At 35.9% G+C, this 72,089-nt stretch overlaps 2 protein-coding genes across 2 annotated transcripts; both read left to right on the top strand.

Moving 5' to 3' along the window:
• Window positions 1-17,594: 17,594 nt before the first annotated feature.
• Window positions 17,595-39,619, top strand: LOC131856522 (uncharacterized). Its single transcript, XM_059208344.1, has 4 exons — window positions 17,595-17,744; window positions 23,788-24,021; window positions 27,721-27,954; window positions 39,242-39,619. Exons 1-4 carry the CDS (start codon window positions 17,595-17,597, stop codon window positions 39,617-39,619), a joined length of 996 nt encoding a protein of 331 aa, XP_059064327.1.
• A 23,268-nt stretch (window positions 39,620-62,887) lies between these two features.
• Window positions 62,888-65,229, top strand: LOC131060347 (uncharacterized mitochondrial protein AtMg00860-like). Its single transcript, XM_057993526.1, has 2 exons — window positions 62,888-63,019; window positions 64,885-65,229. The coding sequence occupies exons 1-2, from the start codon at window positions 62,888-62,890 to the stop codon at window positions 65,227-65,229; spliced, it is 477 nt and encodes a 158-aa protein (XP_057849509.1).
• Window positions 65,230-72,089: the final 6,860 nt, after the last annotated feature.

The raw sequence follows: 72,089 nt of genomic DNA on the forward strand, positions 1-72,089 counted from the left end.
CTTCGACGATTCCCTGTGTTTTGAACTTCAATTTGAAAGAACTAATTTGCTGCAAGGTGAGTCTAGAATGATCCCTTTTCAAGACTTTTTCTTCATTTTCATAGTCTTCCCATAGATCTTCTAGCTGCGGAGCAACTGATGAGTTGATTTCAAGGCCGAGGGTCAGAGCTGCATATCCTTTACTATCGAAGTTTCTCCTGCTGCGGTAGAAACCAAGATTGAATCCCAGCAAATTGCTCCCGATGATGGAAGCGTCATTCATGTCATTACAGACCAAAGAGTGCAGCTTGATAGGGAAAGTCGTCTCCCATTTCTCCTGAGGGAGGTTATCCTTAATAACAGCAGAAAGTTGCCTGCACAATTCGGCTAAAATGAAACAATCAAGGGCATATCGAGGCAACCTCACAGGTTCTTCCTCAAATCCTCCGACTCTCAAATATGTGAACCTAGGAAACTGAATAAAAGAACTCCCATAATGTTGAACCAGCCTCAGTGATTCGGAAGAGAGTCATGGCATCTGAACACCTTCTAGAGCCAAATAAATGTTTTCAAACAATATATCATGCACTTTACGGAAATCCTCCAGAACTCTGTCTTTTTGCAACAACAGACAATATTGGAAGATGGTCATTTCCTCATTCCATACCTCATGCGGAAGAGCGGCTAGATCACATGTGCAGGCAATACAATAAGTCAAATACGAGGCCATACGAAAATCTTCTCTAGACTCTTTGGCGCGTTTGAGCTGGCTTCTCAGGGAACTGGCAATAATCTCCACCCAATCTATCCATTGTTCACCTTTTAAGATAATTTCAATGTACCTATACATCCATTCTTTGAACAAACATACATCAGCTGAACCTTTCACCCTGTGTAATAATACCACCAGGTCGTGTATGTGGGATTTCATGTGGCTTCTAGTAATGACCTTCGGGAGTCTAGACCCACCTCCATAGTTAACCTTGGTCCATTTCCTGGCAAGGGTGTTTCGGTACACACTAGGGTTTTTCCGATACTCAGCTTCAGCTTGAATGGGTGAGAAAGCGGCGAAGGTACTTGTTGTTAATTTCAAAATAGAGGAAATCGTTTCCATGGAGATCAGAAGTATGACATTACCACTTTTTCTTACTATGCTCTTGCTTCTTACATCATAATGGTCAATGCAAAGTTGTAGGAGTTCAGGGTTTATGAAGGCGGGGGGAAACACAGCAGCTTCAATTAACCCGCTCGTTAATATTTCCATACATCCCTTAACCTCTTCCGTATTCGCAAGAAAATTTGCTTGAAGACTTTCCACATTTACCCCTTCTAAATTGATATCACAAATCACTGGTCTTTTACATTGAAGGCTAGAAACATTACCGAGAAAATGCATAACCGACTTCATTCTCAACTTAAACAAGCAAGACCTCTTTCAGACAAACCTTTGAAAATAACAGTTTTGCAGAACAGAACAAAGGTTACTAAACGCTCACCTATTTTCCATTGAAAAGCAAATAATCTCCTCTAGCTTCCCTAACTGCTCCTTTTCTCCGAAATCAGACCTCCTCTCCTTTATCCTTTTTCTTTGTTTTTGGATAACTTACCAGGCAACTGAATGAAAATTTATCACAGGGGAACTTTATACATGGGAAGATCGGATAATGATAGTTCATCACCTCACATCAGGATTGACATGCTCGAGGCGTCGATGCATAAATGCCTCGATTAATGATTTACCCTTTCGCATGAGTTAATAATAATTGATTTCATGCGATATCCAGTCATTCATAAGATGAAGGTCTACTCACACTCATAACAATGATGCCCTTTTCCTTGAAAAATAAATAAAATCTTTTGATTTGACATGCTGATGGGACCATTGATTGCTTTGAGAGAAAAGCGGTGCATCGTACTCCAAAAATAAACTCCCGCCGTCAGTACTTGCCAAAAACCACTTTGAATAGGCTTGAACCGAGCTTCAAAATGGTTCAAAGTATTTCAAAGAAGACCGCCGTGATAAAAGATACTTCCTGCCAAAGAAAGAGTATTAGTATGAAAAATTTGGTCGAACCACTTTGAACTACTTCGAACCGAGGTTCGAAATGATTCGAAGCGATTCAAAAGGGAGGGGAGGAATGACCGTGGAAGCTTGCGACTTTGACCAACTTCTTCAAAGGACGATAGACACTTAGATGATGCAGGGGAGACCTCGAATAAGATAGGTGTGGTTTTTAAGGGGGAACCCTTGAATTAATATGGCGACTCTAAACGCAACTAACACATATAATGAATTTCAGAGTCACCAGGCATACTTTGGGAACCTCCTTCATTAACTTCTAAGATTGTTTTTCCTGTACTGATCATTTGAGAAAAATGAACCATCTCTAGACATGAAGAACCATCATGTTCATCAGTTAAATTAAACACACATATGTTTGTCTTAGGAGGTGGCACTTCAATAGCAAGTCTTTGTTGCACAGGAGCTAATTATAATTCTCTTCCTCCATTTCCTCCTTGTTGATTAGGATATTTTCTAGGAATGTCCTGATATGGTTGAGAATATGAAGTACTTTCTTTAGGAGTCTGTTGTTTTAGAACAATCACATCATTCATTAACTGTTGAATCATAGGGTCAGATGAAGTAGAGGCACTTGTAACTTGAGAAGTAGAAGTTTGCACTTCCCTTTTCCACTTGCCTACCATGATTAAATAATCTTCTAGACTCAAAGCTGAAGCTTTCATAGCATCAAGGGTTTGTAACTACTCGTGCCTCATCAAAAAACTTATTTCTGCAGGCACAAAGTTCATGAAGAAACATTTCATGTTTTCATCAGAGGGTTTTTATGTTGTTGGAATCTTATGACAAATTTTATCAAAATAGGCAACAAAATCCCTCATAGGCTCTATTATTTCTTTCTTTAATTGAGCCAACTGAGCAATGAGAGAATTATCATCCTTGACCAATTTGAATCTTGCCTCAAAACTATTTGTTAAAACCTACCAATTTGTAATACCTCCATCAGGCAGATCGTAGAACCAATCAACAGTAATGTCAGTAAAAATTTGAACAAATAACCTCATTGCCACATCTTCATGTTGTACTGATAACACTCCACATGAAACTTTGAAATCATTTAAGTGTTCAGTGGTGGTTACTTTGCCATCACCACTGAACTTAGGAAGATGATCTTTTTCTCCATTAGGAAGGTTATGAATTTCCCCCAAAGCTAAAGGTCCGATAGCAGCACCCCAAGGATTGTTTTCCATTGCTCTAGTATTATTCAAAGGGGTAAGGTTTATAACAATTGGAGGTACAACACCGTGTAAAGTTAAGGCTTGACAAATAGGTGAAGTAGTTGCTCTTGGTGGAGATACAGGTCTACTTCTAGCCCTTCTAGGTGTAGCCTGAGAGACAAAACTGAAGTCTAAGAGTTCCCCGAAGGTGTGATCAGCAATTCCCTCCCTCCGTTGTGACTGGGTATAAGGCTTAGACTCTAGTGTGAAAAAAAATTACGTTAACAAGCATCTGGGATTCTGTGGTTGATTATCAGGGATTCTAATAAAGAAGACTCTAGGAACAATCACCCTCTCAAAAACTAACATAGAATGATTTGCTTGCCTTCCTACTTTGTTGAGGAATGCACTTATTCTATCGTATTAAACTTGACTTATTCTATGTCTCCAAGCTAGAGTATCCAACTCAGAGATAATGTTACTTTGTTCTTCTTGCATCCAATTTAGATTTGGTTGTAAAATAAGTAAGAACCCTTCGTGAGGCAGAACCATTTACAAAGAACAAAGCATCATAATAAAGATGACTATTTTTAAAACCAAGTATCTCGTTCATTCCCCAGCAGAGTCACCAAGTATCTCATTCATTCTTTGTGTAAATCCGACATACTTCATATGTATGCTAAAACAAAATGAAAACCTTAAAAGATAAATCTCACTGATATCTTCCGCACATATAGAAAGCTATAACAGATTCTTTCTTGAAATAGATTATCGCAGAAATCAAATTTCAAACACCAAACATACAAATTTGAAGCCAAAGATAAACTGTCATCTAATTTTTCATTCATAAATGATCATCAACTTCCAACACATACATAAAGTATTCAACCAAAATTTAAAAAGATAGTTTTTCCAAAAACTTAGAGGACCTCCATAAAGTCATTACAAAGCTTATAAATAGGCCCCAAAGCCAATAGTTCAATCAAAGGTAAAACTAACTCAAAATGAGTTAATCCAAAACTGTCCTAACTACATAATTGAAAATAAAAGAAAGCTAGACACATTGGCATACAACTCCCAGGAGTTCTAGTCATGCGGTCAATTCTGTTTCAGTCTGATTTCCCAGATTGCTATTTTAGGCAGACACCATAACCACTATTGCTATGCTCCACTTCCGATGAACCCTTGAGACTTCCTGGATTGCCGCTACATATGGCAGGCTGATATGAATTACCCTTTTCTTCCAGAGTTCCTTCTTTCTTTTCACCAACTGCACTTTATCTCTATGAGAGTCCAAGTGATCTTGACATACTGTAAGAATTGAATCCACTTTAGCAATCTTTGTAAAATATTCCACGGCTAAGGACTTTTCCACCTTAATCTATTTAATGTGACTACTGAATAGATTGACCATTTCTATTGTATCTTCTAGAGTTTGGCCATCTTCTTTAAGCAACTAAACATCTACACAACAGAAATCCTTTTGCATGGTTGTTCTTAGGGTTGTCAGTTCACCTCACAGACTGATAGACTCACTATGACCTTGCTCAATGATTTGGTTACACCACTCTATACTTTCTTTGCATATGAACATAATATCTTCATCTAATCCTGGCACTTGTCTTTCGGCATGAAAATTCATCAAGCCATAGCACTGAATATTATGCATTTGCCTTGATATCACCACCCATTTAGTCCTTTTGTTTTGCCATGCGATTAAGTCTGTGTCCAATTCCTTGGTAACATCATTGGCATCTTTTAAAATTTGAACTGAATCCGATATATAATTAGTTCCTTGATGCACAATCGATGTAATCCACTCAGAGAAAATCTTTGTGATCATCTTGTTCCTTTGAACTTCAACCAAGAACTTCTAATTATCAAGGGATTTCAGATTAAAGGGAGAAAATCTTTGGGACAATGGCAACGGACTACTCTATAGAGCATGGATGTATTGAGCCATTTGCATTAAACATTGTTTCAACTTTGCTTTATCCTTTTCATCCTTCCAATTGTGGGAGATAATCCTTTTGGTTGAAGTTTCTAAATGTTTCACATCAACCGCTCTAGTTCCTACCCCCAGATCAACTTGCTCAATAGTATAATCAGCCTCTAAGGAAGTGGTAGCATCCTTATCAGATGTAGGCCTAGCAATATTCATGGTCCAATGTTTTGTGCCTTCATCAAAACAGATCATGGTTTCCACTTTTAGCCTCTTAGGCTTCATTGCTCTTCCTAGACATCTACTCATGATATCTTCCATTGACATAGAAATAGGCACAACATTCCTCTTCTTGGTAATTGAATCACTCAACCATTTAGGAGACATAGTTAGATCCTTGGATTGCATGCACGGAGGCCTTCCTGAAGTCAGCAACATAGCATTATCTATATTAGAGAGAACATCAAGCACCTGTGAATACTAGACATTAGCATCAACATTTGTTACAACCTTGTTAGCATCAGAAATAGGGGTTGTCATATTGCCTTGTACTTCCTCGGCATCCAAATCAAGAATGAGATGAGCAGCAGGTGGCTGAAAATTCTTCTTATATCTTGATCTAGTAGCTCAACCACCGATGGAATGTGCAGCTTCTAAGTCAAGTTTTTCCTCTTTAATCTTAGCTTGCTTCTTTCCTTCCTCTGTCATATGCAAAACCCCTATCACAATCTATTTTTCTTTCACTCCAAAAACTTTCCTTAAAACTTATATTACACAAATGACAATCTCGATAAGACAACTTACTCAATTTAAAATAGCCGAGAAAATCTTACTCATGATTTCCATAAGTTATCATCACTACTCTTCACTCATGCGATGTTACTCTGAAATGATTGCAAATGATCATGCATTTAATAACCAGTCACTTCATATCTGAAAACACAGATTCCCATGCCATACTCGCTATAAATGACAATTTTCAAATCATTAAGAAAAGATATTCCCTTTTCCTGCCGTTGTTAGCCATTCCTTAAAATCCATGCCGCCACCTTATGAAAAGTCATATGATTTCCAAGAAATCAAACATAGAACTTCAAACCTTGAAGAACAATAGCAATGAAAAAACATATACATGACAAATATTGAACTTTGAATCTTGAACCCAAAAGGTTCAAGTTCAAGGTTCAACCAATGCTAAACACCGACAAACATTGAAAAAGACTTATAAAGCTACGGGAGGAAATAAAATTTAACATGACACCCGTTGAACTTTGAACCTTGAACCTAAAAGGTTCAAATTCAAGGTTCAAGTTCAGCACAATGAAACTTTAAAGAATACTGCGAAGACTGAATTGCACAGAAAATTTGAGAAACACAACCCGACCAAACGACCACTTGGGGACATGATTCAATAGAGCAATATAAAAATGGAAATTTATATGTACTACCAACATGCCTTAAACCTTCAACATAATAAACATTATCAGTATTGTTCTTACCATCTAATTATATGCTTACTCTTCCTTTTATCATGCATTCTTTGTCATCTCCAAATCTAACCATGCCGCCATCAAATTCTTGCAAAGATAGAAACTTCCTTTTATCTCCAGTCATAACACAGATTTTTCCACGTGGAAAAACCATGATGGGGATGAATACCCACAAGCTTGTTTTGAACTCTTTTGAAGTCCGCTTTGTTAGGAGCCTAGTCCAGTTGAAGACTTTACAATAAGGTTTTGTTAGGAACCGATCTTGTTAGGGATCACCCAGTTAAGGGATGGCTATAAACCCTGTTAAAGGTTACTTCACTAGAGGATTTAAGGAACTCAATGAACTTGAGTCTCCTGGTTAGAGGATTTGCAACAAGCCTATTAAAGCTACCCGGTCAAGGGATTTTCCTTCTGTTGAAATGGTTAGAAGTCAACAGGTAAAGCTTTGATCTGATAACAACACTACTTGCTAAGGAAGATCCTTTTTAGCTCCTTTTTTCTACAATCACACTCTATAGATTCCACACTCTCATTTGGCAAGTATATCAACACACAAACACATCATTTGCCAACACAAACAATAACAAACATCATCAACCTTATAGACAACAATTAGGTCGGTAGCATAAACCCTAAACCCTAAACATTTTAGGTTTACAATTACAAGCGGTCCAATCCTAACCATTAGATCCATTACATAGAATGAAGCAATCTGAAACAGATCTCAAGTCATTCTGCATTGTCCAATCTTCACCGCATCTGGAAATTAGTAACCCATCATGCGCACTTCTTACACCGCTCGGGTCATCATGTATTCCCGAGGTAGACTTCTAATGCATTCGATCTTCACACGCAAGATCCTCAAGGAAATCCTTCACAAGCACATAACTAACATGGTACCATGATCTCATCCTTATCTCTTAACTAACTCATCACAAAATGTCATCAATTGCACTACATAAGCCAAACCGAAAGCCCTAGAGCTGAACAGAGACTACCAACTGGTAATCACACTTAGTGAACCCCAACACCGGTCCACTCCATCTCGGTTGAGCATGACCACTTCCAATCTTCATACCAGTTCACCTATTGACATTAATGATAACATACATTGTCCTCGCTTCATCATATGCCAACAATCTCCCCCTTTGGCATTTATGGCAATACTCAATAACATATATTGGTTCAATATCAAATGATCATTTCCACCACCACCTAGGCTGGTCAGTGTGTACATGCTCAATATCTTCTCCTCAAACAATATATCTTCTTCATTAGATATCTTCTCCCCCTTTGACAGCAATGCCAAAGTGGAGGCACAAGCTTCCAAGCTCCACTATGTTGCTCCCCCTATGGAGTAGCATCCTTCAACACATCAACCTTGTAAGATCTGACAAGGTAGTACTTGACTAATGTGGAGCACACAACTTTATTTTATTTCATGAAGGGGAAAAACCCCTAATTCACCTCTCAAATAGGTAAATGTAGTCTTCGGTAAGGGCTTAGTGAATATGTCTTCTAGTTGCTCCTTACTGGAAACATCTTCTAATACAACCTCTTTATTCTGAACCTTTTCTCTCAAAAAATGATACTTGAGTTCAATGTGCTTTGTCCTAGCATGCAATACCAGTTTTTTTGAAATATTGATTGCACTGGTATTATCATAGAAAATACTCACCAGTTCAGATATAGGCACTTTGAAGCCATTCAATACATGCTTCATCTAGATTGCCTTAGTGCAATTCATAAAGGCTGCCACATACTCTACTTCAACTGTAGACTAGGAAATACAGCTTTGCTTCTTTTTCATCCATGAGACTAGTCTTCCTCCAAGGAAGAACGCTCCACCGATTAAGCTCTTCCAATCATCTACATTACCTACCCAATATGCATCGTTAAACACTTTGAGACCAAATTTGCCATTGTATGGATACCACAATCCATAATCAATAGTCCCTTTCAGGTATCTAAGAATCCTCTTTACCGCTACCAAGTGGGATTCTCTTGGACTCTTCTGGAAACAAGCTACTATGCCCACTGCATGAGCAATATCCGATCATCGATCAGTACTCCTTCTCATCCACCAACACTCTATCATCCTCCTTTGTTGGTTTGCAGGCAGTCACCATCGATGTTCCAATCAGTTTTCTCTCCTCCATGCCAAAGGTCTTCAAAACCTCTTTGATATACTTGGATTGGGTAATGAAGATAGCCTCCTTCATCTGCTGAATCTATAGACCAATAAAGAATTTTATCTCAATCAGAGACATCTCAAACTCTTTCTTCATTTCATCTGCGAATGCATGGCTCATTTCATCATCTCCTCCGAAGATTATGTCATCTACAAATACTTCATAGATCAGATTTTGATCACCTTCAGATTTCAGGTAGATGTTGTTGTCCTCACTTGTTCTCTTAAATCCTATCTTCACAAGATGAGAGTGTAACCATTCATACCATGCCCCTAGTGCTTGTTTCAATCCATATAGGGCCTTGTGTAATCTACACACCATGTTACTATCTTCTAACAAAGAAAACCCATCAGGTTGCTCAATATACACTTCTTCTTCTAAGATTCCATTCAAGAATGCAGACTTCACATCCATCTAGTATACCTTAAATCCTTTGAATGCTACAAATACAAGTAGCATTCGGACACCTTCCAGTCTAGCCACTGGGGCAAAGGTTTCTCCATAATCTTCTCCCTCTTCCTGAGAATATACCTTGCATACTAGTCTTTCCTTATTCTTTATCACTATGCCTTCTTCATTTAGCTTATTCTTGAAGACCCATTTAGTGCCTATTACATTCTTGTGTTCCGGTTTGGGTATCAAGGACTATGTTGCATTCTTTTCTATCTGGTACAACTCTTCTTCCATTGCCTTTATCCGGTCTTCATCGGTAAGTGCCTCTCTAGTGGTCTTAGGCTCACATTTTGAAATCATGCAAGAGTTTCCTTTCACCTTTCTCCTTGTGAGTATCCCTGCATCTTTGTCTCCTATGATCTACTTCAGATCATGATATTGTTTCACATACCTAGGAATGATCCTAGCTGGTTCTGCTTGCTTTTCCTCTTCTTCTTCCACTTCATCTTCTTCTTCACCTATTGCAGCTTCTACCGGTATAGGAACACTGAGGTCTTTCTAGTGTTTGCAACTTGTTTCCTTCTTAACCGGTTCCCAAAGAGCTACACCTAGTTCATCTTTCACTTGCTTGCTGCAGGTTTCCTTAGGCTCCTTAGGGGATTCATCAACCTTGACATTAATACTCTCATCAATTTTCTAACTCCTCTTGTTGTAGCATTTGAGAGCCTTGCTTTTAGTGGAATATCCTAGAAATATTCCTTCATCACATTTAGCATCAAACTTACTCAGATGCTCACCTCTCCTAATTTAACACTTACTGCCAAACACTTTGAAAAAACTCACATTAGGAGTTCTCCCATTCTAGTACTCATAGGGGGTTTTGTCTTTACCTTTATTGATGAGTACCTGGTTCATGGTATAGACTGCAGTGCTCACCACTTCTCTCCAAAAAGTGTGAGCAACCTTTCCTTGGATCAACATAGTTTTGGACGCTTCAATTACAGTCCTGTTATTCCTTTTTACTATGTCATTCTATTGTGGTGTCCTTGGGTAGACAACTGCCTCTTGATATCATTCTCTTCACTGTACTTTTTGAATTCAATAGAAGTGAATTCACCTCCCTAATTAGTTCTTAGACATTTTATTCTTTTGCCGCTCTCCTTTTCCAGCAATGCTCTGAAGGCTTTGAACTTTCCAAACGCCTCAGACTTGTCTTTCAAGAATGTGACCCACATCATTCTTGAGTAGTCATCAGTAAGAATCATGAAATACCGATCTCCCTAAATGCTTCTAGTTTTAATTAGACCACACAAATCGGTGTGCACTAGATCAAGTAGGTTCTCTGCTGAAAAAGATACCTTTGAATGTTGAGGAAGATATCTTCCCAGGTTGACATTCTCTACATAAATCATTCTCCTATTTGTTCAGCAAAGGCAATCCTCTCACTGCCTTGATCTTACTCACCTTTACAATATTATCAAAATTCATATGAGAAAGTCTCTTATGCCATAGCCAACTGTCATCAAACTTTTCCATCAGGCACTAACTAATCTTGGCATTCACCTTTGAACTCCACCTTTGAACTCTAGAATGAGTCCTTTGTCATTTAGCTGAGCATTACTCAAAAGGTTGTGCTTAAGGCCTTCCACCCAGTAGACATCATCCGCATTGCTTTTTCCATTCAGTGAGATGGATCCTTTTCCTTTCACCATGCAAGGTGCATCATTGCCAGACTTGACAACACCTCCATCATATTCTTCCAGAGAAAAAAAATTCTTTGGTCACCAGTCATGTGGTGAGAACACCCACTATCATTGATCTACTCATTAGATTTGTCAATGCGAGAGACAAGATCTTTCTGATCAGACACCTCTTCCTTTACAGCTACAAACACTATGTCCTCATTCTCTTCATCCTCAGATTCTTCATCGGTAACACCTTCATCTACTGCAAGAAGATAATTTCTCCTACTTCCTCCTTTATATTTTCTAAACCTTTCCGGTATATCCTTATTGTCATTGTTAGGACAGTTAATAGCTATATGTCCTATCTTAGTGCAGGAAAATCATTTTATAAGAAGTAAACCTTTGTATTTTTTGGTGCCTTTTGGAAATCTCTTAGCAAGAAGAGCTTCAAACTCCATCAGAATCTCCTCATCATACTTGTCTCTATTTGGCCTAGATTCATAATTGGTGTTGACTTCTTTTCCTTTTCTGGTTAATGCAGAGGAAACAAACATTGTAAAGGTTGACTCTGTCTTTTGAACACTACCATCATAGCTATTCAATTCATATGCAGTCAACTTTGCAATGATAGAGTCTAGAGATACCTTTGTCTTGTCAATAGACCTCAACTCCTGAATAGTAGCAATCCTAATTGCATAGACCGGTAACAATGATCTCATAACTTTACTGACAATGGTGGCATCATCAATTGTTCCACCAGTGCTCTTGATATCTCCAACCACAGTCTTCATCCATATGCCATATTGGTGAATGGTCTCACCTTCAACCATCCTCATGTCTTCAAATTTTCCTCTAAGGCTTTCTTCCTTAGCCTGCTTGACATGCTCATCACTACCATAAATGGTTTCCTGTGTGTCCCATACATCGTTAAGATTGTCCTTATCTTGTACATCAATGACCTCAATATCAGACAGACTGCTAATAAGGGCTTCCATGACTTGCCCATTTTATTGAATCTCTCTTTTTTGATCATCGATTAGAGTGCTAGTGGGGATTACATAGGCATTCTCAACATAGCTCTAGTTTTGAGCAGCCAAATTCTTGATATAAATCTTCATTCTATCCTTCACTATTTTGAAGTTATCCCTATTGAACTTAGGACCTTCCCTCTTTATCATTAATGCAGGATATTTTGCCTCAAGTGGTTAAGCTTATATCACCAAGGACCTAGAGTTGCTCTGATACCAATTGATGAACAAATAATACCCTAACTAGTACTGAGAGGGGGGGGAGTGAATCAGTTCAAACAAAAACTTTCTCAGCACTTTATCATATTAAAACAATGCTGATCGATTGTCTTCACCACTGAACTTAACCATGGGTATACCAGTTAAGCACAGATACTTCAGACAACATTTGACAGATCTTAAATCTTGATGAATACTTCCTGATATAATCAAGCATGAGTTGTATCAACAATACCACAACCATTTAGCGTTGCATGCATAACTAACTTAATCAACAACTACTCAATCATCACATGAAAACTCACAACCCATAACAAATAGATTTTTTCACATGGAAACCCAAATGGGAAAAACCATGGTGGCGATGAATACCTACAAGCTTGTTTTGAACTCTTTTGAAGTCCACTCTATTAGGAGCCTAGTTCGGTTAAAGACTTTACAATAAGGTTTTGTTAGGAACCGATCTTGTTAGGGATCACCTAGTTAAGCGATGGCTATAAACCCTGTTAAAGGTTGAAACCATGTTAAAGGTTACCTCATTAGAGAATTTAAGGAACTAAATGAACTTGAGTCACCTAGTTAGAGGATTTGCAACAAGCCTATTAAACCTACCCAGTCAAAGGATTTTCCTTCTATTGAAATGGTTAGAAGTCAACAGGTAAAGCTTTGATATGATAACAACACTACTTACTAAGGCAGATCCTTTTTGGCTCCTTTCCTCTGCAATCACACTCTATAGATTCCACACTCTAGTTTGGCAAGTATCTCAACACACAAACACATCATTTTCCAACACAAACAATAACAAACATCCTTGACCTTATAGAAAATAATTAGGTTGGTAGCATAAACCCTAAACTCTTAGGTTTATAATTACAAGCGGTCTAATCCTGACCATTAGATCCATTGCATAGAATGAAGTGATCTAAAACAGATCTCAAGTCATTCTGCATCGTCCAATCTTCACCGCATCTGGAAATCAGTAACCCATCACGCGCACTTCATACATCACTCAGAACATCGTGCATTCCCGAGGTAGAAATTTAATGCATTCGATCTTCATGCCCAAGATCCTCAAGGAAATCCTTCACAAGAACATAACTGACATGGCACCATGATCTCATCCTTATCTCTTAACTAACTCATCACAGAATGTCATCGGTTGCACTGCATAAGCCAAACTGGAAGCCCTAGGGCTGAATAGAGACTACCAACCAACAATCACACTTAGTGAACCCTGACACCAATCCACTCCATCCTGGTTGACCATAACCACTTCCAATCTTCATACCGGTTCACCTATTGACATCAATGACAACATACATTTTCCCCAGTTCATCATATGCCAACATCAAGAAGGTCCAAATTCTTCAAGCTCAAAAGAAGATAATTTTCCAACCAAGGTATCCCTATTGACAGAAGTATTTTCCATTGTTCTCAATTATTTAATTGTAGTAACCTTAATTTTATAAGCCGGTGGTAAAGCTCTTAGAAATTTAGAAACTATTTCATCTTCACTCAAAGATCCACCACAACATTGAATTTCCATGACAATTTCATTTACCCTTTCCATAAATATAGTAATCCTTTCATCTTCTTCCATCTTCAAATTTAGCAATCTTAATAGTAGGGTCACCTTCATTTAGAGTCTCCAACTTGTCCTATTTAGCCTTTTCTATTGATTCGTTGGTCAATCCCATTATTTATTAATCAAAAAGTGCACACAAGAGGGCTTCTCTAGCTCTACAATCATTCTCAAGCTCCTTATCCAAGTTTGTCAGAGGAGGATTTCTAGATGCAGGATTGAAAGGGGTTACACCATTCTCAGCGATCTCCTAGATTTCCTTACCAAGACATCTCAGATGAGTCTCTATCTGAATCTTCCATACTTTGTAATTTGTTCCATGAAGCCTAGGAATTTCTCTCCAAAAGGCACCTGAACTATTAGATGCCATAGGATCTTCCTCAAGAGGTTATGTTTTTGTAGAGAGGACTAGTGCTCTAATACCAATTGTTAGATAGTTCAAATAACCAAAGGACAACTGAGAGGGGGAGGGATGAATCAGTTGTCACCAAATTACTGAAACTTAAAGTATTTAAAACTTTATTACTGGAACACATAAGATCAATATCGAAATGCATAAAGCAATTACCAGGATAACATATATACCAATTAAGAATAAGCAACAATTAGAGAATAGTTACCATCCACATGACACCAAGATTTGTACGTGGAAAACCTAGTAAAGGGAAAAACCACAGTGGGAAGCCTACCCATAGTCAGATAATAGTTTTGCAGTAAGTATGTGATTAAAAATTGAGGAGCCTACACCTGCAGGAAGGCCAACAACCTAGAGCACACTGCTCATTACAAAAGGAGTCTCACTGACTACATAAGAAATCTAGACTACAATCGGAAGGAAGAATGAACTGCAATAATAGCATCTCCTTTGCCTGAGTACAGTTGCGGTTAAGCTCAATAAAAGAGGTACTAAACCTCTTTCATAAACCCAACTTGATCACCTATGATCGACTAAATCATCTACATGAATGATTATTACATTACTCGCTTGCATACCATGATCTAAAATGAGATCATACATATATATATACAAACCCTAGACAATAAACCTATTACATAATTATAAAACATGTTGGCCTAAGGCCAAATAAATATCATCCAACCCATAAATCATCCCGAAAAACACATCGAGGAGTTCCAACAACACATTACATTAAGTCGGTCCATAACCTAGATAGCACCAAACCCAATTTAGGTCCACACATGCTAGAGCAATGATTATAATCAATCAAGGCTCGAACACGATCACCATAAACATCTTGAATCCCTACTAGAATCTACACCAACACCACTTATGCTTAATATCAAAAGATCTTCAACAAAGCTCTACTGGTGAAACTCTTACTAGATCAATAAACCAGGCTTACCAACACATAAGATAGCATTCGATCACCAAATCAATACCAACTAACTGAAAATATATCAGAATAGCATGAATATAAGATCTAAGCCAATTGCATAAGCTAAAGCATACTGGAGTATACTAAATCAATATGATCTTACCAACCAGAAACCAATCATCCTACCAGGACCAACTGGATATCGATAAACAACCAAAGCAGCTAGTGTTGACATCAATGACAAAACATCATAATAAATTCCATCAAATTGCCAACACATTCTCAGTCGAGTTCATGATGAGTTTATATGGCTTGACAAGCCCCAGAAGATAACTAAACAAGCGATTCAATCTGTGACATGCCTCAATGAAATCGGTGAAGTACCTGGTCTGAGGAAGGTGTTGAATAACATGGTGATAGCTACTACTGGCTCCAAGTTTGACAGGAGGGAAATGACCATAAACAACATTCTGGAGCATGATGTGAAGTTTGCATCTATGATGGTCAGATACAAAGTTTACCAGTCTAGTACATATAACTCCGTATTCAGAACTGTCATATACTCCACATATCAGATGTTGAAGAATGACATGAGGTATGACCTATGCATAGTACTCGTAAATGAATTGATAAGTAATTTGAAGAAAATTAAGCAAGATAAGAAGGACACTTTCAAATATGGAACTCTTCTTATTTCCTTGGGCTTATATTTCTTGAATGAGATACCTAGTGTGAAAGGAAAGGTCCAATGGGCCTATGATAGATCTATATCTATGCAAATTAAATAGGTATTATGGGGAATAGGAGATGCTACAAAGAGAATATCTTCTCTCTGGGGTCTTCAAAACCTTCCAAGATACAATGGAAAGCAAAGAGAGGATCACTAAGGAGATTGTTGAGAAGTATGAGAAAACCATATGCTTCATGGTAGACAAAGATCAATGTCAAATGGAAGCAATGGAGCACAGGAAAGTATGCATCATGCCCATGGGGTATGAAGTTGACTCTATCATGCTCAAGGAATATGCTCAACACTTATTTAGTCAATTGGTAGATCCTAAAGAAGGGAGCTTTGGAACATTTAAGGAGAAATACTTGAAATTACACAATCAATTCACTACACCTGCTAGGAAAAGGAATTTTACAAAGATGACTCAGGAAGTAGGGTAAAAGTACAAACTTGTGTCTCACTTTTATAAAGGAAAAGGCTAACAACAACAAAACAATTCAACTTCAATGACACAAAAGTGATATTTCTATTTGGTATTTGAAGATGATGTAAACTAATGAAATGTGTAAAGCTAGATGAATTTTATGCCTATTATTTTAAAGAAAAAAATGGAACAAGAATTGATATGTCTTTTTAATTATTAAAGTCAATTCAATTATTAAAAAATACTACAAATCAGGGGTTTCACCTCCCACCACAAAACTATATGTAAATAATCTTGTTTTCCTCTGATTTTGAAATATGTTTTAGATGACATCCATCGCCAGCACAGAAAAAAAAAAAACTGATTTCGATGTATATTTTTACCATTATAACAATTCAAAGTCGAAGTTTCCTAAAATCGACAGTTTTCGTCTCCCACCAAATTTCCCCTACCAAAACTATAGCGATCCCCATAAAAATTATATATTCTTGAAGAGGACTCTCTCCTCTAGTGTTATATATAATTTTAAAATTTTTCTAATATGATTTATTATTATTTTATTTTTTTGAATCAGTCTTCTCGAATGTTAATATAACTACCTGTAGTATTTTGTAATTTTAATATATGAATTATAGTTGAAATTTTATAAAAAAATTATATGTCAATGTTCCTCACTTCGAGCTCTCAAAAAGGGTATTTTAAGTTTTTAAAATAAAAATAAAAATTGATGGTCTAATTCTTAGCAGAATTTGAAAGTTCTGCAAATTGAGGAGATTTTGCTAAGTAGGCTGTCATGTGGGATGCCACATAGGCAGCCTCGGCTGAGTAGGACTTAGTCAAGTCCCCCAAGCTGCGGTAGCCTCTGCAAGCACCCTTTCCCTCATACTTTAATGTCACACAACACTATGGGGGGCTAATTGTAGTCGATAGGTATATGTAGGACTCGACTGAGTAGAATCGACTGAGTCCTACTCACCAGAGTGTACCGCACCACCTGTCCTCCACGTAGGTGCCATGTGGCACCATGCAGCATTGGTCGAGTAGAATTTTTTTTCCCTCACACTTAGCCTAAAGTGCGATAGGACACTATAATTTCACCCAGTAGCAGTGCAGATGGGGTTTACCGATGAGGAGGTGAAGCAGGCAAGACAAAAAAATTCTTAGAAGTAGGCCAAAGAGGAAACCAAGAAGCCCAAGATTGATCTAGCTCCCTCCAAGGTCAAACCAAAAGAGACCAAGTCTGTCCCTATTCTAGTGGTATCATCTTTAGGACCTAGCCCATCTGAGAAAGGTGTATTGAAATAAAAGGAGAAGCCCAAGAGGACTTATACTATTGTGTCTTCAGTGGCCTCTATGATAGAATCTGAGGAGGAATCAAGCAAGACAAAGAAGAAAGGTGAATTTACAAGAGTGGTGAGGAAGCTGCAGCTCGGTGGAGCCCAACAAAGAAAGAAGGAGAAATCTGATCCTGCCCCTGCCAGAAGACCTCAGAAGGAAAGAAAGGTTAAAACTTAGCCTGAGTCTAGTCTCAAGAAAGTTAAATCTACATTTATTCCGTCATTGTCAATAGATCAATTAATTGATGAGAAAATTTTAGATGGTAATCTGAAGAATCTTAGAGTGTGTTATGCAAATTTGAATGAGGTTGATGAAGGGAAAGTGGAAGAAATAGTTGTATTATATTTGCACAATTTTAACAAGACATTGATTGAGTTGGAGAAGAGCATTCCTACATACCTATACAATGTTATTGATGCAAGGAGAATAACTTCTAGCAGAACTGATAAGGAAATGAAAGAAAGAGAACTAATAAATGTTTGCACCTATACCACTCATGATGAAGTAAAAAGAATTCATGAAGAGGCTAACAAGAAAGAATTTAGAAGCAAGAATAGGGTAAATAGGTCAATGATTGGGAAGGTGGAAGAGGTGAGGAAGGAGACAAAGGACATCTGGAAAAAGATAATTGTAAAAGATCCTATGTATCAAGATGCATTCAAGTCTTCTTAGTAAAAAAAGAGTGAGGTGTTTCTGGTGGTCAAAAGGATGAAACTCATACTGAGGGACATCTGGAAGATCAAGATAACACAACAATTGACATTAAGTCCAATGATAATCTTGTTGTGGTACAACTTAGCATCCCCTGAGATCCAAAAGGATGATACTACACCAAGTGGCAACATGGGTACAAAAGATAAAGAGGATGAGACAGAGAAAAAGGATGTTGGGAGTGTAGAGGCAAAGGAGTAGTTGATCCGACAATTGTCACTCTCTCAGTTACTACCACCCCACCATAAATCCCTATCAATATTGATAGTCCATTGAACCTTGGACAAATCTCTCCTACAAAAAAGCTCATGCTCGTAGCTGCTATTCAAGCTCAAGCTAGCCAGGATTTGGTGAAGTCTGAGTCTTAAGTTAAGAAGCTCATTTTGATGTCGGTAGATGTTTTGCAGAAGGTGGATCCAAATGTATAGTTATATTCCAATGCTAGTCCCTCCTATAAATTATTGCAATTGATTAATAGTGTAAATACTAGTTTTGATTCTTCAGAGAAGCCTACTACTAGGAGAGTTTTGGATAGATTTAAGGATGTTACAATGTCGATATTCTAGAAGATGATTGAGGATGATAGGGTGAAATTAAATAAAGGTGGAAAGTTGTACAAGTCTTGTCTAATTTCGCCTAAATTCATTGTAGACATAGATAAGAAAATAAGTGTTTTCTAGGGAAAACTTGCTAGTATTTCTCAGTCCTTTGATCCCAATGTTGCTCAAACTAGTAGTGTTGAAAGAGAAAATTTGGGTCTAAATGATTAGATATCAATCCTTAATGCGAAGAAGGACATGATTTTGAGTAGAGTAGGTGAAATCTGAAACTTAATTGCCCCCCGGTTGGACACCATGCTAAGCAATAAGGTAGATTGCATGAAGGCTATGGCACAACTTGTTTCATCCAATCAAAGGGAAGCAAAGATTCATGCTAGTGTATATAGTGTATTTATTACTATTTTGGATAACTTGAAAAATGGGTGGGACACTCACCTAGGATTATTAAAGACCATTTTTGCTGACATCTTCAAGTATTTGTAGAATATATCCAGAAAGCATCTCTGTATATAAGTTTTTGAATGCACCCATCTTTGGCATTGTTGTCAAAGGGGGAGAGAGAAACGGTGAAAAATGTATAGTATAGAAGAGTGGAATTATTTTTCTAAGGGGGACCCTTAGAAATTCTTTTGATCCGATGTATATGTTCAACACAACCATTTTTCATGAGTGTTTCCATCAATGCCAAAGGGGGAGATTATTGGCAATTGGCACTCATCCAGTGGCTTCTGATAGTCTATTATTGTTTCAGGGTTGTCATTGATGGCAACTCTTCATGGAGATTTGATCCAGTAACCACAATTATTCTTAACTAGAAGTAGATGTTAACCAATAGCCAATCAATTGGTGTTTTAGGAAGAACAGAGCAGCTTTGGGTCCAAAAGATTTTCATTGATTTCGATGCATTGTATCAGATTTTGATTGATTGGGCCGACATTGAAACATCACTTTATTATTGTTTTGGTGATCCACATTTATTTTTTGTGATCTGGTCAGGTCGACATGTTATTACACATTACACTAGCAGGTCAAAATGATAAATGATCTATTTTGTAATTATCAGTATATAATTTTGGTGCAAGTGATCCTTTTGGTGAGTGGTATGATTGTATGTGAGCAAGTGGTGATCAAGAATTAGTTTTGGCATAGTTTCATCTGTGCATTATTGATCTGGTAGCTGAGTGAGACACTGAACAGGATAGAACAAAGCAAATTAGTAGAGGTGACCTAGTTAGTATATTTAGCACTCAATCGAAACTCAACCAAGTATTTTAGATGTTATTTCAGAGATTATTTAGCTATAATTCATCATTGTAGCTAATTAGTAAGGCAATGAGCCTTTCGAGGTTGTAGCCCTTATTGTATTTGAGCAGTGAGCTCTAGACAATGTGTCTGAATTCTTGTGCATTCCCCATATTGTAATATTGTTTTGCTACTGACGATAGTAGAATAATATTGCACAAGTTCAAATCCCATCATGGTTTTTCCTATTTGGGTTTCCACGTAAAAATCTGGTGTTATGCTTTTGTGGTTGTTTTTTCTATGCTTCTGTATTTCAGTTTCATGTGTATGCCTCTGGTGGTTTATAGTTGTTTGAAAATCTTCTAACCAATAGATCACTGATTCACCCCCCCTGCTCAGTGATCCCTGAATCCAATAGGTGATGCTCAGGTCTGTAAAATTGAGCAATGCCTTGGTTTTTTATTTGTGCATTCAACCAATGGTAGGTTTTTGGGTTTGTAAACCCAAACCACACCAACTTTCGATTACCTATTCAGCTTTACAAACCTAAACCCCACCCTTTCCCTAGCTCTTTCATTGTTTGGTGCATGGCGAGCCTATGGGCGATGAATCCATCCTTTGGTGTATGGAAGGCCTATAGGTCCACCCTACACTATATTCTGGCCATTCACTTTTTGTTGTAGATTGGACCCGTAGGTCTGACCTACACTAGTTTTACCCTATGCACATTTTGGTGTAGATCAAACCTGTAAGTTCAATCTTCATCAATCACATGTTTTTCCCCAATGTGTAGTTTGACTGAATAGGTCCTAACTACACCTATCCTTTTTCCAGATTATATTTCAGGTCTACAAACTTGAACTGCACCTTTGAGCCACACTTAACCTTAGGTGTAAATTGGGCCTATGAATCTAAATTACACCAAGGGCCTATGAATCTGAATTACACCAATTGCACACACATGTAAATAGGGTTCATATGCCCAATTTACACTTGTTGTACCATGATGCAATGGGGGTTTTGTTAGGATAATCGGTGAACAAATGAGAGTGGGGGGAGTGAATGAGTTGTTAACAGATTATAACTTTTAATTCACAATACAAACTTAAACAAATCAAGTACCGGTAAAGCACATACAAATGTCGGTGGGAACGGATACCGGTAAACTACACAACTTAACAATTAACCAGATAATCAATGCAAAGAAACCATACAACATAACACCATGATTTGTACATGGAAAATCGGAAAAGGGAAAAACAATGGTGGGAAACCTGCCCAAAGTCAAATGATACTTCTGCAGAAAGTATGTGAAATAATGAGGGCCTTGCACATGCAGGAAGGCACACTGCCTAGAGCATACTACTCATTACAAAAGAGTCTCACTAACTACAGAGAGGCTACAACCATCTCAAGATAAATGGACAACAATCCAATAGAGTGAACTACCAGAAATAGCATCTACCATGCATGATTACACTCCCTATTAAGCTCAGCATCGGAGGACTAAATCCTCTTTTGAATCCAATTCAATCACCAATTATCAACCAACTCCTCTGCTTGAATGATATTACAATATTATCACATTGCATTCCTTGACCATGACTTTTTCATAACCATGATACATTACAAAGAGTTTCTACCTCTTATTTATACAAACCCTAAGGCCTAAACCAATTAGGTCACCCACCTAAAAGATATTACAACAAGATCATTACATAATTCCTTATTACAATGATATGCCATGTCATCTTTGTTAGAGTAAAGGTTTTAATTTAATCATGTTGATTAAATTACCTTTATTCCTCTCTTAAGATTTCACTTTAGTTTGCATTTGTGACATTTAATAATTATATTAATTATTAAATGTCTACCTATTAGGGTTTCTTTTAGGGTTGCACAATATCCTTTTATAAGGATTCATCATTGTAATTTATCTCTCTCTTGGATGAATACATTTTTCAGCTTTCAGAGCACCCTTGCTTGTTTGTCTCCATCTCTTCTTTCTGTGACAGGTTATTTGCATGCAGGTGATCTTCGGGGTTTGTGAAGTTGGCTTTCTCAACTTCTACATGGTATCAGAGCTCCAGACCTGCTGCTTCCTGTTCGTCTTCTGAAGAATTTGGAGCTACGAGGATTAGATCTGACTTTCAGGTTTTGGTTGCATTAGATCTGTGTTTGTCTTCTATTTTTTATTTTGGAATAGGGGGTATTTTTTTTCGGTGCACTTTGAGCCCAAACGGACCTCACCGTTGAGCTTGTAGCGCCCAAAAACCCCTATTTCCATTTAAAATTCGTCCGATTTGGACACAGTTGCTCCAGAAGGCAAAATTTTTTATGCCCCAGGGCCGTACGGCCCCAGGGCATGCAGACCGAGAGCAAAAAAAAAAAAAAATTGTAGAAGTTGAGAAAGCCAACTTCACAAACCCCGAAGATCACCTGCATGCAAATAACCTGTCACAGAAAGAAGAGATGGAGACAAACAAGCAAGGGTGCTCTGAAAGCTGAAAAATGTATTCATCCAAGAGAGAGATAAATTACAATGATGAATCCTTATAAAAGGATATTGTGCAACCCTAAAAGAAACCCTAATAGGTAGACATTTAATAATTAATATAATTATTAAATGTCACAAATGCAAACTAAAGTGAAATCTTAAGAGAGGAATAAAGGTAATTTAATCAACATGATTAAATTAAAACCTTTACTCTAACACCCCCCCTTAAGATGAGCAAAAGTGCAGTTACAAACATGTGCAAGAAAGCAAAGGTAACTACAATGCAAGAAAGTAAACTTGGGTCCCGGCAACAAGGCCTGATCAGGTACCCAATTACAACCAAATCTCTGTAAAGTGGAGAAATAGAGAAAACCTCATGGGAAAAACTCTACTCCAAAAAGAGATGAAAGAAATAAATGCACTAATAACATAAGGATAGGAGGTGGATAACCCAGGACCTGAAACAACCACGATATCCACCAGAGTGCTGAAAAGCAAAAAACTGAATAAAATATGCATCGAGCAGAATCTAGAAAAAAAACCATATTTCTGGAAAGTACACAGAACACGCTTTCTGAAAATATAAAGTTTTCGAAAAACGGAGGTCGGATGCTCATTCTACGTCTCCCAGAGTGCAAAAAAGAGACCTCACTTTGACTGTAAAAAAACATAGTCAAACAGAAAAATTGGAATAAATTACCAACACCATGAGGTCAGCCTCAGAACCAGCTTTCCGACGCCTATTCGTTCTCAAAAAAATGACTCCGTTTGCCCATTTTAGGGCCCTGGAAGTGCAAAAAAGAAGTCCGACTTTGACTGGTAAAAAACACAGTCAAACCACAGATCTAGGAAAAAAATATACCACCACAATGTCCGGCTCGGAATCACCTTTCCAACGCCTATTCGTTTGCGAAAAACGGAGTCCATATGCAAAAGATATGGCTCCTGGAGTGCAAAAAACTTGTTCTGACTTTGACTGGCAAAAAACACTATAAAACGGCAAAATCAGAAAAAAAGATCTACATCTTTTAGATCGGGCTCGGAACCAGCTTTCCAACGCCTATTTTCATTCGAAAATCCGAGCTAAAATGCCCGATTTATACCCGATTTAGTAAAACTGCTCCAAAAGAGCCCAAATAGGCCCTTTAAGCCCTCAAGGGCTTAAAAAAAATAAGCCCCTGGTCCTCTGGGCGACCAGGGGCGGGCGCAGGGGGCGGCGGTGCGGGGGCGGCACAGTGGCGGCGGCGGTGGCACATGGGCAAGGCGCGGGCGGCGGAGTGCGGGTGGCGCGGCGGCTGCGGGCGTCACCTGCGGCGTGGCGGGAGCTGCCTGGCCGCGACCGGTGGTGACCGCCGGCGGCGGCGGCCGGGCAGTGGCCGCTGGGCGGCGCTGCGTTTTAAACTGGCTGCGCCCGCTGTTAAACACAAACAGCGTTTTTTGTTTTTTTGGATTTGCCTCGGTCTGCGTGCCCTAGGGTCGTACGGCCTTAGGGCAAAAAAAATTTGCCTTCTGGAGCAACTGTGTCCAAATTGGACAAATTTTATATGGAAATAGGGGTTTTTGGGTGCTACGAGCTCAACGGTGAGGTCCGTTTGGGCTCAAAGTGCACCGAAAAAAAATACCCCCTATTCCAAAATAAAAAACAAAAGACGAACACAGATCTGATGCAACCAAAACCTGGATCTCAAAATCTTTCAAAAGTCTGAACAAGCTGCAGCAGATCCAGCTCTGATACCATGTAGGAGTTGAGAAAATACAACACCACAGGAGCCTGAAGATCTTCTGCAAGCCGAATAACCTGTTACAAGGAGAAGCAATGAAGCAAAATCTGAAGAACATACAAAACACAGAGAATATGCTCAAAAAGAGAGAGCTCAATATTCACAAAAATATGTAATGTGATTCTACTCACCGTTCAGTTGTATTTCTAGAACGGGGGTAATTATGAGTCATGGGCAAAGGGCATACTTACACACTGTAGGTGGCTTAATATTTTGCCTTATTTGTATGATCTCATACCTGAACCAGCAACTTTAGAGGGAAAACTAGCTTGGGATATCATTAGAAATCACATAGTAGGAGTTATTTTGTCTAGTGTTGATTCTGACACTGTGTGGGCTATATCGGGCATTGATTGTCCTCACTCACTTTGGACACGTCTTTGGGAGATCTATGGAGACCCCAGTCTTTCTCCATTCCCAAAGGATCCTGCTTCAGATTGTCTTGTACCCATTGGTTGGAGAGATAACACACCTTTTGATCATGCTACTTTGAAGGAACTTCAATATTTAGACACCCTTACATATTTCGATGAATCAGAGGATTGTCTCACAGTTCCTACTCTTCAGACTGAGATTATATATGCATCAACATCATCTCCTTTTGTTCCTGATCAGTTTGATATTGCCTCTTCTTTGGCTCCTATTGATTCAGCTAAGCAGGACATCATACATCTTTCAGACATGGCTACTTGGGATTCTTATCTTGCAGGCATTTCGTCTTTGTTTGTAGAGTCCTATATTGCAGACTTGGAGGATTACTTTGAGGATTTTCAGCTCCTCTTTGTTGACAGCCATATTCCAGCTGTTAGCCCACCATCATCTGTGCATTCAGAGGTTGCAGTTTTTGAGTCTTCAGTTCAGTTTGGATTTGACATCTTTTGTTTCAGTTCAGACAGAGGGATTCTTCAGCATCCTATTATGGCACACATCTTGAGACAGATTGATTCTTCTCTCTTCACAGCGTTTCTTCATCTTCCTCCTTTGGATCCATTTCTTCCCAAGGGGAGGAATATTATATGCCGCTTCAGGATCTCTTTTTGGATTCTACCTCAGGCATCCATATGTGCGACAGGAGTTTCTTCATTGTGGGGGGGGCTTCTAGTCTCTTTCTTTTTCTCCTATGGAGACCATTGTATATGTACTTATATGATAGAAGTTGTCTATGGGGGGTATCATGTTATCCACCTCCTATCCTTATGTTATTAGTGCATTTATTTCTTTCATCTCTTTTTGGAGTAGAGTTTTTCCCATGAGGTTTTCTCTATTTCTCCACTTTACAGAGATTTGGTTGTAATTGGGTACCTGATCAGGCCTTGTTGCCGGGACCCAAGTTTACTTTCTTGCATTGTAGTTACCTTTGCTTTCTTGCACATGTTTGTAACTGCACTTTTGCTCATCTTAAGGGGGGGTGTTAGAGTAAAGGTTTTAATTTAATCATGTTGATTAAATTACCTTTATTCCTCTCTTAAGATTTCACTTTAGTTTGCATTTGTGACATTTAATAATTATATTAATTATTAAATGTCTACCTATTAGGGTTTCTTTTAGGGTTGCACAATATCCTTTTATAAGGATTCATCATTGTAATTTATCTCTCTCTTGGATGAATACATTTTTCAGCTTTCAGAGCACCCTTGCTTGTTTGTCTCCATCTCTTCTTTCTGTGACAGGTTATTTGCATGCAGGTGATCTTCGGGGTTTGTGAAGTTGGCTTTCTCAACTTCTACATGGTATCAGAGCTCCAGACCTGCTGCTTCCTGTTCGTCTTCTGAAGAATTTGGAGCTACGAGGATTAGATCTGACTTTCAGGTTTTGGTTGCATTAGATCTGTGTTTGTCTTCTATTTTTTATTTTGGAATAGGGGGTATTTTTTTTCGGTGCACTTTGAGCCCAAACGGACCTCACCGTTGAGCTTGTAGCGCCCAAAAACCCCTATTTCCATTTAAAATTCGTCCGATTTGGACACAGTTGCTCCAGAAGGCAAAATTTTTTATGCCCCAGGGCCGTACGGCCCCAGGGCATGCAGACCGAGAGCAAAAAAAAAAAAAAATTGTAGAAGTTGAGAAAGCCAACTTCACAAACCCCGAAGATCACCTGCATGCAAATAACCTGTCACAGAAAGAAGAGATGGAGACAAACAAGCAAGGGTGCTCTGAAAGCTGAAAAATGTATTCATCCAAGAGAGAGATAAATTACAATGATGAATCCTTATAAAAGGATATTGTGCAACCCTAAAAGAAACCCTAATAGGTAGACATTTAATAATTAATATAATTATTAAATGTCACAAATGCAAACTAAAGTGAAATCTTAAGAGAGGAATAAAGGTAATTTAATCAACATGATTAAATTAAAACCTTTACTCTAACACCCCCCCTTAAGATGAGCAAAAGTGCAGTTACAAACATGTGCAAGAAAGCAAAGGTAACTACAATGCAAGAAAGTAAACTTGGGTCCCGGCAACAAGGCCTGATCAGGTACCCAATTACAACCAAATCTCTGTAAAGTGGAGAAATAGAGAAAACCTCATGGGAAAAACTCTACTCCAAAAAGAGATGAAAGAAATAAATGCACTAATAACATAAGGATAGGAGGTGGATAACCCAGGACCTGAAACAACCACGATATCCACCAGAGTGCTGAAAAGCAAAAAACTGAATAAAATATGCATCGAGCAGAATCTAGAAAAAAAACCATATTTCTGGAAAGTACACAGAACACGCTTTCTGAAAATATAAAGTTTTCGAAAAACGGAGGTCGGATGCTCATTCTACGTCTCCCAGAGTGCAAAAAAGAGACCTCACTTTGACTGTAAAAAAACATAGTCAAACAGAAAAATTGGAATAAATTACCAACACCATGAGGTCAGCCTCAGAACCAGCTTTCCGACGCCTATTCGTTCTCAAAAAAATGACTCCGTTTGCCCATTTTAGGGCCCTGGAAGTGCAAAAAAGAAGTCCGACTTTGACTGGTAAAAAACACAGTCAAACCACAGATCTAGGAAAAAAATATACCACCACAATGTCCGGCTCGGAATCACCTTTCCAACGCCTATTCGTTTGCGAAAAACGGAGTCCATATGCAAAAGATATGGCTCCTGGAGTGCAAAAAACTTGTTCTGACTTTGACTGGCAAAAAACACTATAAAACGGCAAAATCAGAAAAAAAGATCTACATCTTTTAGATCGGGCTCGGAACCAGCTTTCCAACGCCTATTTTCATTCGAAAATCCGAGCTAAAATGCCCGATTTATACCCGATTTAGTAAAACTGCTCCAAAAGAGCCCAAATAGGCCCTTTAAGCCCTCAAGGGCTTAAAAAAAATAAGCCCCTGGTCCTCTGGGCGACCAGGGGCGGGCGCAGGGGGCGGCGGTGCGGGGGCGGCACAGTGGCGGCGGCGGTGGCACATGGGCAAGGCGCGGGCGGCGGAGTGCGGGTGGCGCGGCGGCTGCGGGCGTCACCTGCGGCGTGGCGGGAGCTGCCTGGCCGCGACCGGTGGTGACCGCCGGCGGCGGCGGCCGGGCAGTGGCCGCTGGGCGGCGCTGCGTTTTAAACTGGCTGCGCCCGCTGTTAAACACAAACAGCGTTTTTTGTTTTTTTGGATTTGCCTCGGTCTGCGTGCCCTAGGGTCGTACGGCCTTAGGGCAAAAAAAATTTGCCTTCTGGAGCAACTGTGTCCAAATTGGACAAATTTTATATGGAAATAGGGGTTTTTGGGTGCTACGAGCTCAACGGTGAGGTCCGTTTGGGCTCAAAGTGCACCGAAAAAAAATACCCCCTATTCCAAAATAAAAAACAAAAGACGAACACAGATCTGATGCAACCAAAACCTGGATCTCAAAATCTTTCAAAAGTCTGAACAAGCTGCAGCAGATCCAGCTCTGATACCATGTAGGAGTTGAGAAAATACAACACCACAGGAGCCTGAAGATCTTCTGCAAGCCGAATAACCTGTTACAAGGAGAAGCAATGAAGCAAAATCTGAAGAACATACAAAACACAGAGAATATGCTCAAAAAGAGAGAGCTCAATATTCACAAAAATATGTAATGTGATTCTACTCACCGTTCAGTTGTATTTCTAGAACGGGGTAATTATGAGTCATGGGCAAAGGGCATACTTACACACTGTAGGTGGCTTAATATTTTGCCTTATTTGTATGATCTCATACCTGAACCAGCAACTTTAGAGGGAAAACTAGCTTGGGATATCATTAGAAATCACATAGTAGGAGTTATTTTGTCTAGTGTTGATTCTGACACTGTGTGGGCTATATCGGGCATTGATTGTCCTCACTCACTTTGGACACGTCTTTGGGAGATCTATGGAGACCCCAGTCTTTCTCCATTCCCAAAGGATCCTGCTTCAGATTGTCTTGTACCCATTGGTTGGAGAGATAACACACCTTTTGATCATGCTACTTTGAAGGAACTTCAATATTTAGACACCCTTACATATTTCGATGAATCAGAGGATTGTCTCACAGTTCCTACTCTTCAGACTGAGATTATATATGCATCAACATCATCTCCTTTTGTTCCTGATCAGTTTGATATTGCCTCTTCTTTGGCTCCTATTGATTCAGCTAAGCAGGACATCATACATCTTTCAGACATGGCTACTTGGGATTCTTATCTTGCAGGCATTTCGTCTTTGTTTGTAGAGTCCTATATTGCAGACTTGGAGGATTACTTTGAGGATTTTCAGCTCCTCTTTGTTGACAGCCATATTCCAGCTGTTAGCCCACCATCATCTGTGCATTCAGAGGTTGCAGTTTTTGAGTCTTCAGTTCAGTTTGGATTTGACATCTTTTGTTTCAGTTCAGACAGAGGGATTCTTCAGCATCCTATTATGGCACACATCTTGAGACAGATTGATTCTTCTCTCTTCACAGCGTTTCTTCATCTTCCTCCTTTGGATCCATTTCTTCCCAAGGGGAGGAATATTATATGCCGCTTCAGGATCTCTTTTTGGATTCTACCTCAGGCATCCATATGTGCGACAGGAGTTTCTTCATTGTGGGGGGGGCTTCTAGTCTCTTTCTTTTTCTCCTATGGAGACCATTGTATATGTACTTATATGATAGAAGTTGTCTATGGGGGGTATCATGTTATCCACCTCCTATCCTTATGTTATTAGTGCATTTATTTCTTTCATCTCTTTTTGGAGTAGAGTTTTTCCCATGAGGTTTTCTCTATTTCTCCACTTTACAGAGATTTGGTTGTAATTGGGTACCTGATCAGGCCTTGTTGCCGGGACCCAAGTTTACTTTCTTGCATTGTAGTTACCTTTGCTTTCTTGCACATGTTTGTAACTGCACTTTTGCTCATCTTAAGGGGGGGTGTTAGAGTAAAGGTTTTAATTTAATCATGTTGATTAAATTACCTTTATTCCTCTCTTAAGATTTCACTTTAGTTTGCATTTGTGACATTTAATAATTATATTAATTATTAAATGTCTACCTATTAGGGTTTCTTTTAGGGTTGCACAATATCCTTTTATAAGGATTCATCATTGTAATTTATCTCTCTCTTGGATGAATACATTTTTCAGCTTTCAGAGCACCCTTGCTTGTTTGTCTCCATCTCTTCTTTCTGTGACAGGTTATTTGCATGCAGGTGATCTTCGGGGTTTGTGAAGTTGGCTTTCTCAACTTCTACAATCTTAAGACCCAAATAACAATAACAAATCCATAAATCATCTCGAAACATCCTAGTAATGTGTAGAGTACATGTTAGCATGATACCGGTCCATAACCTAGATAGGTTCCAGACCTAGTATGGGTCCACCACATCAAAGCAATGTCTTCAAGCAATTGAATCATGATCAAAGAACATCTTCAGAATCTTGAAATCCATGAAGAAACTGCATCAACACCAATTATGCATCCTGTCATGATTCCTCAATGAAAGCTTTACCGGTAAAGCCTTAAACCAATGTCGGTAAGGGTTTACCAAAGTGTATGATAGAATCTGATTACCAAGCCAATATCAATTGACCAAAAAATGCTTATGGAGCATATAACACATGAAATCAAACATTCTTAACTGATCCAAACATGCCAAAAGTGTCCAACAGATAGTCTCTTCTGCCGGTAACACTAGATTTTCTACCAGTAATCAACCATAACACCTAGTGTTGACATCAATGACAAAACATCAATGCAACACATAATCAATTCATCCATAATGCCAACAATCTCCCCCTTTGGCATTGATGACAACACTATATGTGAAAAACATCTAAGTACCAAGAAGTGCCAAACAAGTCTCCCCTGTGGAAGACAACCAATAATCTCCCCCTGTGAATGATATCTCTATAAGGTTCTGAATGATTTTTCACATTACTATCCCTCCCCCTTTGACATCAATGCCAAAAATCTAACAAAAATATCAAAGCAATAATGTACACCTCAAAGCTAACTATTCCCCCTGAGTAGTAGAACCAATCATCAGTGCTAGAATTAATAATGTCTCTGATAATGCATATCAGACTGATGACAAACTTCATCAATCAAGTCTCTTCCAGAGGGACATAAACTCCTAACCTGTCTCTCAAATACTCAAATGATTCCTTAGACAATGGTTTAGTGAATATATCTACAATTTGTTCTTTAGTGTTCACATAAACCAATTTGACTTCCTTTTCTTCTACCTTGTCCTTCAGAAAGTTATACTTTATTGAAATATGCTTAGTCTTAGAGTGAAATATCAGATTCTTAGACATGTAAATAGCTAGAGAGTTATAATAGTAGATAACTAACGGTTCACTACAATTTACCCTGATATCCTTCAATATTTGCTTCATCCATGGGACTTGAGTGCAATTAGTTGTTGCTGCAACATACTCAACTTCTATAGTAGATAAAGAAATGCATGCCTAGTTTTTGCTAATCCATGAAACTAGTTTCTTTCCAAGAAAGAAAGCTCCACTAGAAGTGCTCTTCCTATCATCAGCATCTCCTGCCCAACCTGAGTTAGTATATGCACATAAAGTGAAATCATCATTTTTAGAATACCATAAACCATATTATGTTGTTCCTTGTAAATATCAGAATATTCTCTTTACTGCACATTCATGATTTTCTTTAGGATTACTTTGATATCTTGAAACAATAATTATTACATTCATAATATCAAGTCTAGTCTGAGTTAGATATAACAGACCATCAATCATAGACTTATACCTTGTCAGATTTATCGATGTAGAAGTATCCTTGATAGATAATTTCTCACTTGTCTCCATAGGAGTACTTACTGGTTTGGAATTATCCATACCAAACTTCTTCAACAATTCCTTTAGATACTTAGTTTGACAGATAAAAATGGCTTTATCAGTTTGAGCAATCTGCAAACCTAAGAAAAATTCCATCTCACCAATCATGGATATTTCAAATTCATTCTTCATGTTGTTAGCAAATTCCATGCATAGTTTATCTTCTCCTCCAAAAATGATATCATCAACAAATACTTCAATAATCAGAATACCATTATCAATGATGTTATAATATAAATTACTATCAACACTTCCTTTAGTAAAACCAAGCTTCAAAAGAAATTTATCCAACCTTGCATACTAAGCTCTAGGAGCCTATTTCAAACCATATAAAACTTCTTCAATATAGAAACCATATCTTTATCATCTATTGGTGAAAATCCATTAGGTTGCTCAATCTAAACTTATTCCTCAAGCTTAGCATTCAAAAATGCACATTTAACATCCATTTGATAAACCTTATAGTTCTTATAAGCTGCATAGGCAAGAAATAGTCTAACAGCTTTAATTCTAGCTACAAGTGCAAATGTCTCACCATAATCAATTCCTTCCATTTGAGAATATGCTTTACAAATCAATCGAGCCTTGTTTCTTACAACTTGACCATCCTCATTCATTTTATTCCTAAAAACCCATTTAGTTCCAATAACATTCTTATTTTTAGGTTGGGGAAATAAAGACCAAGTCTCATTTTTCTCTATCTAATCTAATTCATCTTTCATAGCCTTTAACCAATGTTTATCCGTACAAGCTTCAATAACAGTTGCCAGTTCAACTAGAGAAATAAGACATACCTCTTAATTTGTCAGTTTTCTTCTTGTCATAACTCCCTTGTTCTATCTCTAATAATTTGATCTTCAGAATGATTTAATCTTACATACCTTGGTGTCTTTTGAACTTCAGGTTCACTGCTCTGATCATTAGTCATAGTTGAATTTTTTGATTGTGTTGGTGTAACTATCTTAGCTTCCTGTATCGGTTGAGGAATTGTCGGTTCAGTTATGATCATTTTTACTACCAGTTCCCTATCATAGGATATAGAATGATTTATGTAATATTCATCCACTTTCACATTAGTACTCTCCACAATTTTCTGCAATCTTTTGTTATAACATTTATATGCTTTGCTCTGAATTGAATAACCAAGAAATATCCCTTCATCACATCTATGATCAAACTTTCCAATTGAATCATCTCTTTTGATATAGCATTTACTTCCAAAAAAATTGAAATATTTAATAGTGGGTGTATGTCCAAACCATAGTTCATAAGGGGTCTTACCGGTTTCACTTTTGATGTGAACTCTGTTGAATGTGTAGATTGTTGTAATAATTGCGTCTCTCTAGTAGATATGAGACAATTTGTCTTCAATCATCACAGATCTAGCTGCATCCAAAATGGTTCTGTTCTTTTTTTCCACTACTCCATTTTCCTGAGGAGTCCTAGGTGCAGATAGCTATCTCTTCATTCCATTTGTCTCACAATAACTATTAAATTCATGAGAAGTGAACTCACCTCCATGATCTGATCTTAGACATTTGATTTTCAATCCAGTTTTTGTTGTAACCTCCACTTTAAAGATCTTGAATTTCTCAAAAGCTTCACACTTCTCCCTTAGAAAAGTCACCCACATCTAGTCCTTGCTGGACCACATAAGTCAGCGTGAATCAAATCAAGTGCATCATTAGATTTATCATGTATGCTTTTAAAACAACTTCTAACTTGCTTACCCAATTGACATTCCTTACATACTGGATTATGAGGCTTCATAATCTTAGGTATATCTCTGAATGCCTTAGTTGAACTGATCTTAACAATACAATCAAAATTAACATGACACAACCTCTTATTCCATAGCCAACTCTCATCAATATGAACAATTAAGCATGTCTTATTACCAGTGTTCAAGTGGAAGATATTACTTCCTATCTGAATACTGGTTGCAATCTCCAAACTAGTCTTGTTAATTATTTTGCACTTTCTAGATCTTTAAATTGAAGTTGAAAACCCTTATCAACCAATTGAATAACACTCAAAATATTATTCTTTAAACCTTCTACATAATAGACATTATCAGTATTATGCTTTCCATCCAAAGAAATAATACCTCTACCTTTGATCATACATGCCTTGTCATCTCCAAAACTAACTTGACCGCCATTGTATTCTTGTAGGGATAAAAAATTTAGTTTATCTCCAGTCATATGATGTGAGCATTCACTATCAATTACCCATTCATCCTTATCTTCAACTTTTGCTGCCAGGGCCTTTTCTTCATTTTTGATAGCCAGTTCCAGTTCATCTTCCTTCAAAGCATAGAACGCCCATTCTTTTCCATTGCCAGATCCACTAGCAAAGTCTTTTGCCAGTTCATCTCTAGAGTCATAAGTTACTCCTTTCTCATCTACTATGTAGCATTGTTTACTTTTCTTGAATCTATATCTATTCTTGTTAGGCTTAAAAGATTTCTTAACTCTTTCCTCAAACCTTGCATTGCTTCCAGGATATCTAGATGCAAAATGACCAATCTAATTACATGCAAAATATTTAAAAGGTTCTTTTCCTTCATACTTACTTCCAGTTGGTCCTTTAGGTACTCTTCTAGCAAATAAGGCTTCAAGTTTCTCAAGTTATTCATCTTATATTTCCTCATGTCTTCCAATTCTTTTGCGTATAGGGCTTTCCAATCACTTTTGCCAGTAAATTATGAGGATGATGATGCATGAAAATCAGGTTCAGACTTCACAGCTCCAGAAGATCCAAATTCTTCAAGCTCAAAAGTAGATAATTTCCTAATCAGAATGTCTCTATTAACTGAAGTGTTTTCCATTGTTCTTAACTCATTAATTGTTGTTGCCTTCATCTTGTAAGCCGGTGGAAGGGATCTCAAGACTTTGGACACTATTTCATATTCAATTAGAAATCCTCCACAACATTGAATTCCCATAACATTATCATTTACTCTTTCCATAAATACAACAATTCTTTCATTATCTTCCATTTTCAAGTTTGCATATCTTACCTGGTAACCATTAAGTTAAGCAATTTTGACAGTAAGCTCACCTTCATTCAAAGTTTACAATTTGTCCCACATAACCTTAGCTAATTATTTATCAGTGAATCGCATGATCTACTGATCAGTAAGTGCACAGAAGAGGGCTTCTCTAACTCTACAATCATTTTCAATATTCTTATCCAAGTTTGTAGGAGCAGGATTTCCAGATGCTGGATCATAAGGTGTGTATCCTTTCTCAATGACCTCCCAAATATCTTTGCCTAGATATCTAAGATGAGTCTCCATTTTAATTTTCCATATCCCATAATTTGTTCCATCAAGCTTAGGTATTTCTCTTATAAAAATAGTTGTCGGTGGATTAGAAGTGTTAGTTCCCATAGGATCTACCTCAAGTGGTTAAGCTTCTACAAAATAGGACCAAAGCTCTGATACCAATTGTTAGAATAACCAGTGAACAACTGAGATGAAGGGGTGAATCAATTGTTAATAGATTATAACTTTTAATCCACCATACAACCTTAAACAAATCAAGTACCGGTGAATCACATACATATGCCGATAGGAATAGATACTGATAAACAATACAACTTAACAATTAACCAGATAATCAATGCAAAGAAACCATACCACATAACACCATGATTTGTACATGGAAAAACCGGAAAGGGAAAAATCATGGTGGGAAGCCAACCCACAGTTAGATGATACTTCTGCAGAAAGTATGTGATACAATGAGGGGTCTGCACATGCAGGAAGGCACATTGCCTAGAGCATACTTCTCATTACAAAAGAGTCTCACTAACTATAGAGAGGCTACAACCATCTCAAGATAAATGAACAACAATCCAATAGAGTGAATTGCCAGAAATAGCATCTACCATGCTTGATTATAGTCATGGTTAAGCTCAATGTCAGAGGACTAAATCCTCTTTTGAATCCAATTCAATCACCAATGATTGACCAACTCCTCTCCTTGAATGATATTACAATGTTCGCACATTGCATTCCTTGACCATGACCTATTCATAACCATGATACATTACAAAGAGTTTCTACCTCTTATTTATACAAACCCTAAGGCCTAAACCAATGAGGTCGGCTACCTAAAAGATATTACAACAAGATCATTACATAATTCCTTATTACAATGATATGCCATGTTAGCTTAAGACCAAAATAACAATAAAAAATCCATAAATCATCTTGAAACATCCCGATAACATGTAGAGCACACATTAGCATGATACTGGTCCATAACCTAGATAGGTACCGGACCTATTTTGGGTCCACCACACCAAAGCAATGTCTTCAAGTAGTTGAAGCATGATCAAATAACATCTTCAATATATTGTAATCCATGAAGAAGCTGCACCAACACCAATTATGAATCCTATCATGATTCCTCAATGAAAGCTCTATCGGTAAAGCCTTAAACCAATGTTGGTAAGGGTTTACCAGAGTGTATGATAGCATCCGATTACTAAGACAATATCGATTGACTAAAACATGCTCATGGAGCATATAACACATGAAATCAAACATGGTTCATTGATTCAAACATGCTAGAAGTGTCCAATAGATAGTCTCTTTTGTTGGTTACACTAGATTATCTATCAATAACCAAAACTTGTCTGACCGTAATCAACCATAACAACTAGTGTTGACATTAATGAAAAAACATCAATGCAACACATAATAAATTCATCCATAATGCCAATAGGTTTTTGTAACCTCATGCCACTAAATACAACACATGCATGATCTAGTTTAGTTCAAATGATCAAGATGGTTGATTATTGCTCTTCTCAAGTACTAGTCATTTCTTTGTGTTACAATTTCATTACTTCCTAGATGACAGAACCATCTCCAAGGAAGAAGACCATGAAGTTCAAAAAGAAAGATCTGCATCTAGTCTTCCTACCTTCATTAGTATCTTCCAATATTAATCATATAAGTGATATTGAAATAGGTCATGTAGACCTGGAAGATTTTCTCAAGAGGATTGAGCATCCACCCTAATATTATAAGATGTATTCTACCATCAATAGTGATATTCATCTAGTCTCAACATTCCTAATGTCTGTTGGGGATCGTAAATTTGCTATGGAAGCTACAAATCACTTTGATCTTGTTAGTAGAAGTGTGAAGGATACTTGTGGAAAAAAGCTAATTAGGTTTGATGAATACTTCTTTGACACTATCTTCAAGTGTTCAAGCATTGAAAAGTAATCTAATATCACCATGCAATCAGTACAATCTTACTATGATAGGAATTGAGATAAGTGTAGAAAGAATATGAATGACAATTGATTAAAGATCTCAAGAGCTATAATTTCCAAGTGGCTAAATTTTTTTCCTATAAGTGATTTCATTGAAGAGGTCAATGACTTGGTTACTCTCTTGAGCAGGGTAAGAAGGCTTCCTACTTCAAATACCCATAATGAGTGGATGTATTAGTACATCCATGCCATTAGGAAAAATAAGGAGACTTGATATTTTAGGGAAAGAAAATAAGTGATGCTATATGTGAGTAACACACTAAGGTACCAACAACCCTTAATTTTTACATAACATCTTATTTGGTGTATGCAATTGCTTTTATGAGGCATTTCTCAGGTTTATCTACATCAAGAGATATAAGTCAATTTCATGTGTATGAATACTATTCCCAATTGGTTTTGAAGAATAGTTTTCATCATTGTTAGAGGGTGATTGATGCATTCTTTGGCTATCACATGTGTATGATTAAAAAATATTTATGGGTAAACGTACAAAGTTGGGTCCCAATCCCGTGGAAGTCCATGGGTTGGGAAAAGAGCCCGCTAGAAATGGGTGCCCAATTTGTACAATTCGGGCACCCGTTTAGCTTCGGGTGCCCGAGCCATTAAGAAACGGGCGTCCGTTTAGCAATGGATGCCCGAAGCTAAACGAGCACCCGTTTCTTTCAAAATGGGCGCTCGTTTTTTAAATGTATTTATTTACTTTTTTAAACCATGTTCCATCATTTTCACTGTTTTTTTAATTTAAAGCGAAACGGGTACCTATTTGTTAAAATTAGGGGCAGGAAACAACCCTTAGCTTTTTTTTTTGCTTCAGGATAGGCTTGGTCCCACCAAGCCTAAGCTTGGACCTCCAAAAAAATGACTAAGGTAAAACAACATCAAATTTCTACCTTGGCCTAATTTTTTGAGGGCCTTTCTGATTGAATTTTTTGACAAAACAAAAACCCATTAGATTTTTCAATGTCCTAATTTTAGAAATGTAAATTTCATAGTAATAAGATTACTTTTACTATTTTTGTATTATTTATTAATCAAAAGTGGAACCTAAACCTAAAATACCAAGGTTCACTAAAACTTTAATAACTTTTTTGTTTTTAGGATTTTAGAAAAATAAATTATATGACATCAATCTACATACAATTCTTTTGAATATTAAAAAAAAAATTGAAAAATATGAAATTCTCATCAAATTATGGTGGTCGTACACCCGATGTTTTGAAAATATACTTTATTGTCAGTTAAAAATTAATAAAAAAAATATATTCAATAAAAAAATAAGAAAAAATATTCTCATCAATATTTGGTGTCTTAGGTATCATTTCCCAGAAGGATTTACAAAAATTCATTTATTTACATAAAAAAAGGGTGGTCGTACATGTGTGGTATGGTCTTGAAATGGGCATTTTGAAAAATTGGTTTTTAAACATGCCTACTTAAAAGGGATTTCTAGCATGTGGGTATTAAAATAAATTACATATTTGAAAAGTAGACTCTGAGCACTAAATTTTCTATTACTGAAGTTTTTTGAGATTCAATCTCTAAGTGCATCAAATTTTGACATCAATCGACAAAAAATTTGAAAAACAGAGAAAACACTTCCACTTTTTGCCCAAAAGTGGGACTCAACTTCTTGCAGCCACCCTTATACTAAAAAAGAGTGTCAGATCATGCATGGGAAGTAGTGAATGAGTATGGGTGTTTCTTCCTACATTTCCCTACCTTCACCTATCTTAGGGTGGGATTCTTTAATGTTGAACCTTTTATGCTCCCAAGGTATCCATCAGATAAAATCATGTTGATGGAAATAGCTCATCAAATGGTGGTATTAAATGAGGCACAATCTGGCTCACATAAGACAAGTTTGAAGTTTCCATTGACTATTTGTAGGTATTCTATCAAATCAATCTTTAGGCAAGGGCAATGGAAGAAGAAATGAGAAGAGTGACTATGAAATTCTTAAAGGCAAGGAGAGACTTTGATTATAGAGGAATGAGGAATAAATTGAAGAAAGCATATGTCCATGTACACCAAATTGAATATATTTGGATTGGTTGTACGATAGAGCAGGATGTCAGGAAACTTAATTATTGTCAGCTCACAGTGGAGTAGATTCATGAACTTGACTTTGCTGATATCCCAGATAATTTTGAAGATGATGGTAATGTTCTATATCTTACCTATGTACAAAATAAAGTTTCTTTGATACCCTTGCCACTTATTCAATGATCATAGAAAGAGGTATCATCCATTAGAGATGGATTCTAGAGTATCTTGCAAATACTAATGTTTGGATTTATAGAAGGCAATTCAATTGAAGCCTTTCTTTATGAGTTCTGATGATGACACTTCTAGACCTGTTGGTAAAAGGTCAGAGATTAGAACAAAGAATAAAAAAGACTGTCTAACTCCCCAAAAAGATCCAAACTTGAAATTCACAGTTGAGGCTAAAAAGAAAAAGTCCAAGGAGAACTATTCATTCATTTCAAGTGTTCACGAGGTAACAGAGTTTGAAGTACATGGTGAGAATTTGGATGATGAACCTCCTAATATAAAGCCTATTGATGTAGATCAACTTGAATGTGAGCAAGACGATAATGAAGAACATTATGATGAAGAGGGATTATCACAATCTTCCAAGACTTCTCAGTTAGATAATTCCCACAAGTCCCTTCCATAGGTATCTCTTTCTTCCTCAACCATGGTTAATGCTCTTATTTCTACCATTGAATCAAAACCTTTTGGATCTACTATCTCTTGTGTTACTCCTAATATAATTTTTCATACTCCTTCCACCATTGCTAGTGAGTCTGCTTTAGATACCCCACATGATAATATTGAGAATGGACTCTCTACCTTTCCTAGTTTGTTTATGATGTCAGCCACCATGTTGGATGATTTCCATAAATTCATGCCAGAGACTAGTCCCAAACCTAATGAGTCATCTCTTGAGAACCCTCCTATCACTATAAGTGTAACTACAACTTCACCTATTGTGGATGTACTACTTCTCAGGAAAAAACAAATCCTTCTCAAGCTTTAGTCATAAATGTTGATGATGATTCTTCCTTACCACCATGGTTGTTCTCCAATGCTCCTAAGAGGAAGAAACAAGCCATCTCTCTAGATTACTTTCATTTCAATCAACTTATTACCTCTAACCCTAAAACTACCAAGAAAGCCAAGACCTTATCCAAGATAAAGGTGGACAAAGATAAGAGCAAATATGCAGACACTGCCATTCCTTCTGCCAATAAGGACATTGATTAGATTCAAGACTCATATTATACTATTAGCAGGGTTGATTTGGGCAAACAAAATCATGACTTTGTCAAAGGAGATATTCAAATAGATTTGGATGCTCTCATTGATAGATATGATGAGGAAAAAATTAAGAAAGATAAGCTTAAAGAATAGTTTGAAAATCTCACTACTATTCTAATCAAGGTGACCAAGTCCTCCGAAGAAATTGATTGAATGAATTGGTCACTAGATGAAGAGGTCATGAAGAGAGTCAAGCAAGCAAATTCATAGAGCAGAGCAGTGGACGAATGGATGGATAGAATGCTCAAACAAGGAACATAACTCATGAGTTTAGTTGTCACCATATTCAATAATCTTGACACTATGAAAACTAAGGTGGATAACACTATATAACCCTTCTCTCAACAGTTGGAAACACAAGAAAAGGATTTTTATAAATGGTTGAAACTTGAGGATTTTGACTCAGCTATTCTTGTAGAAAATGGTGTCATTTCTTATTGGAATATGTATGTTGAGTAGCAAGAAGAATTAGAGCATAAAATGAATACTCTGAAGAAACTTATCAAGGATATGAGAAAGACTCAAAAGAAATGCATGGATAAAAAGAAGGAAAATATTTATTAAATAGTATAAATTCCTTGAACTTTCTTAGATAAAAATGAGAAATATGTTGATGTGGATGTGGTCATCAAAGAGTTTAGTTTGTTGCTAACTTCTAAAATTGAGAAACTAGACTTCTCTTTATCCTCTATTGACAAATTGGTAGTTCTGTATTTCATTTTGGATTGTTTGGATTCTCTCTTGAAGAAAAATAAGAAATGATGTGTTGATTTTGGAGATTCTCTTACATGAGTCAAGGTCATTACTAGACATACTCAAGGACCCGATGAATCTCAGATGAAAATTTCTCTACAAAATTTTGAATGATTCCAAGAATGATATCAACATGAAGATAATGACACTTAGATTATTTTATGCTTTTCTAGGTGGCATTTTGTAATTCCAATTAACATCGTAAGTGTCGTTCTATGTATGTACTAGTACAAATGTAGCACTACATGTGTCCTAAGTAAAATAGGTCTATACTTTTGACCTAGTCACAATTAGTTGTAACTTTTCCTATTTTTGTGCATCATCCCTCTTCCATTCATATGAGGCATCTTTTGGCTAATACGTCAAAACTCTACAGGATTCAAAGGCTATATAAGACTTTGAGCTTGTAGCGTATTCAAAAATTTTAATCAAAGAAGAAAAGAAGTTGCAACCAATCTTTGTCTTGGGACTACTTTATTGTGTGAGGGAATGTTCTTATTTCAGTCTTTTCTACTTTATTTGAGATTAAATATTTCTTTGTGAAGAGTATTTGAGTTGAAAGTGATAAAGTAAAATATTGTAGACTTTGTGTTATGATATCTTACTAAAAATTTTGTATTAAGTGGATAATAAGGTGAATCCTTTGTTCTTTGTTTAGTTATCTTGTTAGAGTAGAAAGCTTTGTGATATATTTGGGAGACTTTGTTCTTACAATATATCAATATTTGGGCTACTGTGGTTGATAGGACTTGAGTGTTTGAAGGAGACTTTGAGCTCTTTTATATAAAAAAGGCATGTCCTTAAGTCATTGTTAGAAAAAAAAGAAACAAATGAATTTTCACTTTCATGGACACTTTTCTTCCATTTACCATAGATTTTTAAGATTAATGCGCTTGTTAGAATTGTTTGTTGCTCTATTCTAAATAGAGAATTAGAGAGATAGTTATTCTTAAAAATGAGAACTAAATTATTGTTTCATCCTGAAAATAGTGTTAAGTTAGTATGTAGATCAAGAGTAAATAGAGATTGCAGTAGAAATAGGGAGCCTTTCTTTATAAATAGGAGAGATTATACATTTTCTTCTGAGAGGTATTATCTCACACACTGTGGTAAAAATCCACATTTTGTAAGCTCCCTTGATTTTACAAAATTTTCACCCAACAAAATATTTTTCTTTCTATTTTATGTATTTGTGTAATTTCACATTCTCAAAGTGTTGAAAAGAGATAAGATATTAAGGATTTATAAAATCCAAGATATTTTTTATTCGAACCTTGATACAAAAGTAAGAACATTCTACTTTAATCAATATCTCAGTGTGCAAAATAGGATATTTTAGATATTCAAGTAAGGTAATATCTCCTAGGTCTAGGAAAGCCTAAAGTGCAAAGAAAAATAAGCCATTGTCTCATGTTCATTGGTCAGTAATCTAAGAGTCATGATCAATGAAGGTAACAACTTTATATAGATTATTAGGTAATTAGTTGGGAACACTAACAAGTTGTATTGTTGTTGTCATCATTATTTGTTGTCTCTAGTGTCAAAATTCCCAATTAGAAACATTTATAGGGATCATTCCCTTATCATGATATATTCTAGTGGTTTATGTCATCATTAAGTTAGTGCCTACGTTTGTAAAGGTATGGGCTATTACAAGAAATTTTTCATTTGGTTCATCTTTTTTATTTTAATTTTTGGGTTGATGTCCATTGCTCCCACTATGTTCTTGTTTCATGGCCCAATCACTATATACTTGACTAATGGTACATGAAGTCACCATCAACCCCCACCACTTGCACCTAGCCACCTTGACACTTACAATGGTGAGATTTCTTTGTAATCCTTATGTAGTTGGACACATGAAAAACTAGCAACAAACCCCCTAGGTATATAAGTTTACACATGTATATCCCTAATTGTAAATTTTTCTTTGGCTCATAACCTCATGGGTCAATGTTAGCTTTTGACAAATGAGATCACAAAAATCCAATTTTGCATACTCTACAATGGCATAAATCATTTTGTTGGATTTTGCTACATGTGAATTATATTGCTTATTGAAGTTAGATTTTTCATTTTGGACATCTAAGTTTATAATTTTTTTGACAATATCCAATTTCATGATTTTTGTGATCTTGAAAAGATATTAAAGAGCTTTATCACTATGCACATGCACTTTTTCTAGATTTAGTCCTATAAATATTTTAATTTGTTTTTCATACTTGGCATACCCATTGATTTCCTAGACATCTTGGCTCCTAGAAAGGTTTTGAATTTTTTGAAAGTCTTCATATATAATATCAATTGATTATTTTGAAGTTTCTCTACATCGTTGAGGGTTTTTGTCTTTGTAATTATGGAGAATTATCATAGACAATAATGGTTTTTTCATTCCATCCTTCTCTGACCATCTGGAATAGCGGAAATTATAAACAATGGTGAGATGGAATCATAAAACATCTTTGATGGCTTCATTTGTTGCCACATTTGCATTATCTATTTACTACTCTAGGTACACCCAATACAAAAAAAAATGAAATTGCAAACAAGATCATATTTTAGGATTTATTGTAATCAATGTTGATGATGAGGTCTTGAAATCTATTCTTGATTTTGAGTGTACTTATTGTCTATGTTTTAAAATTTGAGAAATATATGGAGAGCTAAATACTTATCCATTCTTAGATGATCTTCTTTCAAATTGACTTGTGCCTTTAAAATTTTAAGAAAGGATACCCTATGAATCTGATACTATTAAGAGTTTGATTCTTTAGGGTACTTTGAATCTTCAAAAGATTAGGATGAGGTTTCTTAAGAGGTTCTTTCATATCCTTCAAAAAAAAAATTCATACCTTCACCTTTAGTGATTCCTTTTGCAAATTTATTTATTGAGGTTTCCATCATTCCAGTTTAGCAACACAATATTTTTTCTTTTAGATTTGGACCTAAAACATTTTAGGGGTTGAGTCTCCTCTTTCATGATTGTCATTTCACACATATTTTCAAACGATTATCATCCTTGGAAGTTATTCTACATTATTTTTTGCTTGTTCCTAGTTTGTCACCTTCTCTATTGATTAGGCATTCTACTAATTTAATTCAAGCATCATCAACTTTCATACAAAACGTGATACCTAAGTAGATTTCAAAGGAATCATTATGCATCTTCATGCTTCTTAATGTCAATTCCTATCTACATTGGGAAGAATTCCTACATTTTTACATTGTTTTAATTCTTCTAAAAGGGAGAGAAGTTGTTCGTAGATATTGGACCATGTTTTGTCATAATGCACTTACTATTTTTACAAGAGATTACACATTGTGGGGGGAGAGGGGATACCTAGTCTCTCTTTCTCTCATTTAGGGTTTCCTTTGATTGTATCTTTGTGATGCATGTAGTCATTGTTGGGTATTGATGAACTATCTATACATCACTCATTTAATCACTTGTACATTAATTTCTTTTGCATTCTCTCTTTTGGGGAGGGGATTTTCCCATATCTAAATCTTCTCCTTTACTCCATTTGTAATAGACATTTTTGTATATTGGTACCTAAAACAATCTAATCAATGAGACCCATCATGGATCATATAATTTGCATTCTTGCATCATTTTGATTGGATTTCCTAAATTAACCACACCTCCATTTATTTATTTATTCTCAAGCATTTGCCTCCCTACCACTATCTCCCCATTCACTTGGCACTCCAAATCCTAATTACTTTACTATGCATCTGTTTTTAGACCTTCATTTATTTATGAGGATATAGCTTTTAAAAGTTACCAATGAAGAATCTTAAACCCCAATCATATTTCTCCTATCCATATGAAAATCCCAAGATGATATTCATATTTTATTTGGATACTTTAAAGGATGAAAATCTGGGAATTAGGGTTTCACTAAGTAAATCCACTAAATAGCCCAATTAACCAAATTGCATTGAAAGAGAGTTGAATCCAATAGACCTAGGCTCAATCCCAATGGGGAATTATCTAAGATTCTTATTAGATTCAATGGGATTGTATTGTTTATCCTCTTTCTTAGTTGAATTTGTAATGTAATTATCAAATTAGGGAAAAACCATGAATTATTGAAGTAAATTTATAGAAATAGTAAGCTACAAATATCCCACTTAGCCACAAACTTGGATCTAGGCCAAAGGAGATGTCTAGATCATGTTCATAGAAGTTTGGCTTGATTTTTCCATACCAGGTAGTAGAGATTCACCCTGGTCCTTTGAATATTTCGTCATCAAAACCTAAACTTATTCATCACTATTGACTCTGCCAGAATTCTTGAGTATAGTTGTGCAGTTGTTTCCTACACACAAAAATAAATTGAAATATGTTGGAAATAGGGGTTTGCCTTAGGTCAAACACTAGTTTTTGGAATTAACCATGCAATTGAATTATAAAATATATTGAAGGACACTAATAAAGTACTTTCCTTTTGAGGGAAAGGTTGAATCTGAAATGTAATGCTTCAAACCACGATGTTTACCTTCATGAAGTTTTTTTTTTCTTTAGACAAAGCTTTAGGGCTTCATATAAGATGTCTTCATAAAACATTGATCATGGATTCCATCTTCAATACTTGAAATTGACTTTACTTCTTCTCTATTGCTTGATGAATGAATGATTTCTTGCTCACTTGAATTAAATTTTTCCAAAGTGTAATTGAGATCTTAATTTTTATTAGCTTTTAAATAAGGGGGGTAGACCCTGTTTTATACTTGACTACCTAAAATTCAATTAAATTTCTTGAGTAGACCGACACGAGATCCAAATTCCCGCTCATTTGTGATGACTGTTGTAAGACCCCAATTTAGGGCTTGATTAAGAGGCCCAAGACGTGGTACACATTGTTCCTACAAATCACGATTCTAGAATGGGAGGACTAGACAAATGATAAAAATGTAGGATTGGAATGAGGTATGAGTAGAATCAGCATTACAATTAGGCATGGGAAGCTAAAATGCCAAAGTGAGGGTTAGGTGAGGACAAAATTGTAGGTGAGGACAAAATTGTAGGTGAGTACAATCTAGGATGCTGCAAGCACCATAGAATTTTTTTTCTCTACTCTGTAATATTGATACTTTAGAGAATTCTCTAGTTGACCTTTACGTATGAATTTTCATAAACCCTTTTTATTTAAAGAGTGGCTTAATTTATCACTTGAATGCAATAAAGAGCAAGACTTGGGCCCACACTAGGCCTCCTACCTCAATATGAGGTAGACAACTTCATCATTTCGGATCATCATTGGGCATTTTCATCAAATCATAACCATATTTTGAGCACTTGTATTTAATTATTAGATCTAAGGGCCAAAGCGCTTTAATTTTGGAAATTAGTAGATGCAACCTCATTGATTTCCTAGAGTTTAGAGGATGAAATCTGCTTGGTTTCATGAGGGTATATTTATACAACTTTTGTATTTTTTCTCCAAGTTGAAGAGTTTAATTAGTTAAGAAGACTTCAATATCTAGGTTTTTTTCAAATATATTTGCAATTACCTTAGAAAAAATAAATTGTAATCATTTATAACAAAAAATATACTTAAATGAAATATTTAATTTCAACCAATAATTATATTTAAAAATATATTAAGTTAAGCATTATCAATATTTTATATCTAAACATATTACATGAATAATTATTGTGCTAGTTTAGATATAAGTCTTTTATACAAATATTCTAGCTAAAATTCATTATATTGATGATTGATTTGTATATGGAATTGCTTAATCATAGTAAGTAAATAATTACTTTCTTAATTGATTTTTTATTAAAAGATTATTATTAGAAATATTCCCTAAGCGTTGTGATTGGTAACTAAAAACCATTGAAGATCCTTTTAAAGTAGTACTTAAGATACTCTAATTAGATGTTTGAATCTCTTGTTATCACAAAATTTTAGTTTATATATATGATTAACTTTCAAGATACTTTGATTTCATCCAAAATTGATGTATTAAGATTGAGAATTTAATAATAGATAATTACCAAATTATGCTTTCACTAATATTTATTTACAAACACGTTTACATTACTCTACTTGACTAATAGAAAGTTATTGAAGTTTGATATTTTCATAAGACAATGGGGAGATAGAGGTAAAATTTCTACTAATCACAAATAGCACACAATCAAACTCAATATCTTCTTATGTAAAAGAACCATGTTGAAGTATTTCTATACAATGAGTCCACTTAGGATCAACTATTAATTGATGTTTTTTTATCCTCCATCAAGTATCTCGATGTTCCTCTATCACCGAGTTGTTTAACTATACTTCTATTTTTCTATTATGTTTGAAGATTGTGTGTGTGTGTGTAAAAACTTCAAAATTAAGAAATCAAATGAATTAACATGACACGATGTAGGTACGAAAAATAAAAATAAGAATAAGAAGAGCAGCCAGAATGTTTATGAATTTAATATGAGATAAAAGCGTAAGATCGTAGCATCAGTTATGGGCAGGAATGGCACAGGTGCCCCATTTTTATACAAACTGACATGTAAATAATCATAAAACTAATCCAACTATAGCATCTCGGTCTAAAAATAAATTAAAAAAAGCCTAACAAGAAAAAACTTCTAGAATCAGTGTACATATGTATACACTCCACAAAAGAGCGCATTTCAGTGCTCTACACAAAATATGACTAATTGAAACATAAGCAACCTACAAAGCCCAAAGACTTATACAACTTAGCTTCTGAAGCACCCAGGCTACATACTGGGCCTATCAAAACATCAGAATTCAAAACATATAACCAACACAAAACTGAACTGATGATTACATATGATAACTAAAACAAATATTAAAAGGCATAGCAAGCAGGGGATGCCCTACATAACCTCTGCATCTTGGGGTTTGAAACTATTTCCCAGATTCTAAGAGCCACAGACTAACGGAATCTCATCTAATTTCTTACCAAATGTTCCGCCTCCTTTCTTTGCCATTTCAATCACTATATCAGTTGTCGGATCCGTTCCAAACTTAATTGTGTGAAGTATCATTCTAGGCTCTGCTCTTTTCATTTTGTCAACACAATACAGTGGATCCTCCCCACCATTGATTACCCCATCGCTAAGGAAGATAACAACTGGCATTTTCACATTGACAGAGGGTTGTCGGGACCCTTTGATCAATATTTTCTCTGCAGCATCCAACCGTGATGAGTATATAGCTCCTCCACCAGGCTTCTGCTGAAGAAGCCGATCTACAACACTTTCTTTCATATCCTCCATCTCTATCGCTACAGTTGCGCTCTCATCAAACAGAAACACAGACACAGAATCATCAGAAACTGTTTTAAGGCGGAGTCGTATAAACCATAGAATATCCTCGTAGACGCATCCAAGCCTACATTTATGTGTATAGAACTTTATCATGGTGGGCGTACTGTCTGAGAAACCCATCCAACGTGATTTGTCAATGACAAATATGACATGGTGAGGGACATTCTTAGACTGATCACAACCAAAATGACGGCTATCATCAGTAATATACCCTGCAGAGTTCAGATTCTGGATATCAAACTCTTCCCTGCTAACATATTGCCAGAAAGTCTCATGAGTCATCACATCTTGTGGAGCAGTTTTGTGCCTTGATCCATCATCGAGATTGCCGGTGCATTTGCTGAACCCTGGACAAGGAACCGGATGATTATACCCTCGACCTTGTTTCCTGCAATTAATATTTGGCACCAATATCTCTCCCCATTTATGCATACGATCTTGAAAATTAATACCTTTGTCCGCTGAAATGTTTTCAACCTTTCTCGTATTGCCATGCACTGTATTGTGCAAGCCTGACTGATCTATTGGGCGCTGGAACAAGTAATCACAAGATTGGCATCTACTGTCAACGTAGTGCTCCGACACATCACTAGAGTCGAAAGAACCCCTTTGGCACCGGTGCTTTCTATGGGTGGATTTAATCTCCAGAGTACATGAATTCTTACACTTGAGCTGGCCGTGGTGCCCAGGCCTCTGAGAACATACCTCATTACTATCTAAAGATTTCTCGCTGCAGGTATGAATTTTCTCTTTGCAGTCGTGAGCTCCCTCGTGCCCTGCCAAATCCCTGCATGAGCCTACGACATTTCTGTCTCGAGCACAATAACTTCAACTTTCTGTACACAAATGACTCCCCATGCAAGAATGTTGATCACCATGGCCTTTCTCCATCACACACCTCCAGAAGCAATCAGAACATTTGCATCCACAAACTGATAAGCCTTTCTTTACGTCGTCAAGAGCTACATTAGCATCTAGCTTCAAACTTTTCACTTCATCACTACCGCAAATATCCAGGGTGTTTGATCTTATCCACTCTTGAACTCTGTAACGCCTTCTGTCTGCCAGGGCCTCCAGGAACTTCTGGAATAATGAAAACCACTCTTTGTCGCTTCTACCATTCCTGGGTAAAATCATCTCCAGGTTTGACCTTATTTGGGATAAAACCTCCCTTATAGTAACATGAGTTGCTGATTCTGAACACGTTGAGAGACAGAGTCCCGAATCTTTTATGCTCCATGAAATTTCGCCTACAACAACAGGAAAATCAGGAACTTCTTCTGTTTGTCGAAATTATGCAAAACTGGAATTTCTTCATTTGCATTTGTCCCAGGATGAGATCCCATTTGGACCGCAGATAGAAGATTTCTCCTCAGATTATCAACTTTTTCAGAAACTCGCTTGCTGTCAATAGAGGTCCTGTCTTTGGATGAAATTCGAGCTATAATGAGCTTGAGATCCCTCAGAGAGGTGAATCCGCTATCATAGCCAAAATCGACTCTTTCTGCCACCGTTTCTGCTAGCTCACTCAAGCTCTTTCTATAATACTCAGATCTATTGTAAGGAGCCATAGCAGCAATCTCGACCTTGACATCATACATTTTTGAAACAAAATTCTCTGTCGATTTGATGCATATTTGAGAAATTTTCTCACAGAGTTCTTGGATATGATCTTCTACATCACATTTGTCCACGTCCTTGATGGCAATGTAGAATAGACCTTTAAATGACATTTTGTCCTGCTTCAGTTTATTGACCTCACTCTGGAACTGGCTGAAAGCAGATTCCGTGTCCTTATCTAAGTGAAAATCCTGCCATACCAAATTATACAAAAGTTTGATAACCATTAACATAACCAATGTTTTGATTACCAATATTTGTCTCTTTATCTTAGTTTACAAAAGTTTGATAACCATTAACATAACCATCCCTTGATTTAAAGGAAGAAGTGGCAAATTTTAATTTTAAATACATTGTAAAAACCTTTAAAAAACTGATAACTTATATAGCACAATTTTGAATTAATATGTTCAAAAATCATCTTCAAATTGTCAGATTCGATTTAAAATAAAGCTTTACAATTTAATGCAAAATGAAAATTTTAATAATATACTTGACAAAAAAATAAATTATACATACAGAAAGATTTAAACTCGCGACTTCTAAAACTAAAAAGATTTGCAATCACTTTTATAGATTAATTACATTATTTACTAATTAAAGTATTAGACAATGCATTAGTACTAAAACATAAATACATAACTAAAAAGTGTATAATTTGGTATGGCAGGATTTTCACTTAGATAAGGACACGGAATCTGCTTTCAGCCAGTTCCAGAGTGAGGTCAATAAACTGAACATATTAGTAATCAAAACATTAAAACTATGACAGAATAATTGATTTACTTATCAGCCATTAAAATGAAGGTAATATGGCTGTCAAGACATGAGAATTTTTAGTATCTATGAATGTGAATAAGTAATAGTTTTGATGCATATGCAATGAGAATTATTTGTGTTCAAGATAATGAATGTGATACAAAATTTTAATAGCAAGAACAATAAGAAGTTTTGTTGATAAAAAATAATGAAAGTGATTTGATAAGTAAGATATGAAAAGTTCCGATAGTCATGATAGATAAAGGAGGAAAAATCTTTGTAACCAAGATGGTGAATTTTGGGTGACTATGATAGATGAAGGAGGAACAATTTTGATGGTCATGAGAGGCAAAGAGAAAGTAGTGTTCATAAACAAGGCAATGAAGTTTAGTGGCAGTTTAAAGTATTTCAATTTACCTAATCCATTTTTTGATATCTCTATATCATCAAAATATACATGATATAATCAGAAGAAGTATTCAAAATATTACATTATTTAATTAACTTATTTCTATATATAAACATAAAATAACAATTATAAAAATTGAATGACAAAAAATTCATATAAAAATAATTATAAAAATTAAAAAAATGCAAGCACAATCTATTTCAACATAAAATATTTGTAGTCCTGTAAATTTATATAATATTTCTATACATTTACATTATTCATTGTATCGTATCTAAACAACGAAGTTTTAAGCAAAAAAATGGTAGAAAAGATTGTGTTTATAGAAAGAAATAGCATTCCTTCTTATTGAATATTGTGATGTTGCTCACAGCAGCGTTAAGAACAGAGAGAAGCATATCCTCTTGTTCGCTTCTCTCAAAACTGCCAAGCCCCTCGAAGTCTAACAGCACATACAAGCAACTGTGATCTCCATCTTCGCTCGTTGCAATTGTCATCCACACTCCATCTGTGCACCTGCCACCTCCAACATCAAGGAGAGACCCTGACAGATGATTCAATAAATATGACTTTCCGCTACTCTGCTTTCCAATGGAAGATATGACCTTTACCCTGTCTTTCCAACTGCTGAGAACAGTATCATAGAACCCGAAGCTAACATAAGGGAGTATTTGAAGACCATCTTTGAGAGCTACCATTGCATTGTTTTCTACACGAGCTACTTGGATGGGAACAAGGCAAACAAGCTTTCGAATCCAGGTTCACCTTTGTCTGCTGCTCCCCTGCAGCTTGAATTGGGCAATACATTACTCGCTTCAAATCGAATCTCCATGCTCGAAAAATCTTTATCTTTTCTAACCTTGAGCTCTTTGATAAGTGCTTTAGAATAGTTGAGACATGCCTCACTATTGCGGGAATCTGATGTGCTACTTCCCAGTAGCACTTGGAATGTTATACGCTTCATAGAATTTGGAAACAACTTAGGTGCTATTGCATACTTGTCAAAAATGTGAAATATGTAACCCAGATACGGGCACGACACATCAACTTCTGTTTCATCTTCAGGAGCTGTCGTCTGATGCATACGAAAAGATAATACCGAGAGTATATAGCAAAATCTGACTTTGTGATCTAAACCTCGTAAATTTCGCCCGAAATTGTTCCAAATTAGATAGACTGCATTCTCTTGCATTCAAAGGTATTGTCTTCAAGTGGCCCATGATATCACCTAAAGCATAAATATCAAACATGCTTTGAGGACTTACAAGACTTGTATCTTCACTTTGTGGTTGCAACTGCCTGAAAACGAGTAAGAAATAGCAATCATCGGAGACACATGCTCTCAAAGAATGCTGATGCAAAGGAAGAGAAATATGCTTTGCCTTCATCATCGGCTTCTCATGGATTTCAGCCACCCTTGCTTTGTTGGTATCATCAACCATGAGCAGCTCCATTTTCCCTGGAATTAAATGCATCCATACAATGATCTTGCCCCGACAAAATGTTTCCAGATTGACCTCAACTCCACTCCAATAGACCTTACTAAAAGACTCATCAAACTTATATATTAAAATCTTTGATTTCTCTTTTTCATATAGAGCTATAGATCTGGCAACTTCATCGACAGCCACCAAATCGAATCCCCTCTTAAATGAATGAATCTTATTTATACTGACACCAATCTTGGGACAATGGTACAGATACAAAGAGGAATCTCTAAAACTGTGAACGAAAATAATCAGCTCTCGGGACTTGAGGCCGACAACTTTATATAATCTTCCATTCTGAGGATTATTGGTTGCCAACTCTACTGGTTCTCCATATGTCAGGACAATTGGATTCCCAGAGTTGCTATTAACCCCAGATATGTCTTTCTCCATTGTAGTCAGTTCACATACTTTATAAGCAATGTTGAACAGGTTTTCCTCTACTGTAACTTTCACCTTCAGTTCCGCTTGCGAAGTCCACGGGAACCAAGATGAACGTTTCTGATTTTCAACAGTAACTTCCTCAATAAACCTGGTCACTAAGTAGTCCTTCTTTAAGGCTGACATCTTCTCCTTCAATTCCTGTACAAACTCCTCCTCCACTTCTCTGAGTCGACTGTTGACAAAACTTCCTCGCTTCCTAAAGAAACGAGTCCACAACTCCTTTATGTTTTCTTTATAGACTTGACCACACACGGCTTTGACAGTCTCACTAGATAAGAGGGCCTCTGGATATGTGGACCGAGCGGAGTGGACACTAAAGAATTTCTCAAACGCAACTTGGAAATTGGGTAGCAGAATTTGTATGTTTTGGTTTCTCAAATGGTTTTGCATAAAGCTTTGAGCTAGAGGGTCGTCAGAAGCCAACAAGAAGGCAGCGAAAATTATATTTATTTCGAGGGTTCTCAATTCAATAGGAACCATGCTCGCTACCCAACTACGGATTGTAGAAAAAGAGACACTCGCAAGATTAACCTGCCCTTCAATTTCATTCTTAGAACCTGATTTAGCAGTAACGGGAGTGAATACAATTTTAACAGCCTCACCTGACAGTGGGAAGTCCTTCGTGCCGTTTGCGGGTTGTTGAAACGTCATCTTTGCATCGATCTTTGAGGAGCAGCCACACTTACTGGTGCATCTGGCATTTACTTCTTGTCCATAAGAGATAAAAGGCGTTGTCTCCTTTCCTTGGCCCAAACCTTCAACAGTAACCACATGCTCACCCGCACCGTTACTAGATATGAACTCGATGTCAGATCCCAGCAGCAACAACGTCCCATCGTTCCCTATTAAAATCGCTGAAGGTTCTCGATACATCTGCTCAAGTCTGCCGGCGTCAGAGCATGAATTCGACTCCAGATTTGTTTCACTACTTTCGCCACCCACAAAAAGGTGAACGTGCGGGCAGAATTCTGAAATAACCTTGAGAAAGCATCTCTCAAACTTCTCAAATTGTGTAGTGTTTATGGCGGACTCTGTCGTATCAAGAGATTCCTTAAACTTGGTGTAGATCTGAAAATCTTGAGGCTGACAATTTTTCAGGAGTTCGACGAATTGCTCATTACTCAGTCTGGAGTAAACAACATTAGACTCCGACAACCAGCTTTTAAGCCTATTGCAAAACTCAGAAGCTTTCACAGTCACCTCTTCTGTTTTTGTAGATTTCCTCGGAACGCTCTTCTCTGTTGTCAGGAAACAACAGTGGTGATACCCTTAGCAGAACATTGCTGTTCCATTACAATTATTGGCAATTTGAACATTATTACCAGGCAAGAGCTCCACATCATTCTTACTATACCCTCCTCCGTCAATTCTTACATTATAACCAAGCATGAGCTCCGCATCATTCTCCGAGCTCTTTACACTGGAGACTTCAATCCTTTTGGTGCGCTTAGCTTTTGCGCTGGTGCTGGTTGCAGAGGCAGCCAGAGCTTCAAAGCGATAGCTCTCTTTCACACAAACATATACGGTATCACATAGTTCAACCAGGTATCTGATAAAATTGCAAGAAAAATCCTTTCCGGAAGCTTGCTTCAATCCCTCACCTTGATGCCAGTAAAAAACTACAGCTCTGTTTCCCTTATCAGGATGACTGACGTAGAATCCCGGTTCTAATAGTCGTCCTTCCATCCTAGCAAGAACCGAATCATCTACAAGGCTTTCTTTGCGCAAAGTGCGTATGATGATGTCCTTATCTCCATAGTACCCGACAGCCGATAAGAATAGTTGATTGAGCGAATTGAAATTGATACGAACCCGCGGGGAATCATCTGAGGAAGCCGAGGCAGCAGAGGCCACAAGCTTATTACAGAGGCTCGGAACCTCATCTTGTCGAAGCTGAATCTTTTCAACAAAGCTGTAATCTTGCTTGTCAGAGACGATGCGCATCACCCAAAACAGATTAGGAGAAAGCGGTTGCACAACGGCGCTTTCATTCGCACCTACACCTTCATTTTGAACATGCTCTAGTGACAAAGTGTCGACAGACGCAGGCATTGGGGACGTCTCTTGCTCTACCGGGACAGATGACTTCTCTGTCATGGCTTCTCTTTCAGTTGGATTGAGATCCGACATAGAGAATGGGCAGACTATAATGAGATTACGCAGAGACACAACACAGTACAATTGCTAGAAGAAAATTGCAGCATGAATAGACAGTACTTTAACAAACAGACTTGGAATGGCTCGGGATGGACGAAACATCGCTAAAGGGTGATAGCTGAATGATTAAAAAACACAATATTACCATAGTGATAGCAAATATTTTTTCTGTTACTCAAGATCGCACGAAGCGCATGAGTAGAGCATATTTAAATACTTCCACACCTCTAATACTCAAAAAGACTAGAATGACCACTAGACGAAACAGCTGCAGAAGTTGATGGTCAAAAGATTACTGATAGCAATTATTTTTTCTGTTACTCAAGATCGCTCGAAGCGCATGAGCAGAGCATAGTCAAATACTTGCAGTCCTCTAATGAGACTTGTGATATTAGAGTGAAATAAAGCAACGAGACTCAAGAGATTTCAAATGAGCCTCAACCGACTAGAAAGATCACTAATCGGTATGCTGGGAGAGCAGGGCAGATTTCAAACTTGGGCGACGAATTATTTATAATTAGTAAATTGAGACTCGTGATATAAGAGTAAAATAAAGCAAAGGCTTGAAAGACTTCAATTAGTCAGCATTGAGACGTCATTCACCATGAAAAGAAGAGAGAATATAACACAGGGGTTACAAGAGAATATAACACGGTGGTTAGAAAATCTATCAACGTCACACTGTGGGCCTGCAATTTTGTGCAGTAACCCAAAAGACTTCACCTTTGTAAATAGCAATATTGTCCTTTGTAGTGTATACTTTGGAGCTATTTGAAGTAGAAAGGTTTAGTTGTTTAATTAGAAGAATAAAACTAACAAAAATTTCACGCAATCAATATATCTCCTGCCAAAGATAGGATAATGCGAGTGGCAAAGATGATATCGGACTTGGACTGAGGCATCCCTATGAACATGATTGATTGGATGTATTGAGATGATGGGCAAGGATATGATGAATATTTAATGTTCACCACTTAGGCTCATGTGAGTTTTCATGATATTGTGTGATGCATATGTGCAATGCATGATTGGATGTATTGAGATGATGGGCAAGGATATGATGACTATTTAATGTTCACCACTTGGGCTCATGTGAGTTTTCATGATATTGTGTGATGCATATGTGCAATGCTTTTTTTTGTGAAAGTATATGTATGAGGAGCTCTAAAGTTTATTATGGGTGGTGGTTGAATGAGACGCAATGGAATGTATGATGGACTGTGGTGATGGATTTGTTTATTATGGGATTAGTGTTGGGATGAAGTGAGGTGTAAATTGAATCGAAATGCATGAGAATAATTTAAGGTTGAAGATCTATATGTTGAATACTAAAGATGTATAATATTTTATCTTTGACACAATTTAGGTGTATCTTCCATATCCAATAAAGTAGAAAAGCAGATTAGGGGTGGGTGCAATGGTAGATGGGATTACATGTGACACTAATTGATGAGCAGTATAAGCAACATTTGATAGGTTTATTTCGGTAGGGTGGATGGCTATTAAGTTATTAAGAAATGGGAATATAGGAGTGATGGTGATGGGAAAATAATGTCCTAAGAGATGGTGGAAAATAAACTACTACACATGCCTCCTTACAGTCCATTCACGATGAGATGTAAATGAGTAGGGCAAAAAAAAGAAAATGCATGAAGTCTCTGACCATGAGTTCTAGCCCAATGACTTCCTTGGTTAAAGCCACGCCTAACTCTGTGTTGGTCTCCTCTAGCTCTGGGATTTGTTTGAGTAAGAAAGTTTCTTTTTTTGATTAAGTGCTTAGTTTGTGCCAAGATTGCTAGGAAAAAGGGTACCCCCATGTAGTAGACCATCACTTTGTGTTTGTGTTGGGTGGTTATTTTGTGTTTTGGTTGTTCCAATTCTTCTTCTATTTTTTTGTTATTTTAGTTTAGTTCTTGGCTCTCTATTCACCCTGTTGGGAATTTGTTGTGCTTTGGTGAGGGGTCTTTTTCCTGGTTGTGCATCCTACACGTGCTCTTGATGTCACTTTGCGGATATGTAATGGTACGGGGCTACCTTGCTTTTTAAGATAAAAACTAGGTTTTCACTATGGTACTTGCCCAATTCACCACCGAAGTGGTTTCTAGAATTAGATTGATTATTTCCCTTTGCTATTGTTTTGTAGTTTCTTTTGCTATTTTAATTTTTTTTATTCATTCTTAATTTTTATTTTTCCACAATTAAAAATAATAATGTTAAGATCAATTAAACATACATTGTGGACATTTTTTATGATCCTAGACCAATTAAATTGATTTATCTAAAGTAGAACCCCTAACGTGTGCATTATCAATACCATCATGTGTTTCATGTAAATGAGTTTGGGCAACCCTTGTATCAAAGTGCTTTCAGAGGACTCCCTCAAAGGTCTATCTAGATGGTATACTACCATGTGAATGATTCAAAAGTATGGATAAGTGGAGGTTTTGAAATGGACTAAGTTGTGTGAGGTGGTCTATGTGGCATAATATGGATGATAGAGACTTAGTACGAACAAGTTTGAATTTGACATATTGCCTCTAGGATTTTTATAGATGCTCCTTATTAATTTGGAAAGTGGAGCACTATGGGATATTGATTTAATATTCTTTCAATATACTTTGTGCTTCATAGACTTTTGATTTTTAATTTTGACTTTTTCGTTGTCTGATAGCATTTGAGGAGAATGTGTAGGAGAAGAGCTTTCTTTATTCATTGTTTTTTGACTTGATTTTTCATCTCTCATTGGTAAAAGATTTTAAAATTTTGTATATTTAGCAAATAGTCTTTTTCATGAAATGTATCACTAATATACAACACTTGTTGATCCACATATAACTAATAAACAACAATAATTGAGTGTTTTATAATGCTTGTAATGATATAGTTTAATTTTTTATTTAACATAATTTAAATAGTGTGAATGAAATCCCTATAAAATAGAAAAATCACTTTATTTACAATATTTTAAATAAAAAAAGAAGAAGAGGGTTATTTAAAATAAATAATTTTAAAATATATATATAGAAATCCAAAAAATGCCTAAAAAATCAATCATTCCTAAAAATTTGCTCCTATAACACCAAATTTGTACATAAGAGGCATTCTTATATAGCCACATCATGATAGAGTAAGTTAAAAATATTCTGTGTAAACAAAAGGAAATTGTTAGTATTCCACGGTTACATATTCATGGAAGTTGGTTGGTCATACATTGTTCATTATAACACTCAAAATAATAATTATTAATAGAATATTATACTACAAGTGGAGAATCCCAAATGATAGCTACAAACGCAAAGGGGTGGATAGAAAATGACAGTTACAAATGGAATCTTCTCATGTTATGTAACATTTCATCCATTTGCACCCGCCTAAGGGAGATACACCGACAAATAGAGCTCTGTCATTTAAGTTGATCCATTTTTACCTCCTCTAAGGGAGATAATTTCATTTCTTCTGGGTGAATAAGGAAGGATTTTACTTGGATGTTTGGGCTTATTAGAAGTGTGTGAGACCACAACCGTGTGCATCTTTCATTTCTAAGTGCTACCTTGTTTGAAGCATGGGGTTTATTCAAAGAGACATCCAAGCACATTTGTCACAAACCGTATTTTCAATAATTACGTTATTAGGAAAATAATGTATGATTTTTGTTATGAAATGAAATTATAATGAATATGAACTTTTATTGCGATGATAATACGGTTTGTATGCAAATGTTATGAAATGATTTATATACTTTACTCATGCAAATGCAATTACTTGGTTAAGTGTTATTTTTATTAGGGATCATCATTACTGATGAGCTATTGAGTGCAAGTGATGCAGGGATAAGTGAATGTAAATGAAGGTGAGAATAGGGCTAAGGTAGAGTTGTCTTAGCTCATGGACTTCGATAGATTAGAGGAATCTCACACACCACAAAAGAAAATTTATGTTTGTGCAATTGTGATTTCATCGATGCATGATTTTGAATTAGAAATGAAATGTTACGAGTAAATGGTAATTGTTACATTTATTTCATCTATAAAGGTGAAAATTAGTCTAATATTTTGAAAAAGAGTTACATAATTTAACGACTCAACGTTCTTTATAAAAGATGATGTAATGTAATTTTATTAATGATTGTTGTGTTTACAATTATATAAATTTCTTATGCATGTTAGTTCGATAATTGTGATTTGATCGTATATATATATATATATATATACACGAAGGTGACTTTGAATTATGCGTATTTATTTTAAATTAGATTATATGAATACGCATATATATAAGTTAGATTATATGTCTTATTTATAATGACTTTTTATGTTGGACTTCCTTTGTTATGAACGTGTAATATATAAAAGTCAATTATTATAGCACGTAATATATATATACATCGAATAGTATATACTAAAAAGGTGGCGGGTTTAACTTATTGACAGCTAGTGAACTAGTGAAATGGCAGAAAAGCCGATGTTCGAGCTGATTTAAGTGGTCGACTTGGCACCCCCGACGACCCGTGATAGGAAGTGATCGACCTGGCACCCCATGACTTCCAATGAACGAAAGAGGGTGGTCGATTGGGAGACTTGGCAGGTTGATGATTGATGGACTAGGAGAGACGTGACAACAAAGGCATTGAACCCCATGAGGTAACTGGATCTACAGTAATATCTTGCACCTGTTGTTAAGAAAAACATTAGCTAAGTCAGAGAAGATAGGTAGATGTGGTAAGGAGGTGAGCAGTTCTGTCAGATGTTTAAAACAATTGATGCAAGCCTAGTCGACATGTATGCAATTCATTAGAGTTCTAAATCATTTAGAAATAAGAGAGCTTTATGACTATCAGTGGTGTCATTGATATGGCTAAGTTAAAGCCAAAAGATTAGCAGCCAATGTAGGATGAAAATAGTATAAATAGAATTGAAGGCTCAATAGAAGAAAAAAAACAAGAACGACAAGAGAAGAAAGAAAAGAACAAAAATAATAGAGAGGCAAGAATAGAGAAGGAAAGAGAAGAAAGAATAGTGAGGATAAAGAGGATAGTATTGGCTGAAGAAGCGACAGATAAAGAAGAGTAGAAAGATAGAAGATTATTGAAGAATCTTGAAGGAGAGAAGCAGGCAGATTTGAGCAAGGAAAGTGAGTCAATCACCCCAAATCGGTATCAAGATCAAAGGAGGTAGGATCTAATTTGATTCTTTGGTCATTATGCATTTAGAAATGATAGTAAGTGTGTCATGAAGTAATACAAAGTTTATGAAGTAGATTAGAATGGAATTCGATTGATACAATCCATGTTAGAATAAAATTGTTTGAATCTTTCTTTTGAATAGTCATATAGGAAAATGAATCATGAGATACCATTTGAAAAGTAATTATTAAAGCATGGTAGATTCTAAGATTGGTAGGAAGTGCATGATTGGATGCATTAGTTAATTTATTTCTAAGAATGTGTACTCATTATATTCCAATCATAAGTAATGATTCATACATGCACTACACCTTCTTTCTTAAAAACATAGTTTTGATTTAATTTTCAATATCGTAATAAAAGATGGCTGGTTATCAAATATGTGTGATTGTTTATCCATGAAAGATGGTTGGTTATCAAATATCTGTGCTTGTTTATCCATGAAAGATTGTTTATTATCGAATATGCATGATTGTTTATATTTGAAAGATTGTTTGATCTATGACCGAAAATAATAGTAAGGTGATGTTGTTTTCTTTATTCAATAAAAGATTGTCTTCTACATGAATTTATATTCTTGATTTATATGAACCAAGATAGATAGGCTTGTGTATGGGGAAAGTTACCTTCTGGGATGCATACTGAATGTGGAAATAATAGAGAGAATAGTTTTCTTTTCCAAACTATCTTTTTTGCTATGTATGGATTTATACTCAACCGAGTAATCAATTGAATAAACCATTGAAATAGATGGAATTATTTTATTTATGCTCTCTACCACATCCTTGATTGATCTTGCTTGTTTCTTAAAGGAATTAGAAAAATGAAAATGCATGTACCATCTAAGCATGCACTAGATTCCATCATGTCTTTCGAATTCTTTTTGCTAAGCAATTCGTTCAGGGTCGGGTATTCTTGATTGACTAAGAATTCCCGAGAAGCGTAAGCTTCAAGGTTGGGCGGAAAAAGAACCTGATTCTTGTTCTCATCTTCATTCAAAGGACTGAAATGAAGCAACTCAGATTGGACATCAATGGATGCATCTCTCTTTCTTTTATGTTTGAAATTATACTTATGGAAATACAAAGCCTAAGCATTGTATAAAGATATGTATTGAGATATTTCTACATTTCATTTCTTATGAAATTTCTTTATCTTCTATTGAAATATATTGATTGTTATTTTCATTATCAAGCTTGGGATAAATCAATGTTTGAAATAGACTTATTAATTGATTTATGAGTTTATTTAAGAATAAAGAGTAAGTTATGTCTTATTTGAATATAGAATAATTTACTTCTTTACAATTTGGTATCAGAGCATAGATTATATAACACTAGGACCTATGAGTCACTTCACAAGTTGAACATTGAGGATAACAACTTTGTGTTGAAACTTACAGCAATGGTGCGAAAGAAGAAAACAACTCGCAAATCTATGGCGGGTTATCCTCTATACCTAAGGGTAAAAAAGGATCCCATATCTCCTACTAGGCTTGTTGATGATAATCACCCGAGTGGAGGATGGATAAGTGAGGAAGAAGTTCTTTCTATAGAGAAACAAATTCTTGTTGAACCAAAAGAGAAAGGAATTATTGATCATGTTGAGCTAGGAATATCACCTTCTAAGTCTCTTAGGGATAAGAATAGTATGATTGTCCCTATAGAGGAGGAAGATCATGAGTTAGAGTATTCTCCTATTAGGCCTATTGTTTTTAGTTCTGATGAGTAAGAGGGATATACCCCACTCATTGCTGATGAGTCATAGGGATATACCCCACTTAGTTCCAATGAGTTAGAAGGATATGCTCCCTTGAGTCCACTTAAAGAGTGATATAGTTATGTAATGTCACTTATATGTAATGTCACTTATATCTATCAATAAATAAAGATGTTATTATATAATAAGTTTGAGTTGAATACATTTTAGTATGTTTCTTATGATAGAAAAATAAGTAGTTTGGACCTTAGTTGGTTTAACAATGTTGGTTATCATAAAAACTTAGATGCAATAGATGTGCAAACTATCTAACTATGTGCTATATTAGTATTATATTGGTGTGTTCCTTGTAATAAATAGAGATATTATTCTCTATGACTATATTGTAAAGGTATATTTATAGGGACCTTTGTTTAAATAGAAGCTATGGATATTGTAACCCTTGCCGATATTTCTTTTCTTCGCTAAGAGATAGTAACATTCCTTGGTGCAAGAATTTTTGAATTGCAATGGGTTCAAGGACCACAAGGGCTGGGTCAAGTAATAGGAACGAAAGACTTGATCAAATCCTTGATCTATTGAATCAACATAATGCAAGGATGGAGGGACTCGAACAAGAAGTTCTAAGGATTGGTGAGGTACAAAATGAACCTCCTAGGGTTGAGGAACAATCGGATAACTGATCTAGGATTGAAGGGGAATTAGCTAAAGAACTGAAAAGAATATCCCCACCTAAGTTTGATGGAAAGACTATTGGTGATGGTGCAGAAGCTTGGGTGATAGAGATGGAGAAGTACTTTGAGCTCCACAACATGTCTAACGTAACTAAGGCAGTATGGGCTGCTTATCTGCTTACTGGAGAAGCTACGACATTATGGGATAATGAGAAATCTAAAAGGAAGTTGCAACCTGGAGATGTTAATTGGGAGTTATTTTTGCAATCCTTTAGGAAGAGGTGGCTTCCTTAGTTATTCTTCGATAAGAAGAAGACTGAATTTCAGAATCTGAAACAAGGTGGCATGTCAGTGACTCAATATTGGGAGAAGTTTACCAACCTTCTTAAGTATGTTCCATAGTATCAAATGGATGAATAATTTCGCATCTGAAAGTTTATCTTAGGTTTAAGAACTCATATTGGAGCAGAAGTGGATATACATAATCCATTGACTATGGAGGAAGTATTTGAGAAAGCAACTAAGAAAGAGCAGAAGTTGCAACAGTTGGTGAATTTCTGTAGAAACATGAATAGCATACCAAGTTTTGGGAATGGGAATTTTCAGAGGAGCAACAACAATAACCGACAGATAAGGAATCTGAAAAGAGGACCCAACACTCAAGAGAGAGGAAGAGTGAATTAGGATGGTAATAAGAGAGTAAATAGTAACACCAACTATAGCAACCACAATGCCTGATAGAACATGGATAGTAGTAGGTCAAGTGGTTAGTTAGGACCTAAGGATGGATGTTATAACTGTGGAGGGAATCATTATTCTTTGAGCTTTCCATATCGTACCCCTACACAAAGAGGAGGAAAAAAGCAAGGAGCTTCGCAACATCAAATTCACACAACGTTTGATAACCGTCAGGCTGATTTTCAAGCTTCACCTATCCAGATGACAAGTAAGCTTTTTGGGAAATCAGTTTCTATTTTAATAGATACAGGAGCTACTAAATGTTTTATTGATCCTAAAGTATTTTATAGATTATCTGTTAGACCTGGTTATATGTCAAATGCATGGATGGTTCAATATTGGAATCAAGTAGAACAAAGGGTAGATTCTTGTCTATTTTCCAGTGATCTAAAGCTTCCCAATTTCCAAACTCAGGTTAACCTTTATGTGGCACCATTAGGATCATATTATATGATCTTAGGTATCAACTAGATAACTGAGAACAAAGTTGTAGTAAACTATGAGGATAAGGTTGTTAGTTGTATAGATGATTCTGGGAATCCATTTGAAATTTTTGGGTCTCAAAAGCCTCTTGAAATGAGACGCATTTCAGCAATGCAACTCAAGAAAGTCCAAAGGAAAGGATGTTCCATAGTTGCTGTCATGGTAAGCGATTTGAATAATGTTGAGAAAAACCCTAAGGATTATCTAGTTCTTAGAGAGTTTCTGGATGTTTTTCCAAAAGACCTTACCAAGTTACCACTGAAGAGGGAGTTTGATTTTTCTATAGAACTCCTACCTAGAATGGAGCCACAATCTAAGGCTCCATATAGAATGACAACCATGGAATTATATGAGCTTAAGGCTTAGTTGCAAGAATTGCTTAAGCAAGGTTTCATTAGACCTGTGTATCCCCGTGGGGTGCACTAGTGATCTTTGTAAAGCAGAAGGATGCCACTTTAAGGTTATGTATTGATTATAGGATGTTGAACAAAGTAACTCTCAAGAATAGATATCCTTTGCCAAGAATAGGTGAATTATTTGACCAAATGAAAGGTGCAACTATATTTTCCAAGATTGATCTTCAATCAGGATACCACCAATTAAAGATTAAGAATGAGGATATTCCTAAGACTACATTCTGAACATGGTACAGAGACTATGAATTCATAGTTGTACCTTTTGGTTTAACCAATGCACCAGCAACATTTATGAACCTCATGAAAAATGTTTTTAGAAAATACCTAGATGATTTTGTTCTTATATTCACTGATGACATTTCGATCTATTCTAAGAATGAAGAAGAACATAAGAAGTACTTAAGAATAGTCTTGCAGCGGTTAAGAGATCACAAGCTTTATGGGAAATTTTCTAAGTTTGCTTTCTTTTAGGGAAAGGTGCATTACTTAGGTCATGTTATAACCGTTGAAGGAATTTCAGTTGATCCGGCAAAGATAGAAGCAATAGTGGATTGGCCAACACCTCAGAATGTTTTAGAGATCCAAAGTTTTATGGGTCTTGCAGGATATTACAAGAAGTATGTGGAAGGATTTTCTAGGATAGCAACACCTATTACTTCACTTCAAAAGAAGGAGAAAATATTTGAGTGGACTAAGAAGTGTGAAGATTCATTTCAGCTCCTGAAGCAGAAATTGACAACAGCACCAGTCTTGACTATACTCGATCCCAATGGACACTTAATAGTGATTAGAGACGCCTCTGGTGAAATTGTGTGAGTAGTGTTAATGCATGAAGGAAAGGTGGTTTCTTTTGAATCAAGGAAACTGAAGCAATATGAATTGAATTATGCACCACATGACTTAGAGCTTTTAGCTATTTTTAATGCATTACAAATGTGGAGGCATTACCTATTAGGGAAGCCATTTGAGCTAAAAACATATTACTTAGGACTGAAATATATCTTTATACAACCTAACCCTAATGCAAGACAAAGAAGGTGGCTTGAATTTCTAAGTGGGTATGATTTTGGTATTGAATATATCAAAAGGAAGGAAAATAGGGTAGCTGATGCTCTTAGTAGAAGAAGACATCTATTTGGTATGGTTACTACAAGAACAAACTTGAAGCACCAAGTGTTGCAGAATCTTTCTAAAGATGAGCATTACCAAAGGGTTAAGAAAGCCTTGGGAGAAGATCCTTCAGATCATCATTATGATGGATATGTTGGAACTTGATGGTATTTTAAGGTACTAAGGAAGAATGTAAATTCTTGAAGATGGAGAATTAAGGAAGTTAATATTGCATGAGATGCACAACACACCTTATTTAGGACACCCTGGAGTAACAAAGATGGTAGCTGACTTGAGATCTTTGTATTTTTGACCTAGACTCATAAAAGAGGTAATTGAGTATTTGGCACAATGTTTGGAATGTCAACGAGTGAAAGTTGAGCAGGACTTTTATTTCAACATGTTATACCAGAGTACAAGTGCCAAGTAATCAGTATGGATTTTATCCAAGGATTACCTATGAACAAAAATAAGCATGACACTATCTTAGTAGTGGTGGATAAGTTGACAAAAGTTGTACATTTCATAGCTAGAAATATCAAGGATGGATCATTTGTTCTTGCAAAGAAGTTTGTGCAAGACATATTTTGGTTGCATGGTGTATCAGAAACCATAATTTCAGATAGGGATACCAGGATGACATCTAGATTTTGGACAATATTAAATGTAGCTTTGGGAACTAGACTAAATTTTAGTTCAGCATATCATCCTTAGATTGACGGCCAAATGGAAAGAGTTAATCAGGTTGTGGAAGATCTTTTACGAATGTATTGCATGGATCAGTAGTACAAGTGGGGGGATTATTTGCCTTTGGTTGAATTTGCATATAACAACTATTTTCACGCATCTTTAGGGATGAAACCTTTTGAAGCACTCTATGGGTGAAAGTGTTGCACACCTATTAGTTGGGATAGGATGAAAGATAGGATCATCATTGGTCCTAATTTACTCAAGGAAATGGATGAGCAAATGATGTTGATCAAGAGTAGGTTGAAGGAGGCAGCTAACATACAAACGAGTTATGCTGACAGAAACAGGACTTACAGACAATTTGTTGCAGGAAATAAAGTCTTCTTGAGAGTCAAACCTCATAAGAGCTCTATCTCGTTTAGAAAATCATCAAAGTTGGCACCAAGATATGTGGGACTCATTGATGTGCGGGAAGTTATTAATCTAGTTGCTTATAGATTAGCTTTACCACCTGGTCTAGCTCGAATCCATAATGTGTTCCATGTGTCTTTGTTGAACCCTTATCATTCTGATGCATCTCATATTCTTGATTGGTGATCTTTACAGGTGCAGGATCCAGGGGTGGTGCTAGTGGAGCCCATCTGAATCCTAGATCAACGTAGCATGAAGCTACGTAGAAGAGGTGTCACCCAGTATAAGGTCTAGTTGGACCAATATTCAGAGGATAGTGCTACATGGGAGGATGCTGAGATGATTGACCATCATTTTCCTCATTTGCTTTCTTCAAAAATTAGTTGCTTATTATATGAGATACCTTGGAACAATGATTTTGATTTTCATGATATGAACTTGGATAGCATGTATGCTATTGTTGTTATTTATATTTCAGACTTTGATGTATGGTTAACATTATATGAGGTAGAATTACTATGTGCTTAGGGGTGGATAATAAGACATTAGGACGATATCTCTTCCAAGTGGGGAAGGATGTCACGAACCATATTTTCAATAATTATGTTATTAGGAAAATAATGTATGTTTTTTGTTATGAAATGAAATTGTAATGAATATGAACTTTTATTGCGATGATAATGTGGTTTGTATGCAAATTTTATGAAATGATTTATATACTTTACTCATGCGAATGCAATTACTTGGTTAAGTGTTATTTTTATTGGGGATCATCATTACTGATGAGCTATTGAGTCCAAGTGATGCAAGGACAGGTGAATGTAAATGAAGACGAGAACAAGGCTTGGGTAGAGTTGTCTTAGCTCATGGACTTCGATAGATTAGAGGAATCTCACACACCATAGTAGAAAAGTTATGTTTGTGCAATTGTGATTTCATCAATGCATCATTTTGAATTAGAAATGAAATGTTATGAGTAAATGGTAGTGTTACATTTATTTCATCTACAAAGGTGAAAATTAGTTTGATATTTTAAAAAGAGTTACGTAATTTAACGACTCAACGCTCTTTATAAAAGATGACGTAAATGTGATTTTATTAATGATTTTTGTGTTTGCAATTATATAAATTTCTTATGCATGTTAGCTCGATAATTGCGATTCGATCGTATATACATACATGAAGGTGACTTTCAATTATGTGTATTTATTTTAAATTAGATTATATGAATACACATATACATAATTTAGATTATATGTCTTATTTCTAATGACTTTTTATGTTGGACTTCCTTTGTTATGAACACGTAATATATAAAAGTCAATTATTATAGCATGTAATTTATATATACATCGAATAGTATATACTAAAAGGGTGGTGGGTTTAAGTTATCGACAGTTAGCGAACTGCTGAAATGGAAGAAAAGTGGATATTCGAGCCAATTTAACTGGTTGACTTGGCACCCCCCACAACCCATGGTAGGAAGTGTTTGACCTGGCACCCCACGACTGCCAGTGAACGACAGAGGATGGTTGATCGGGAGACTTGGCAGGTCGATGGTCGTTGGAAAGCGAGAGACGTGGCAATGAAGACATTGAACCCTACGTGGTGAGTGGATCTACAGTAATATCTCTCACCTGTTGTTAAACAAAACATTAGCTAAGTCAGAGAAGATAGGTAGACGTGGTAAGGAGGTGAGTAGTTATGTCAGATGTTTAAAATAATTGATGCAAGCCTAATCGACATGTATGTAATTCATTAGAGTTCTAAATCATTTACAACTAAGAGAGTTATATGACTATCAATGGTGTCATCGATATAGCTAAGTTAAAGCCAATAGATTAGAAGCCAACGTAGGATGAAAATAGTATAAATAGAAGTGAAGGCTCAATAGAAAAAAAAAACAAGAACGACAAGAGAAGAAAGAAAAGAACAGAAAGAATAGAGAGGTAAGAATAGAGAAGGAAAGAGAAGAAAGAATAGTGAGGATATAGAGGATAGTATTGGAAGAAGAAGGGACAGATAGAAAAGAGTAGAAAGATAGAAGGTTATTGAAGAATCTTGAAGGAGATAAGCAGACAGATTTGAGCAAGGAAAGCGAGTCAATCACCCCAAATCAGTATCAAGATCAAAGGAGGTAGGCTCTAATTTGATTCTTTGGCCATTATGCATTTAGAAATGATAGTAAGTGTGTCATGAAGTAATACAAAGTTTATGAAGTAGCTTAGAATGTAGTTCGATTGATACAATCCATGTTAGAATAAAATTGTTTGAATCTTTCTTTTGAATAGTCATTTAGGAAAATGCATCATGGCATACCATTTGATAAAGTAATTATTAAACATGCATGGTAGATGCTAAGATTGGTAGGAAGTGCATGATTGGATGCATTAGTTAATTTATTTCTAATAATGTGTACTCGTTATATTCCAATCATATGTAAGGATTCATACATGCGTTGCACCTTCTTTCTTAAAAACATAGTTTTGATTTAATTTTCAGTATCCTAATGAAACAAGGGTGGTTAGCAAATATGTGTGATTGTTTATCAATGAAAGATTTTTTATTATCAAATATGCGTGATCGTTTATCCATGAAAGATTGTTTGATCTATGATCGAAAATAATAGTAAGGTGATGTTGTTTCCTTTATTCAATAAAAGATTGTCTTCTACATGAACTTGTATTCTTGAGTTATATGAACCAAGCTAAATAGGCTTGTGTATGGTGAAAGTTACCTTCCGGGCCGGGTGTCGAATGTGAAAATCATAGAGAGAATAGTTTTCTTTTCCAAACTATCTTTTTTTCTATGCATGGCATCGTACTCGGCCAAGTAATCAATTGAATAAACCATTGAAATAGATGGAATTTTTTAATTTATGCTCTCTACCACATCCTTGATTGATCTTGTTTATTTCTTAAAGGAATTAGGAAAATGAAAATGCATGTATCATCTAGGCACGCACCAGATTCCATCTTGTCTTTCGAATTCTTTTTGCTAACAAATTCATGCAGGTTCTGGTATTCTTATTTGACTGAGAATTCTGGGGAAGCGCAAGCTTCAAGGTTGGGCAGAAAAAGTGCCCGATTCTTGTTTTTGTCTTCATTCAAAGGATGGAAATGAAGTAGCTCAGATTGGAGATCAATGGATGCATATCTCTTTCTTTTGTGATTGAAATTATACTTATGGCAATAGAAAGCCTGATCATTGTATAAAGATATGTATTGAGATATTTCTACATTTCATTGCTTATGAAATTTCTTTATCTTCTATTGAAATCTATTGATTATTATTTTGATTATCAAGCTTGGGATAGATCATTGTTTGAAATAGACTTATTAACTGATTTATGAGGTTATTTAAGAATAAAGAGTAAGTTACATCTTATTTGAATATAGAATAATTTACGTCTTTACATTTTGGTATCAGAGCATAGGTTATATAACACTAGGACCTATGAGTCACTTCGCAAGTTGAACATTGAGGATAACAACTTTGTGTTGAAACTTACAGAAATGGTGCGAACAAAGAAAACAACTCGCAAATCCGTGGCAGGGTATCCTCTATACCTAAGGGTCAAAAAGGATCCCATATCTCCTACCAGGATTTTTGATGATAATCACCTGAGTGGAGGATGGATAAGTGAGGAAGAAGTTTATCCTTTTGTAGAGAAACAAATTCCTATTGAACCAAAAGAGAAAGAAATTATTGATCATGTTCAGTGAGGAATAGCACCTTATTCTTACACATGTAAACTTGTTCTTACACTAGATAGGAATAACAAGGAGAGAAAAGATTGTGATCTATGATTGATAAGACAGGAGTGATCAACTCGATATGAGAGCATCAACATTGCTAAGACAATGAGAGGTATGTATCTCTAAAGGCTCCTCTTTTCTAAGAGATTAATATAAATAAAAAAATATTATTGTAGCGATTTATTGATCCCTATTTCATTAATAGTTATAAAGTGTATATTTTTGTGTCTAGTTTGTAGTTATTTTCAATATAGGCATAGCTTAAAATATTAAGTTAAAATGATTTGTTGAAATGCAAATTTGATTTTTTTATTGTGTAATTATTTAATATCTATATTTTAATAATGATTTATAAAACACTAAAAAAATTTCTTCTCTATTTTTTTTAATTCATTTTAATCATTTTTCATATGCCCCTTCCACCTACACATATTACATTTTTTTCCTTTATCGATTGTTTAATTTTTTATTTTCTATTTAGATAAATCAAAAATAATTTCTATGTTTCTACATTTTAAATAAAATAAAAATATAATGTTTCTAAATTCAAAGTTATATGCATGCACAAATATTTCTAAAATAATATATAAATTTTTCAATTTTAATTAAGAGGGATCAAAAACAATTTCTATGTTTCTAAATTTTAAATATAAATATATAATGTTTCTAAATTAAAAGTTACATGCATGGACAAATATTTCAAAAATAATATATAATTTTCAATTTCTATTTTAGAGAAACCCAAAACCATTTCTATGTTTCTAAATTTTAAAAATAAAAATGTAATATTTCTAAATTCAAAAACGTCAAGTTACATACATACACAAATATTTCAAAAATAATATAGTATTTTATATGACATTTTGTCTCTTTATTGATTATATAAATTTTAATTTCTAATTTCGATAATTTAAAAACAATTTATTTGTTTCTAAATTTTAAAAATAAACATATCATGTCTCTAAATTCAAAGTTGTATACATACACAAATATTTTAAAAATAATGTATAATTTTTAATATGTAAAAATATTATTTTATTAAAAGTCATTTCTAATTTATCTTATAAAAGTGATTTTTCTATTGATATCTTATTTATCTCTTAGTTAATTTAAAATTATTTTAAAATATATTAATAAAGTTTAAAATTTAGTTGTATACAAATTTCAAAATAAAGGAAATTTTTTTTTTTTAATCTATATTATATAATTACCTTTTTTATGGAAGAAAATATCTAGCACATGGTTGTGTTTACATAATTTATACCATGGCTCGTCCCTCGATTTAGAGAAAATAATTTTCTTAAACACAAAGTTATAGTGAGGCATTGATCTCACACATTATTAAGGACTTTTCAAAATCTAACATGCAATAAATTTAATTCTAATCATAATTAAATAGTAATCCCTATCATGATTCATTAGTAACCTTATAAAATTCTAATTCTGACCTTTATTCAATCCTAGCCTTAATTGAATCCTAATTGTAATTGAATTTGATTGATTTCTAACATTAAACCTAATTGAGCACTAAATGAAATTAAAATAGCTCTCAACTCAATAGAAAATAACTCCATATATTTTTCATCTATGTAATAGTAAAAGTTAAAAGTTAATTATGATTAGTTATCTTACTTGAAACGCATAGTTTATAAACAAAACATAAAGCAAAATTATAATTTAAATCATACTTGGTTCTTCTTTTCTAAA

This window comes from Cryptomeria japonica, chromosome 7 (assembly GCF_030272615.1).
Source record: "Cryptomeria japonica chromosome 7, Sugi_1.0, whole genome shotgun sequence".
In the NCBI taxonomy this organism is placed as follows: domain Eukaryota; kingdom Viridiplantae; phylum Streptophyta; class Pinopsida; order Cupressales; family Cupressaceae; genus Cryptomeria; species Cryptomeria japonica.

Bases quoted from the DNA above. Each gene is read 5' to 3' on its own strand.
- LOC131856522 (XM_059208344.1), top strand. From the start codon at position 17,595: ATGATAGAATCTGAGGAGGAATCAAGCAAGACAAAGAAGAAAGGTGAA. The intron at 17,745-23,787 runs GTTAAAACTTAG...CTGGGCGACCAG, and splicing joins GACCTCAGAAGGAAAGAAAG to GGGCGGGCGCAGGGGGCGGC. The intron at 27,955-39,241 runs GTTTTTTGTTTT...TTGGATTTATAG, and splicing joins CGCTGTTAAACACAAACAGC to AAGGCAATTCAATTGAAGCC.
- LOC131060347 (XM_057993526.1), top strand. From the start codon at position 62,888: ATGGAGAAGTACTTTGAGCTCCACAACATGTCTAACGTAACTAAGGCA. The intron at 63,020-64,884 runs GTTAATTGGGAG...GCTTTCTTTTAG, and splicing joins GGAAGTTGCAACCTGGAGAT to GGAAAGGTGCATTACTTAGG.